Source organism: Chlorocebus sabaeus, chromosome 8 (assembly GCF_047675955.1).
Source record: "Chlorocebus sabaeus isolate Y175 chromosome 8, mChlSab1.0.hap1, whole genome shotgun sequence".
NCBI lineage: Eukaryota > Metazoa > Chordata > Mammalia > Primates > Cercopithecidae > Chlorocebus > Chlorocebus sabaeus.
Genome location: NC_132911.1, coordinates 49,672,435 through 49,742,910, shown reverse-complemented (window position 1 = coordinate 49,742,910; position 70,476 = coordinate 49,672,435).

Sequence of the window (70,476 nt, the reverse complement as noted above, 5' to 3'; positions counted from 1 at the left end):
TTCAAGAAGCCTTTCGCTAAGGCTGTTCTTGTGGAATTGGCAAAGGGATATTTGGAAACCCATAGAGGGCTATGGTGAAAATGGAAATATCTTCCGTTAGAAGCTGGAAAGAAGCTTTCTGAGAAACTGCTCTGTGTTCTGTTAATTTATCTCACAGAGTTATATCTTTCCCTTCAAGAAGACTTTCGCTAAGGCTGCTCTTGTGGAATTGGCAAAGGGATATTTGGAAGCCCATAGAGGGGTATGATGAAAAAGGAAATATCTTCCGTTCAAAACTGGAAAGAAGCTTTCTGAGAAAATGCTCTGTGTTCTGTTAATTTTCTCACAGAGTTACATCTTTCCCTTCAAGAAGCCTTTCGCTAACGCTGCTCTTGTGGAATTGGCAAAGGGATATTTGGAAGCCCATAGAGGGTTATGATGAAAAAGGAAATATCTTCCGTTAAAAACTGGAAAGAAGCTTTCTGAGAAACTGCTCTGTGTTCTGTTAATTTTCTCACAGAGTTACATCTTTCCCTTCAAGAAGCCTTTCGCTAAGACTGTTCTTGTGGAATTGGCAAAGGGATATTTGGAGCCCATAGAGGGCTATGGTGAAAAATTAAATATCTTCCGTTCAAAACTGGAAAGAAGCTTTCTGAGAAACTGCTCTGTGTTTTGTTAATTCATCTCACAGAGTTACATCTTTCCCTTCAAGAAACCTTTCGCTAAGGCTGTTCTTGTCGAATTGGCAAACTGATATTTGCAAGCCCATAGAGGGGTATGATGAAAAAGGAAATATCTTCCGTTCAAAACTGGAAAGAAGCTTTCTGAGAAACTGCTCTGTGTTCTGTGAATTCATCTCACAGAGTTACATCTTTCCCTTCAAGAAGCCTTTCGCTAAGGCTGTTCTTGTGGAAATGGCAAAGGGATATTTGGAAGCCAATTGAGGGCTAAGGTGAAAAAGGAATTATCTTCCGTTAAAAACTGGAAAGAAGCTTTCTGAGAAACTGCTCTGGGTTCTGTTAATTCATCTCACAGAGTTACATCTTTCCCTTCAAGAAGCCTTTCGCTATGTCCGTTCTTGTGGAATTGGCAAAGGGATATTTGGAAGCGCATAGAGGGTTATGGTGAAAAAGGAAATATCTTCAGTTCAAAACTGGAAAGAAGCTTTCTGAGAAACTGCTCTGTGTTCTGTTAATTCATCTCACAGAGTTACATCTTTCCCTTCAAGAAGCCTTTCGCTAAGGCTGTTCTTGTGGAAATGGCAAAGGGCTATTTGGAAGCCAATTGAGGGCTAAGGTGAAAAAGGAATTATCTTCCGTTAAAAACTGGAAAGAAGCTTTCTGAGAAACTGCTCGGGGTTCTGTTAATTCATCTCACAGAGTTACATCTTTCCCTTCAAGAAGCCTTTCGCTAAGGCTGTTCTTGTGGAATTGGCAAAGGGATATTTGGAGCCCATAGAGGGCTATGGTGAAAAATTAAATATCTTCCGTTCAAAACTGGAAAGAAGCTTTCTGAGAAACTGCTCTGTGTTTTGTTAATTCATCTCACAGAGTTACATCTTTCCCTTCAAGAAACCTTTCGCTAAGGCTGTTCTTGTCGAATTGGCAAACTGATATTTGCAAGCCCATAGAGGGGTATGATGAAAAAGGAAATATCTTCCGTTCAAAACTGGAAAGAAGCTTTCTGAGAAACTGCTCTGTGTTCTGTGAATTCATCTCACAGAGTTACATCTTTCCCTTCAAGAAGCCTTTCGCTAAGGCTGTTCTTGTGGAAATGGCAAAGGGATATTTGGAAGCCAATTGAGGGCTAAGGTGAAAAAGGAATTATCTTCCGTTAAAAACTGGAAAGAAGCTTTCTGAGAAACTGCTCTGGGTTCTGTTAATTCATCTCACAGAGTTACATCTTTCCCTTCAAGAAGCCTTTCGCTAAGTCCGTTCTTGTGGAATTGGCAAAGGGATATTTGGAAGCGCATAGAGGGTTATGGTGAAAAAGGAAATATCTTCAGTTCAAAACTGGAAAGAAGCTTTCTGAGAAACTGCTCTGTGTTCTGTTAATTCATCTCACAGAGTTACATCTTTCCCTTCAAGAAGCCTTTCGCTAAGGCTGTTCTTGTGGAAATGGCAAAGGGCCATTTGGAAGCCAATTGAGGGCTAAGGTGAAAAAGGAATTATCTTCCGTTAAAAACTGGAAAGAAGCTTTCTGAGAAACTGCTCGGGGTTCTGTTAATGCATCTCACAGAGTTACATCTTTCCCTTCAAGAAGCCTTTCGCTAAGTCCGTTCTTGTGGAATTGGCAAAGGGATATTTGGAAGCGCATAGAGGGTTATGGTGAAAAAGGAAATATCTTCAGTTCAAAACTGGAAAGAAGCTTTCTGAGAAACTGCTCTGTGTTCTGTTAATTCATCTCACAGAGTTACATCTTTCCCTTCAAGAAGCCTTTCGCTAAGGCTGTTCTTGTGGAATTGGCAAAGGGATATTTGGAAGCCCATAGTGGGCTATGGTGAAAAATGAAATATCTTCCGTTCAAAACTGGAAAGAAGCTTTCTCAGAAACTGCTCTGTGTTCTGTTAATTCATCTCACAGAGTCACACCTTTCCCTTCAAGAACCCTTTCGCTAAGGCTGTTCTTGTGGAATTGGTAAAGTGATATTTGGAAGCCCATAGAGGGCTACGGTGCAAAAGGAAATATCTTCCGTTTAAAACTGGAAAGAAGCTTTCTGAGAAACTGCTCTGTGTTCTGTTAATTCACCTCACACAGTTACATCTTTCCCTTAAGGAAGCCTTTCGCTAAGGCTGTTCTTGTGGAATTGGCAAACTGATATTTCGAAGCCCATAGAGGGATTGGGTGAAAAAGGAAATATCTTCCGTTCAAAACTTGAAAGAAGCTTTCTCAGAAACTGCTCTGTGTTCTGTTAATTCATCTCACAGAGTTCCATCTTTCCTTTCAAGAAGCCTTTCGCTAAGTCTGTTCTTGTGAAATTGGCAAAATGATATTTGGAAGCCCTTAGAGGGCTATGGTGAAAAAGGAAATATCTTAAGTTCAAAACTGGAAAGAAGCTTTCTGAGAAACTGCTCTGTGTTCTGTTAATTCATCTCACAGAGTTACATCTTTCCCTTCAAGAAGCCTTTCGCTAAGGCTGTTCTTGTGGAATTGGCAAAGGGATATTTGGAATCCCATAGAGGGCTATGGTGAAAAAGTAAATAACTTCTGTTCAAAACTGGAAAGAAGCTTTCTGAGAAACTGCTCTGTGTTCTGTTAATTCATCTCACAGAGTTACATCTTTCCCTTCAAGAAGCCTTTCGCTAAGGCTGCTCTTGTGGAATTGGCAAAGGGATATTTGGAAGCCCGTAGAGGGCTATGGTGAAAAAGGAAATATCTTCCGTTCAAAACTGGAAAGAAGCCTTCTGAGAACCTGCTCCATGTTCTGTAAATTCATCTCACAGAGTCACATCATTCCCCTTCAAGAAGCCTTTCGCTAAGGCTGTTCTTGTTGAATTGGCAAAGTGATATTTGGAAGAACTTAGAGGTCTGTGGTGAAAAAGGAAATATCTTCCGTTCAAAACTGGAAAGAAGCTTTCTGAGAAACTGCTCTGTGTTCTGTTAATTTATCTCACAGAGTTATATCTTTCCCTTCAAGAATACTTTCGCTAAGGCTGCTCTTGTGGAATTGGCAAAGGGATATTTTGAAGCCCATAGAGGGGTATGATGAAAAAGGAAATATCTTCCGTTAAAAACTGGAAAGAAGCTTTCTGAGAAAATGCTCTGTGTTCTGTTAATTTTCTCACAGAGTTACATCTTTCCCTTCAAGAAGCCTTTCGCTAAGGCTGTTCTTGTGGAATTTCAAAGTGATATTTGGAAGCCCATAGAGGGCTATGGTGAAAAAGTAAATAACTTCCGTTCAAAACTGGAAAGAAGCTTTCTGAGAAACTGCTCTGTGTTCTGTTAATTCATCTCACAGAGTTACATCTTTCCCTTCAAGAAACCTTTCGCTAACGCTGCTCTTGTGGATTTGGCAAAGGGATATTTGGAAGCCCATAGAGGGGTATGATGAAAAAGGAAATATCTTCAGTTCAAAACTGGAAAGAAGCTTTCTGAGAAACTGCTCGGTGTTCTGTTAATTTTCTCACAGAGTTACATCTTTCCCTTCAAGAAGCCTTTCGCTAACGCTGTTCTTGTGGAATTGGCAAAGGGATATTTGGAGCCCATAGAGGGCTATGGTGAAAAAGTCAATATCTTCCGTTCAAAACTGGAAAGAAGCTTTCTGAGAAACTGCTCTGTGTTTTGTTAATTCATCTCACAGAGTTACATCTCTCCCTTCAAGAAACCTTTCGCTAAGGCTGTTCTTGTCGAATTGGCAAACTGATATTTGCAAGCCCATAGAGGGCTATGGTGAAAAAGGAAATATCTTCCGTTCAAAACTGGAAAGAAGCTTTCTGAGAAACTGCTCTGTGTTCTGTTAATTCATCTCACAGAGTTACATCTTTCCCTTCAAGAAGCCTATTGCTAAGGCTGTTCTTGTGGAATTGGCAAAGGGATATTTGGAAGCCCATAGAGGGCTATGGTGAAAAAGGAATTATCTTCCGTTCAAAACTGGAAAGAAGCTTTCTGAGAAACTGCTCTGTGTTCTGTTAATTTTCTCACAGAGTTACATCTTTCCCTTCAAGAAGCCTTTCGCTAAGACTGTTCTTGTGGAATTGGCAAAGGGATATTTGGAGCCCATAGAGGGCTATGGTGAAAAATTAAATATCTTCCGTTCAAAACTGGAAAGAAGCTTTCTGAGAAACTGCTCTGTGTTTTGTTAATTCATCTCACAGAGTTACATCTTTCCCTTCAAGAAACCTTTCGCTAAGGCTGTTCTTGTCGAATTGGCAAACTGATATTTGCAAGCCCATAGAGGGGTATGATGAAAAAGGAAATATCTTCCGTTCAAAACTGGAAAGAAGCTTTCTGAGAAACTGCTCTGTGTTCTGTGAATTCATCTCACAGAGTTACATCTTTCCCTTCAAGAAGCCTTTCGCTAAGGCTGTTCTTGTGGAAATGGCAAAGGGATATTTGGAAGCCAATTGAGGGCTAAGGTGAAAAAGGAATTATCTTCCGTTAAAAACTGGAAAGAAGCTTTCTGAGAAACTGCTCTGGGTTCTGTTAATTCATCTCACAGAGTTACATCTTTCCCTTCAAGAAGCCTTTCGCTATGTCCGTTCTTGTGGAATTGGCAAAGGGATATTTGGAAGCGCATAGAGGGTTATGGTGAAAAAGGAAATATCTTCAGTTCAAAACTGGAAAGAAGCTTTCTGAGAAACTGCTCTGTGTTCTGTTAATTCATCTCACAGAGTTACATCTTTCCCTTCAAGAAGCCTTTCGCTAAGGCTGTTCTTGTGGAAATGGCAAAGGGCTATTTGGAAGCCAATTGAGGGCTAAGGTGAAAAAGGAATTATCTTCCGTTAAAAACTGGAAAGAAGCTTTCTGAGAAACTGCTCGGGGTTCTGTTAATTCATCTCACAGAGTTACATCTTTCCCTTCAAGAAGCCTTTCGCTAAGGCTGTTCTTGTGGAATTGGCAAAGGGATATTTGGAGCCCATAGAGGGCTATGGTGAAAAATTAAATATCTTCCGTTCAAAACTGGAAAGAAGCTTTCTGAGAAACTGCTCTGTGTTTTGTTAATTCATCTCACAGAGTTACATCTTTCCCTTCAAGAAACCTTTCGCTAAGGCTGTTCTTGTCGAATTGGCAAACTGATATTTGCAAGCCCATAGAGGGGTATGATGAAAAAGGAAATATCTTCCGTTCAAAACTGGAAAGAAGCTTTCTGAGAAACTGCTCTGTGTTCTGTGAATTCATCTCACAGAGTTACATCTTTCCCTTCAAGAAGCCTTTCGCTAAGGCTGTTCTTGTGGAAATGGCAAAGGGATATTTGGAAGCCAATTGAGGGCTAAGGTGAAAAAGGAATTATCTTCCGTTAAAAACTGGAAAGAAGCTTTCTGAGAAACTGCTCTGGGTTCTGTTAATTCATCTCACAGAGTTACATCTTTCCCTTCAAGAAGCCTTTCGCTAAGTCCGTTCTTGTGGAATTGGCAAAGGGATATTTGGAAGCGCATAGAGGGTTATGGTGAAAAAGGAAATATCTTCAGTTCAAAACTGGAAAGAAGCTTTCTGAGAAACTGCTCTGTGTTCTGTTAATTCATCTCACAGAGTTACATCTTTCCCTTCAAGAAGCCTTTCGCTAAGGCTGTTCTTGTGGAATTGGCAAAGGGATATTTGGAAGCCCATAGTGGGCTATGGTGAAAAATGAAATATCTTCCGTTCAAAACTGGAAAGAAGCTTTCTGAGAAACTGCTCTGTGTTCTGTTAATTCATCTCACAGAGTCACACCTTTCCCTTCAAGAACCCTTTCGCTAAGGCTGTTCTTGTGGAATTGGTAAAGTGATATTTGGAAGCCCATAGAGGGCTACGGTGCAAAAGGAAATATCTTCCGTTTAAAACTGGAAAGAAGCTTTCTGAGAAACTGCTCTGTGTTCTGTTAATTCACCTCACACAGTTACATCTTTCCCTTAAGGAAGCCTTTCGCTAAGGCTGTTCTTGTGGAATTGGCAAACTGATATTTCGAAGCCCATAGAGGGATTGGGTGAAAAAGGAAATATCTTCCGTTCAAAACTTGAAAGAAGCTTTCTCAGAAACTGCTCTGTGTTCTGTTAATTCATCTCACAGAGTTCCATCTTTCCTTTCAAGAAGCCTTTCGCTAAGTCTGTTCTTGTGAAATTGGCAAAATGATATTTGGAAGCCCTTAGAGGGCTATGGTGAAAAAGGAAATATCTTAAGTTCAAAACTGGAAAGAAGCTTTCTGAGAAACTGCTCTGTGTTCTGTTAATTCATCTCACAGAGTTACATCTTTCCCTTCAAGAAGCCTTTCGCTAAGGCTGTTCTTGTGGAATTGGCAAAGGGATATTTGGAATCCCATAGAGGGCTATGGTGAAAAAGTAAATAACTTCTGTTCAAAACTGGAAAGAAGCTTTCTGAGAAACTGCTCTGTGTTCTGTTAATTCATCTCACAGAGTTACATCTTTCCCTTCAAGAAGCCTTTCGCTAAGGCTGCTCTTGTGGAATTGGCAAAGGGATATTTGGAAGCCCGTAGAGGGCTATGGTGAAAAAGGAAATATCTTCCGTTCAAAACTGGAAAGAAGCCTTCTGAGAACCTGCTCCATGTTCTGTAAATTCATCTCACAGAGTCACATCATTCCCCTTCAAGAAGCCTTTCGCTAAGGCTGTTCTTGTTGAATTGGCAAAGTGATATTTGGAAGAACTTAGAGGTCTGTGGTGAAAAAGGAAATATCTTCCGTTCAAAACTGGAAAGAAGCTTTCTGAGAAACTGCTCTGTGTTCTGTTAATTTATCTCACAGAGTTATATCTTTCCCTTCAGGAATACTTTCGCTAAGGCTGCTCTTGTGGAATTGGCAAAGGGATATTTTGAAGCCCATAGAGGGGTATGATGAAAAAGGAAATATCTTCCGTTAAAAACTGGAAAGAAGCTTTCTGAGAAAATGCTCTGTGTTCTGTTAATTTTCTCACAGAGTTACATCTTTCCCTTCAAGAAGCCTTTCGCTAAGGCTGTTCTTGTGGAATTTCAAAGTGATATTTGGAAGCCCATAGAGGGCTATGGTGAAAAAGTAAATAACTTCCGTTCAAAACTGGAAAGAAGCTTTCTGAGAAACTGCTCTGTGTTCTGTTAATTCATCTCACAGAGTTACATCTTTCCCTTCAAGAAACCTTTCGCTAACGCTGCTCTTGTGGATTTGGCAAAGGGATATTTGGAAGCCCATAGAGGGGTATGATGAAAAAGGAAATATCTTCAGTTCAAAACTGGAAAGAAGCTTTCTGAGAAACTGCTCGGTGTTCTGTTAATTTTCTCACAGAGTTACATCTTTCCCTTCAAGAAGCCTTTCGCTAACGCTGTTCTTGTGGAATTGGCAAAGGGATATTTGGAGCCCATAGAGGGCTATGGTGAAAAAGTAAATATCTTCCGTTCAAAACTGGAAAGAAGCTTTCTGAGAAACTGCTCTGTGTTTTGTTAATTCATCTCACAGAGTTACATCTCTCCCTTCAAGAAACCTTTCGCTAAGGCTGTTCTTGTCGAATTGGCAAACTGATATTTGCAAGCCCATAGAGGGCTATGGTGAAAAAGGAAATATCTTCCGTTCAAAACTGGAAAGAAGCTTTCTGAGAAACTGCTCTGTGTTCTGTTAATTCATCTCACAGAGTTACATCTTTCCCTTCAAGAAGCCTATTGCTAAGGCTGTTCTTGTGGAATTGGCAAAGGGATATTTGGAAGCCCATAGAGGGCTATGGTGAAAAAGGAATTATCTTCCGTTCAAAACTGGAAAGAAGCTTTCTGAGAAACTGCTCTGTGTTCTGTTAATTCATCTCACAGAGTCACATCTTTCTCTTCAAGAAGCCTTTCGCAAAGGCTGTTCTTGTGGAATTGGCAGAGGGATATTTGGAAGCCCATAGAGGGCTATGGTGAAAAAGTAAATATCTTCCGTTCAAAGCTGGAAAGAAGCTTTCTGAGAAACTGCTCTCTGTTCTGTTAATTCATCTCACAGAGTTACATCTTTTCCTTCAAGAAGCCTTTCGCTAAGGCTGTTCTTCTGGAATTGGCAAACTGCAATTTGGAAGCCCATAGAGGGATAAGGTGAAAAAGGAAATATCTTCCGTTCAAAACTGGAAAGAAGCTTTCTGAGAAACTGCTCGGTGTTCTGTTAATTCATCTCACAGACTCACATCTTTCCCTTCAAGGACCCTTTCGCTAAGGCTGTTCTTGTGGAATTGGCAAGGTGATATTTGGAAGCCCATTGAGGGCTATGGTGCAAAAGGAAATATCTTCCGTTCAAAACTGGAAAGAAGCTTTCTGAGAAAGTGCTCTGTGTTCTGTTAATTCATCTCACAGAGTTACATCTTTCCCTTCAAGAAGCCTTTCGCTAAGGCTGTTCTTGTGGAATTGGCAAAGGGATATTTGGAAACCCATAGAGGGCTATGGTGAAAATGGAAATATCTTCCGTTAGAAGCTGGAAAGAAGCTTTCTGAGAAACTGCTCTGTGTTCTGTTAATTCATCTCACAGAGTTACATCTTTCCCTTCAAGAAGCCTTTCGCTAAGACTGTTCTTGTGGAATTGGCAAAGGGATATTTGGAGCCCATAGAGGGCTATGGTGAAAAATTAAATATCTTCCGTTCAAAACTGGAAAGAAGCTTTCTGAGAAACTGCTCTGTGTTTTGTTAATTCATCTCACAGAGTTACATCTTTCCCTTCAAGAAACCTTTCGCTAAGGCTGTTCTTGTCGAATTGGCAAACTGATATTTGCAAGCCCATAGAGGGGTATGATGAAAAAGGAAATATCTTCCGTTCAAAACTGGAAAGAAGCTTTCTGAGAAACTGCTCTGTGTTCTGTGAATTCATCTCACAGAGTTACATCTTTCCCTTCAAGAAGCCTTTCGCTAAGGCTGTTCTTGTGGAAATGGCAAAGGGATATTTGGAAGCCAATTGAGGGCTAAGGTGAAAAAGGAATTATCTTCCGTTAAAAACTGGAAAGAAGCTTTCTGAGAAACTGCTCTGGGTTCTGTTAATTCATCTCACAGAGTTACATCTTTCCCTTCAAGAAGCCTTTCGCTATGTCCGTTCTTGTGGAATTGGCAAAGGGATATTTGGAAGCGCATAGAGGGTTATGGTGAAAAAGGAAATATCTTCAGTTCAAAACTGGAAAGAAGCTTTCTGAGAAACTGCTCTGTGTTCTGTTAATTCATCTCACAGAGTTACATCTTTCCCTTCAAGAAGCCTTTCGCTAAGGCTGTTCTTGTGGAAATGGCAAAGGGCTATTTGGAAGCCAATTGAGGGCTAAGGTGAAAAAGGAATTATCTTCCGTTAAAAACTGGAAAGAAGCTTTCTGAGAAACTGCTCGGGGTTCTGTTAATTCATCTCACAGAGTTACATCTTTCCCTTCAAGAAGCCTTTCGCTAAGGCTGTTCTTGTGGAATTGGCAAAGGGATATTTGGAGCCCATAGAGGGCTATGGTGAAAAATTAAATATCTTCCGTTCAAAACTGGAAAGAAGCTTTCTGAGAAACTGCTCTGTGTTTTGTTAATTCATCTCACAGAGTTACATCTTTCCCTTCAAGAAACCTTTCGCTAAGGCTGTTCTTGTCGAATTGGCAAACTGATATTTGCAAGCCCATAGAGGGGTATGATGAAAAAGGAAATATCTTCCGTTCAAAACTGGAAAGAAGCTTTCTGAGAAACTGCTCTGTGTTCTGTGAATTCATCTCACAGAGTTACATCTTTCCCTTCAAGAAGCCTTTCGCTAAGGCTGTTCTTGTGGAAATGGCAAAGGGATATTTGGAAGCCAATTGAGGGCTAAGGTGAAAAAGGAATTATCTTCCGTTAAAAACTGGAAAGAAGCTTTCTGAGAAACTGCTCTGGGTTCTGTTAATTCATCTCACAGAGTTACATCTTTCCCTTCAAGAAGCCTTTCGCTAAGTCCGTTCTTGTGGAATTGGCAAAGGGATATTTGGAAGCGCATAGAGGGTTATGGTGAAAAAGGAAATATCTTCAGTTCAAAACTGGAAAGAAGCTTTCTGAGAAACTGCTCTGTGTTCTGTTAATTCATCTCACAGAGTTACATCTTTCCCTTCAAGAAGCCTTTCGCTAAGGCTGTTCTTGTGGAATTGGCAAAGGGATATTTGGAAGCCCATAGTGGGCTATGGTGAAAAAGGAAATATCTTCCGTTCAAAACTGGAAAGAAGCTTTCTGAGAAACTGCTCTGTGTTCTGTTAATTCATCTCACAGAGTCACACCTTTCCCTTCAAGAACCCTTTCGCTAAGGCTGTTCTTGTGGAATTGGCAAAGTGATATTTGGAAGCCCATAGAGGGCTACGGTGCAAAAGGAAATATCTTCCGTTTAAAACTGGAAAGAAGCTTTCTGAGAAACTGCTCTGTGTTCTGTTAATTCATCTCACAGAGTTACATCTTTCCCCTTCAAGAAGCCTTTCGCTAAGGCTGTTCTTGTGGAATTGGCAAAGTGATATTTGGAAGACCATAGAGGGCTATGGTGAAAAAGGAAATATCTTCCGTTCAAAACTGGAAAGAAGCTTTCTGAGAAACTGCTCTGTGTTCTGTTAATTCACCTCACAGAGTTACATCTTTCCCTTAAGGAAGCCTTTCGCTAAGGCTGTTCTTGTGGAATTGGCAAACTGATATTTCGAAGCCCATAGAGGGATTAGGTGAAAAAGGAAATATCTTCCGTTCAAAACTTGAAAGAAGCTTTCTCAGAAACTGCTCTGTGTTCTGTTAATTCATCTCACAGAGTTCCATGTTTCCTTTCAAGAAGCCTTTCGCTAAGTCTGTTCTTGTGAAATTGGCAAAATGATATTTGGAAGCCCTTAGAGGGCTATGGTGAAAAAGGAAATATCTTAAGTTCAAAACTGGAAAGAAGCTTTCTGAGAAACTGCTCTGTGTTCTGTTAATTCATCTCACAGAGTTACATCTTTCCCTTCAAGAAGCCTTTCGCTAAGGCTGTTCTTGTGGAATTGGCAAAGGGATATTTGGAATCCCATAGAGGGCTATGGTGAAAAAGTAAATAACTTCCGTTCAAAGCTGGAAAGAAGCTTTCTGAGAAACTGCTCTGTGTTCTGTTAATTCATCTCACAGAGTTACATCTTTCCCTTCAAGAAGCCTTTCGCTAAGGCTGCTCTTGTGGAATTGGCAAAGGGATATTTGGAAGCCCGTAGAGGGCTATGGTGAAAAAGGAAATATCTTCCGTTCAAAACTGGAAAGAAGCCTTCTGAGAACCTGCTCCATGTTCTGTTAATTCATCTCACAGAGTCACATCTTTCCCCTTCAAGAAGCCTTTCGCTAAGGCTGTTCTTGTTGAATTGGCAAAGTGATATTTGGAAGAACTTAGAGGTCTGTGGTGAAAAAGGAAATCTCTTCCGTTCAAAACTGGAAAGAAGCTTTCTGAGAAACTGCTCTGTGTTCTGTTAATTTATCTCACAGAGTTATATCTTTCCCTTCAAGAATACTTTCGCTAAGGCTGCTCTTGTGGAATTGGCAAAGGGATATTTGGAAGCCCATAGAGGGGTATGATGAAAAAGGAAATATCTTCCGTTAAAAACTGGAAAGAAGCTTTCTGAGAAAATGCTCTGTGTTCTGTTAATTTTCTCACAGAGTTACATCTTTCCCTTCAAGAAGCCTTTCGCTAAGGCTGTTCTTGTGGAATTTCAAAGTGATATTTGGAAGCCCATAGAGGGCTATGGTGAAAAAGTAAATAACTTCCGTTCAAAACTGAAAAGAAGCTTTCTGAGAAACTGCTCTGTGTTCTGTTAATTCATCTCACAGAGTTACATCTTTCCCTTCAAGAAACCTTTCGCTAACGCTGCTCTTGTGGATTTGGCAAAGGGATATTTGGAAGCCCATAGAGGGGTATGATGAAAAAGGAAATATCTTCAGTTCAAAACTGGAAAGAAGCTTTCTGAGAAACTGCTCTGTGTTCTGTTAATTTTCTCACAGAGTTACATCTTTCCCCTTCAAGAAGCCTTTCGCTAAGGCTGTTCTTGTGGAATTGGCAAAGTGATATTTGGAAGACCATAGAGGGCTATGGTGAAAAAGGAAATATCTTCCGTTCAAAACTGGAAAGAAGCTTTCTGAGAAACTGCTCTGTGTTCTGTTAATTCATCTCACAGAGTTACATCTTTCCCTTCAAGAAGCCTTTCGCTAAGGCTGCTCTTGTGGAATTGGCAAAGGGATATTTGGAAGCCCGTAGAGGGCTATGGTGAAAAAGGAAATATCTTCCGTTCAAAACTGGAAAGAAGCCTTCTGAGAACCTGCTCCATGTTCTGTTAATTCATCTCACAGAGTCACATCTTTCCCCTTCAAGAAGCCTTTCGCTAAGGCTGTTCTTGTTGAATTGGCAAAGTGATATTTGGAAGAACTTAGAGGTCTGTGGTGAAAAAGGAAATCTCTTCCGTTCAAAACTGGAAAGAAGCTTTCTGAGAAACTGCTCTGTGTTCTGTTAATTTATCTCACAGAGTTATATCTTTCCCTTCAAGAATACTTTCGCTAAGGCTGCTCTTGTGGAATTGGCAAAGGGATATTTGGAAGCCCATAGAGGGGTATGATGAAAAAGGAAATATCTTCCGTTAAAAACTGGAAAGAAGCTTTCTGAGAAAATGCTCTGTGTTCTGTTAATTTTCTCACAGAGTTACATCTTTCCCTTCAAGAAGCCTTTCGCTAAGGCTGTTCTTGTGGAATTTCAAAGTGATATTTGGAAGCCCATAGAGGGCTATGGTGAAAAAGTAAATAACTTCCGTTCAAAACTGAAAAGAAGCTTTCTGAGAAACTGCTCTGTGTTCTGTTAATTCATCTCACAGAGTTACATCTTTCCCTTCAAGAAACCTTTCGCTAACGCTGCTCTTGTGGATTTGGCAAAGGGATATTTGGAAGCCCATAGAGGGGTATGATGAAAAAGGAAATATCTTCAGTTCAAAACTGGAAAGAAGCTTTCTGAGAAACTGCTCTGTGTTCTGTTAATTTTCTCACAGAGTTACATCTTTCCCCTTCAAGAAGCCTTTCGCTAAGGCTGTTCTTGTGGAATTGGCAAAGTGATATTTGGAAGACCATAGAGGGCTATGGTGAAAAAGGAAATATCTTCCGTTCAAAACTGGAAAGAAGCTTTCTGAGAAACTGCTCTGTGTTCTGTTAATTCATCTCACAGAGTTACATCTTTTCCTTCAGGAAGCCTTTCGCTAAGGCTGTTCTTCTGGAATTGGCAAACTGTAATTTGGAAGCCCATAGAGGGATAAGGTGAAAAAGGAAATATCTTCCGTTCAAAACTGGAAAGAAGCTTTCTGAGAAACTGCTCGGTGTTCTGTTAATTCATCTCACAGACTCACATCTTTCCCTTCAAGGACCCTTTCGCTAAGGCTGTTCTTGTGGAATTGGCAAGGTGATATTTGGAAGCCCATTGAGGGCTATGCTGCAAAAGGAAATATCTTCCGTTTAAAACTGGAAAGAAGCTTTCTGAGAAACTGCTCTGTGTTCTGTTAATTCATCTCACAGAGTTACATCTTTCCCCTTCAAGAAGCCTTTCGCTAAGGCTGTTCTTGTGGAATTGGCAAAGTGATATTTGGAAGACCATAGAGGGCTATGGTGAAAAAGGAAATATCTTCCGTTCAAAACTGGAAAGAAGCTTTCTGAGAAAGTGCTCTGTGTTCTGTTAATTCACCTCACAGAGTTGCATCTTTCCCTTAAGGAAGCCTTTCGCTAAGGCTGTTCTTGTGGAATTGGCAAACTGAGATTTGGAAGCCCATAGAGGGATAAGGTGAAAAAGGAAATATCTTCCGTTAAAAACTGGAAAGAAGCTTTCTCAGAAACTGCTCTGTGTTCTGTTAATTCAGCTCACAGAGATACATCTTTCCCTTCAAGAAGCCTTTCGCTAAGGCTGTTCTTGTGGAATTGGCAAAGGGATATTTGGAAACCCATAGAGGGCTATGGTGAAAATGGAATTATCTTCCGTTAGAAACTGGAAAGAAGCTTTCTGAGAAACTGCTCTGTGTTCTGTTAATTTATCTCACAGAGTTATATCTTTCCCTTCAAGAAGACTTTCGCTAAGGCTGCTTTTGTGGAATTGGCAAAGGGATATTTGGAAGCCCATAGAGGGGTATGATGAAAAAGGAAATATCTTCCGTTCAAAACTGGAAAGAAGCTTTCTGAGAAAATGCTCTGTGTTCTGTTAATTTTCTCACAGAGTTACATGTTTCCCTTCAAGAAGCCTTTCGCTAACGCTGCTCTTGTGGAATTGGCAAAGGGATATTTGGAAGCCCTTAGAGGGGTATGATGAAAAAGGAAATATCTTCCGTTAAAAACTGGAAAGAAGCTTTCTGAGAAACTGCTCTGTGTTCTGTTAATTTTCTCACAGAGTTACATCTTTCCCTTCAAGAAGCCTTTCGCTAAGGCTGTTCTTGTGGAAATGGCAAAGGGATATTTGGAAGCCAATTGAGGGCTAAGGTGAAAAAGGAATTATCTTCCGTTAAAAACTGGAAAGAAGCTTTCTGAGAAACTGCTCTGGGTTCTGTTAATTCATCTCACAGAGTTACATCTTTCCCTTCAAGAAGCCTTTCGCTAAGTCCGTTCTTGTGGAATTGGCAAAGGGATATTTGGAAGCGCATAGAGGGTTATGGTGAAAAAGGAAATATCTTCAGTTCAAAACTGGAAAGAAGCTTTCTGAGAAACTGCTCTGTGTTCTGTTAATTCATCTCACAGACTCACATCTTTCCCTTCAAGAAGCCTTTCGCTAAGGCTGTTCTTGTGGAATTGGCAAAGGGATATTTGGAAGCCCATAGTGGGCTATGGTGAAAAAGGAAATATCTTCCGTTCAAAACTGGAAAGAAGCTTTCTGAGAAACTGCTCTGTGTTCTGTTAATTCATCTCACAGAGTCACACCTTTCCGTTCAAGAACCCTTTCGCTAAGGCTGTTCTTGTGGAATTGGCAAAGTGATATTTGGAAGCCCATAGAGGGCTACGGTGCAAAAGGAAATATCTTCCTTTTAAAACTGGAAAGAAGCTTTCTGCGAAACTGCTCTGTGTTCTGTTAATTCATCTCACAGTGTTACATCTTTCCCCTTCAAGAAGCCTTTCGCTAAGGCTGTTCTTGTGGAATTGGCAAAGTGATATTTGGAAGACCATAGAGGGCTATGGTGAAAAAGGAAATATCTTCCGTTCAAAACTGGAAAGAAGCTTTCTGAGAAACTGCTCTGTGTTCTGTTAATTCACCTCACAGAGTTACATGTTTCCCTTAAGGAAGCCTTTCGCTAAGGCTGTTCTTGTGGAATTGGCAAACTGATATTTCGAAGCCCATAGAGGGATTAGGTGAAAAAGGAAATATCTTCCGTTCAAAACTTGAAAGAAGCTTTCTCAGAAACTGCTCTGTGTTCTGTTAATTCATCTCACAGAGTTCCATCTTTCCTTTCAAGAAGCCTTTCGCTAAGTCTGTTCTTGTGAAATTGGCAAAATGATATTTGGAAGCCCTTAGAGGGCTATGGTGAAAAAGGAAATATCTTAAGTTCAAAACTGGAAAGAAGCTTTCTGAGAAACTGCTCTGTGTTCTGTTAATTCATCTCACAGAGTTACATCTTTCCCTTCAAGAAGCCTTTCGCTAAGGCTGTTCTTGTGGAATTGGCAAAGGGATATTTGGAATCCCATAGAGGGCTATGGTGAAAAAGTAAATAACTTCCGTTCAAAACTGGAAAGAAGCTTTCTGAGAAACTGCTCTGTGTTCTGTTAATTCATCTCACAGAGTTACATCTTTCCCTTCAAGAAGCCTTTCGCTAAGGCTGCTCTTGTGGAATTGGCAAAGGGATATTTGGAAGCCCGTAGAGGGCTATGGTGAAAAAGGAAATATCTTCCGTTCAAAACTGGAAAGAAGCCTTCTGAGAACCTGCTCCATGTTCTGTTAATTCATCTCACAGAGTCACATCATTCCCCTTCAAGAAGCCTTTCGCTAAGGCTGTTCTTGTTGAATTGGCAAAGTGATATTTGGAAGAACTTAGAGGTCTGTGGTGAAAAAGGAAATATCTTCCGTTCAAAACTGGAAAGAAGCTTTCTGAGAAACTGCTCTGTGTTCTGTTAATTTATCTCACAGAGTTATATCTTTCCCTTCAAGAATACTTTCGCTAAGGCTGCTCTTGTGGAATTGGCAAAGGGATATTTTGAAGCCCATAGAGGGGTATGATGAAAAAGGAAATATCTTCCCTTAAAAACTGGAAAGAAGCTTTCTGAGAAAATGCTCTGTGTTCTGTTAATTTTCTCACAGAGTTACATCTTTCCCTTCAAGAAGCCTTTCGCTAAGGCTGTTCTTGTGGAATTTCAAAGTGATATTTGGAAGCCCATAGAGGGCTATGGTGAAAAAGTAAATAACTTCCGTTCAAAACTGGAAAGAAGCTTTCTGAGAAACTGCTCTGTGTTCTGTTAATTCATCTCACAGAGTTACATCTTTCCCTTCAAGAAACCTTTCGCTAACGCTGCTCTTGTGGATTTGGCAAAGGGATATTTGGAAGCCCATAGAGGGGTATGATGAAAAAGGAAATATCTTCAGTTCAAAACTGGAAAGAAGCTTTCTGAGAAACTGCTCGGTGTTCTGTTAATTTTCTCACAGAGTTACATCTTTCCCTTCAAGAAGCCTTTCGCTAACGCTGTTCTTGTGGAATTGGCAAAGGGATATTTGGAGCCCATAGAGGGCTATGGTGAAAAAGTAAATATCTTCCGTTCAAAACTGGAAAGAAGCTTTCTGAGAAACTGCTCTGTGTTTTGTTAATTCATCTCACAGAGTTACATCTCTCCCTTCAAGAAACCTTTCGCTAAGGCTGTTCTTGTCGAATTGGCAAACTGATATTTGCAAGCCCATAGAGGGCTATGGTGAAAAAGGAAATATCTTCCGTTCAAAACTGGAAAGAAGCTTTCTGAGAAACTGATCTGTGTTCTGTTAATTCATCTCACAGAGTTACATCTTTCCCTTCAAGAAGCCTATCGCTAAGGCTGTTCTTGTGGAATTGGCAAAGGGATATTTGGAAGCCCATAGAGGGCTATGGTGAAAAAGGAATTATCTTCCGTTCAAAACTGGAAAGAAGCTTTCTGAGAAACTGCTCTGTGTTCTGTTAATTCATCTCACAGAGTCACATCTTTCTCTTCAAGAAGCCTTTCGCAAAGGCTGTTCTTGTGGAATTGGCAAAGGGATATTTGGAAGCCCATAGAGGGCTATGGTGAAAAAGTAAATATCTTCCGTTCAAAGCTGGAAAGAAGCTTTCTGAGAAACTGCTCGGTGTTCTGTTAATTCATCTCACAGACTCACATCTTTCCCTTCAAGGACCCTTTCGCTAAGGCTGTTCTTGTGGAATTGGCAAGGTGATATTTGGAAGCCCATTGAGGGCTATGGTGCAAAAGGAAATATCTTCCGTTCAAAACTGGAAAGAAGCTTTCTGAGAAAGTGCTCTGTGTTCTGTTAATTCATCTCACAGAGTTACATCTTTCCCTTCAAGAAGCCTTTCGCTAAGGCTGTTCTTGTGGAATTGGCAAAGGGATATTTGGAAACCCATAGAGGGCTATGGTGAAAATGGAAATATCTTCCGTTAGAAGCTGGAAAGAAGCTTTCTGAGAAACTGCTCTGTGTTCTGTTAATTTATCTCACAGAGTTATATCTTTCCCTTCAAGAAGACTTTCGCTAAGGCTGCTCTTGTGGAATTGGCAGAGGGATATTTGGAAGCCCATAGAGGGGTATGATGAAAAAGGAAATATCTTCCGTTCAAAACTGGAAAGAAGCTTTCTGATAAAATGCTCTGTGTTCTGTTAATTTTCTCACAGAGTTACATCTTTCCCTTCAAGAAGCCTTTCGCTAACGCTGCTCTTGTGGAATTGGCAAAGGGATATTTGGAAGCCCATAGAGGGTTATGATGAAAAAGGAAATATCTTCCGTTAAAAACTGGAAAGAAGCTTTCTGAGAAACTGCTCTGTGTTCTGTTAATTTTCTCACAGAGTTACATCTTTCCCTTCAAGAAGCCTTTCGCTAAGACTGTTCTTGTGGAATTGGCAAAGGGATATTTGGAGCCCATAGAGGGCTATGGTGAAAAATTAAATATCTTCCGTTCAAAACTGGAAAGAAGCTTTCTGAGAAACTGCTCTGTGTTTTGTTAATTCATCTCACAGAGTTACATCTTTCCCTTCAAGAAACCTTTCGCTAAGGCTGTTCTTGTCGAATTGGCAAACTGATATTTGCAAGCCCATAGAGGGGTATGATGAAAAAGGAAATATCTTCCGTTCAAAACTGGAAAGAAGCTTTCTGAGAAACTGCTCTGTGTTCTGTGAATTCATCTCACAGAGTTACATCTTTCCCTTCAAGAAGCCTTTCGCTAAGGCTGTTCTTGTGGAAATGGCAAAGGGATATTTGGAAGCCAATTGAGGGCTAAGGTGAAAAAGGAATTATCTTCCGTTAAAAACTGGAAAGAAGCTTTCTGAGAAACTGCTCTGGGTTCTGTTAATTCATCTCACAGAGTTACATCTTTCCCTTCAAGAAGCCTTTCGCTATGTCCGTTCTTGTGGAATTGGCAAAGGGATATTTGGAAGCGCATAGAGGGTTATGGTGAAAAAGGAAATATCTTCAGTTCAAAACTGGAAAGAAGCTTTCTGAGAAACTGCTCTGTGTTCTGTTAATTCATCTCACAGAGTTACATCTTTCCCTTCAAGAAGCCTTTCGCTAAGGCTGTTCTTGTGGAAATGGCAAAGGGCTATTTGGAAGCCAATTGAGGGCTAAGGTGAAAAAGGAATTATCTTCCGTTAAAAACTGGAAAGAAGCTTTCTGAGAAACTGCTCGGGGTTCTGTTAATTCATCTCACAGAGTTACATCTTTCCCTTCAAGAAGCCTTTCGCTAAGGCTGTTCTTGTGGAATTGGCAAAGGGATATTTGGAGCCCATAGAGGGCTATGGTGAAAAATTAAATATCTTCCGTTCAAAACTGGAAAGAAGCTTTCTGAGAAACTGCTCTGTGTTTTGTTAATTCATCTCACAGAGTTACATCTTTCCCTTCAAGAAACCTTTCGCTAAGGCTGTTCTTGTCGAATTGGCAAACTGATATTTGCAAGCCCATAGAGGGGTATGATGAAAAAGGAAATATCTTCCGTTCAAAACTGGAAAGAAGCTTTCTGAGAAACTGCTCGGGGTTCTGTTAATTCATCTCACAGAGTTACATCTTTCCCTTCAAGAAGCCTTTCGCTAAGTCCGTTCTTGTGGAATTGGCAAAGGGATATTTGGAAGCGCATAGAGGGTTATGGTGAAAAAGGAAATATCTTCAGTTCAAAACTGGAAAGAAGCTTTCTGAGAAACTGCTCTGTGTTCTGTTAATTCATCTCACAGAGTTACATCTTTCCCTTCAAGAAGCCTTTCGCTAAGGCTGTTCTTGTGGAATTGGCAAAGGGATATTTGGAAGCCCATAGTGGGCTATGGTGAAAAAGGAAATATCTTCCGTTCAAAACTGGAAAGAAGCTTTCTGAGAAACTGCTCTGTGTTCTGTTAATTCATCTCACAGAGTCACACCTTTCCCTTCAAGAACCCTTTCGCTAAGGCTGTTCTTGTGGAATTGGTAAAGTGATATTTGGAAGCCCATAGAGGGCTACGGTGCAAAAGGAAATATCTTCCGTTTAAAACTGGAAAGAAGCTTTCTGAGAAACTGCTCTGTGTTCTGTTAATTCACCTCACAGAGTTACATCTTTCCCTTAAGGAAGCCTTTCGCTAAGGCTGTTCTTGTGGAATTGGCAAACTGATATTTCGAAGCCCATAGAGGGATTGGGTGAAAAAGGAAATATCTTCCGTTCAAAACTTGAAAGAAGCTTTCTCAGAAACTGCTCTGTGTTCTGTTAATTCATCTCACAGAGTTCCATCTTTCCTTTCAAGAAGCCTTTCGCTAAGTCTGTTCTTGTGAAATTGGCAAAATGATATTTGGAAGCCCTTAGAGGGCTATGGTGAAAAAGGAAATATCTTCAGTTCAAAAGTGGAAAGAAGCTTTCTGAGAAACTGCTCTGTGTTCTGTTAATTCATCTCACAGAGTTACATCTTTCCCTTCAAGAAGCCTTTCGCTAAGGCTGTTCTTGTGGAATTGGCAACGGGATATTTGGAAGCCCCTAGAGGTCTATGGTGAAAAAGGAAATATCTTCCGTTCAAAACTGGAAAGAAGCTTTCTGAGAAACTGGTCTGTGTTCTGTTAATTCATCTCACAGAGTTACATCTTTCCCTTCAAGAAGCCTTTCGCTAAGGCTGTTCTTGTGGAATTGGCAAAGGGATATTTGGAATCCCATAGAGGGCTATGGTGAAAAAGTAAATAACTTCCGTTCAAAACTGGAAAGAAGCTTTCTGAGAAACTGCTCTGTGTTCTGTTAATTCATCTCACAGAGTTACATCTTTCCCTTCAAGAAGCCTTTCGCTAAGGCTGCTCTTGTGGAATTGGCAAAGGGATATTTGGAAGCCCGTAGAGGGCTATGGTGAAAAAGGAAATATCTTCCGTTCAAAACTGGAAAGAAGCCTTCTGAGAACCTGCTCCATGTTCTGTTAATTCATCTCACAGAGTCACATCATTCCCCTTCAAGAAGCCTTTCGCTAAGGCTGTTCTTGTTGAATTGGCAAAGTGATATTTGGAAGAACTTAGAGGTCTGTGGTGAAAAAGGAAATATCTTCCGTTCAAAACTGGAAAGAAGCTTTCTGAGAAACGGCTCTGTGTTCTGTTAATTTATCTCACAGAGTTATATCTTTCCCTTCAAGAATACTTTCGCTAAGGCTGCTCTTGTGGAATTGGCAAAGGGATATTTTGAAGCCCATAGAGGGGTATGATGAAAAAGGAAATATCTTCCGTTAAAAACTGGAAAGAAGCTTTCTGAGAAAATGCTCTGTGTTCTGTTAATTTTCTCACAGAGTTACATCTTTCCCTTCAAGAAGCCTTTCGCTAAGGCTGTTCTTGTGGAATTTCAAAGTGATATTTGGAAGCCCATAGAGGGCTATGGTGAAAAAGTAAATAACTTCCGTTCAAAACTGGAAAGAAGCTTTCTGAGAAACTGCTCTGTGTTCTGTTAATTCATCTCACAGAGTTACATCTTTCCCTTCAAGAAACCTTTCGCTAACGCTGCTCTTGTGGATTTGGCAAAGGGATATTTGGAAGCCCATAGAGGGGTATGATGAAAAAGGAAATATCTTCAGTTCAAAACTGGAAAGAAGCTTTCTGAGAAACTGCTCGGTGTTCTGTTAATTTTCTCACAGAGTTACATCTTTCCCTTCAAGAAGCCTTTCGCTAACGCTGTTCTTGTGGAATTGGCAAAGGGATATTTGGAGCCCATAGAGGGCTATGGTGAAAAAGTAAATATCTTCCGTTCAAAACTGGAAAGAAGCTTTCTGAGAAACTGCTCTGTGTTTTGTTAATTCATCTCACAGAGTTACATCTCTCCCTTCAAGAAACCTTTCGCTAAGGCTGTTCTTGTCGAATTGGCAAACTGATATTTGCAAGCCCATAGAGGGCTATGGTGAAAAAGGAAATATCTTCCGTTCAAAACTGGAAAGAAGCTTTCTGAGAAACTGCTCTGTGTTCTGTTAATTCATCTCACAGAGTTACATCTTTCCCTTCAAGAAGCCTATTGCTAAGGCTGTTCTTGTGGAATTGGCAAAGGGATATTTGGAAGCCCATAGAGGGCTATGGTGAAAAAGGAATTATCTTCCGTTCAAAACTGGAAAGAAGCTTTCTGAGAAACTGCTCTGTGTTCTGTTAATTCATCTCACAGAGTCACATCTTTCTCTTCAAGAAGCCTTTCGCAAAGGCTGTTCTTGTGGAATTGGCAAAGGGATATTTGGAAGCCCATAGAGGGCTATGGTGAAAAAGTAAATATCTTCCGTTCAAAGCTGGAAAGAAGCTTTCTGAGAAACTGCTCTGTGTTCTGTTAATTCATCTCACAGAGTTACATCTTTTCCTTCAGGAAGCCTTTCGCTAAGGCTGTTCTTCTGGAATTGGCAAACTGCAATTTGGAAGCCCATAGAGGGATAAGGTGAAAAAGGAAATATCTTCCGTTCAAAACTGGAAAGAAGCTTTCTGAGAAACTGCTCGGTGTTCTGTTAATTCATCTCACAGACTCACATCTTTCCCTTCAAGGACCCTTTCGCTAAGGCTGTTCTTGTGGAATTGGCAAGGTGATATTTGGAAGCCCATTGAGGGCTATGGTGCAAAAGGAAATATCTTCCGTTCAAAACTGGAAAGAAGCTTTCTGAGAAAGTGCTCTGTGTTCTGTTAATTCATCTCACAGAGTTACATCTTTCCCTTCAAGAAGCCTTTCGCTAAGGCTGTTCTTGTGGAATTGGCAAAGGGATATTTGGAAACCCATAGAGGGCTATGGTGAAAATGGAAATATCTTCCGTTAGAAGCTGGAAAGAAGCTTTCTGAGAAACTGCTCTGTGTTCTGTTAATTTATCTCACAGAGTTATATCTTTCCCTTCAAGAAGACTTTCGCTAAGGCTGCTCTTGTGGAATTGGCAAAGGGATATTTGGAAGCCCATAGAGGGGTATGATGAAAAAGGAAATATCTTCCGTTCAAAACTGGAAAGAAGCTTTCTGAGAAAATGCTCTGTGTTCTGTTAATTTTCTCACAGAGTTACATCTTTCCCTTCAAGAAGCCTTTCGCTAACGCTGCTCTTGTGGAATTGGCAAAGGGATATTTGGAAGCCCATAGAGGGTTATGATGAAAAAGGAAATATCTTCCGTTAAAAACTGGAAAGAAGCTTTCTGAGAAACTGCTCTGCGTTCTGTTAATTTTCTCACAGAGTTACATCTTTCCCTTAAAGAAGCCTTTCGCTAAGACTGTTCTTGTGGAATTGGCAAAGGGATATTTGGAGCCCATAGAGGGCTATGGTGAAAAATTAAATATCTTCCGTTCAAAACTGGAAAGAAGCTTTCTGAGAAACTGCTCTGTGTTTTGTTAATTCATCTCACAGAGTTACATCTTTCCCTTCAAGAAACCTTTCGCTAAGGCTGTTCTTGTCGAATTGGCAAACTGATATTTGCAAGCCCATAGAGGGGTATGATGAAAAAGGAAATATCTTCCGTTCAAAACTGGAAAGAAGCTTTCTGAGAAACTGCTCTGTGTTCTGTGAATTCATCTCACAGAGTTACATCTTTCCCTTCAAGAAGCCTTTCGCTAAGGCTGTTCTTGTGGAAATGGCAAAGGGATATTTGGAAGCCAATTGAGGGCTAAGGTGAAAAGGGAATTATCTTCCGTTAAAAACTGGAAAGAAGCTTTCTGAGAAACTGCTCTGGGTTCTGTTAATTCATCTCACAGAGTTACATCTTTCCCTTCAAGAAGCCTTTCGCTATGTCCGTTCTTGTGGAATTGGCAAAGGGATATTTGGAAGCGCATAGAGGGTTATGGTGAAAAAGGAAATATCTTCAGTTCAAAACTGGAAAGAAGCTTTCTGAGAAACTGCTCTGTGTTCTGTTAATTCATCTCACAGAGTTACATCTTTCCCTTCAAGAAGCCTTTCGCTAAGGCTGTTCTTGTGGAAATGGCAAAGGGCTATTTGGAAGCCAATTGAGGGCTAAGGTGAAAAAGGAATTATCTTCCGTTAAAAACTGGAAAGAAGCTTTCTGAGAAACTGCTCGGGGTTCTGTTAATTCATCTCACAGAGTTACATCTTTCCCTTCAAGAAGCCTTTCGCTAAGGCTGTTCTTGTGGAATTGGCAAAGGGATATTTGGAGCCCATAGAGGGCTATGGTGAAAAATTAAATATCTTCCGTTCAAAACTGGAAAGAAGCTTTCTGAGAAACTGCTCTGTGTTTTGTTAATTCATCTCACAGAGTTACATCTTTCCCTTCAAGAAACCTTTCGCTAAGGCTGTTCTTGTCGAATTGGCAAACTGATATTTGCAAGCCCATAGAGGGGTATGATGAAAAAGGAAATATCTTCCGTTCAAAACTGGAAAGAAGCTTTCTGAGAAACTGCTCTGTGTTCTGTGAATTCATCTCACAGAGTTACATCTTTCCCTTCAAGAAGCCTTTCGCTAAGGATGTTCTTGTGGAAATGGCAAAGGGATATTTGGAAGCCAATTGAGGGCTAAGGTGAAAAAGGAATTATCTTCCGTTAAAAACTGGAAAGAAGCTTTCTGAGAAACTGCTCTGGGTTCTGTTAATTCATCTCACAGAGTTACATCTTTCCCTTCAAGAAGCCTTTCGCTAAGTCCGTTCTTGTGGAATTGGCAAAGGGATATTTGGAAGCGCATAGAGGGTTATGGTGAAAAAGGAAATATCTTCAGTTCAAAACTGGAAAGAAGCTTTCTGAGAAACTGCTCTGTGTTCTGTTAATTCATCTCACAGAGTTACATCTTTCCCTTCAAGAAGCCTTTCGCTAAGGCTGTTCTTGTGGAAATGGCAAAGGGCCATTTGGAAGCCAATTGAGGGCTAAGGTGAAAAAGGAATAATCTTCCGTTAAAAACTGGAAAGAAGCTTTCTGAGAAACTGCTCGGGGTTCTGTTAATTCATCTCACAGAGTTACATCTTTCCCTTCAAGAAGCCTTTCGCTAAGTCCGTTCTTGTGGAATTGGCAAAGGGATATTTGGAAGCGCATAGAGGGTTATGGTGAAAAAGGAAATATCTTCAGTTCAAAACTGGAAAGAAGCTTTCTGAGAAACTGCTCTGTGTTCTGTTAATTCATCTCACAGAGTTACATCTTTCCCTTCAAGAAGCCTTTCGCTAAGGCTGTTCTTGTGGAATTGGCAAAGGGATATTTGGAAGCCCATAGTGGGCTATGGTGAAAAAGGAAATATCTTCCGTTCAAAACTGGAAAGAAGCTTTCTGAGAAACTGCTCTGTGTTCTGTTAATTCATCTCACAGAGTCACACCTTTCCCTTCAAGAACCCTTTCGCTAAGGCTGTTCTTGTGGAATTGGCAAAGTGATATTTGGAAGCCCATAGAGGGCTACGGTGCAAAAGGAAATATCTTCCGTTTAAAACTGGAAAGAAGCTTTCTGAGAAACTGCTCTGTGTTCTGTTAATTCATCTCACAGAGTTACATCTTTCCCCTTCAAGAAGCCTTTCGCTAAGGCTGTTCTTGTGGAATTGGCAAAGTGATATTTGGAAGACCATAGAGGGCTATGGTGAAAAAGGAAATATCTTCCGTTCAAAACTGGAAAGAAGCTTTCTGAGAAACTGCTCTGTGTTCTGTTAATTCACCTCACAGAGTTACATCTTTCCCTTAAGGAAGCCTTTCGCTAAGGCTGTTCTTGTGGAATTGGCAAACTGATATTTCGAAGCCCATAGAGGGATTGGGTGAAAAAGGAAATATCTTCCGTTCAAAACTTGAAAGAAGCTTTCTCAGAAACTGCTCTGTGTTCTGTTAATTCATCTCACAGAGTTCCATCTTTCCTTTCAAGAAGCCTTTCGCTAAGTCTGTTCTTGTGAAATTGGCAAAATGATATTTGGAAGCCCTTAGAGGGCTATGGTGAAAAAGGAAATATCTTAAGTTCAAAACTGGAAAGAAGCTTTCTGAGAAACTGCTCTGTGTTCTGTTAATTCATCTCACAGAGTTACATCTTTCCCTTCAAGAAGCCTTTCGCTAAGGCTGTTCTTGTGGAATTGGCAAAGGGATATTTGGAATCCCATAGAGGGCTATGGTGAAAAAGTAAATAACTTCCGTTCAAAACTGGAAAGAAGCTTTCTGAGAAACTGCTCTGTGTTCTGTTAATTCATCTCACAGAGTTACATCTTTCCCTTCAAGAAGCCTTTCGCTAAGGCTGCTCTTGTGGAATTGGCAAAGGGATATTTGGAAGCCCGTAGAGGGCTATGGTGAAAAAGGAAATATCTTCCGTTCAAAACTGGAAAGAAGCCTTCTGAGAACCTGCTCCATGTTCTGTTAATTCATCTCACAGAGTCACATCATTCCCCTTCAAGAAGCCTTTCGCTAAGGCTGTTCTTGTTGAATTGGCAAAGTGATATTTGGAAGAACTTAGAGGTCTGTGGTGAAAAAGGAAATATCTTCCGTTCAAAACTGGAAAGAAGCTTTCTGAAAAACTGCTCTGTGTTCTGTTAATTTATCTCACAGAGTTATATCTTTCCCTTCAAGAATACTTTCGCTAAGGCTGCTCTTGTGGAATTGGCAAAGGGATATTTTGAAGCCCATAGAGGGGTATGATGAAAAAGGAAATATCTTCCGTTAAAAACTGGAAAGAAGCTTTCTGAGAAAATGCTCTGTGTTCTGTTAATTTTCTCACAGAGTTACATCTTTCCCTTCAAGAAGCCTTTCGCTAAGGCTGTTCTTGTGGAATTTCAAAGTGATATTTGGAAGCCCATAGAGGGCTATGGTGAAAAAGTAAATAACTTCCGTTCAAAACTGGAAAGAAGCTTTCTGAGAAACTGCTCTGTGTTCTGTTAATTCATCTCACAGAGTTACATCTTTCCCTTCAAGAAACCTTTCGCTAACGCTGCTCTTGTGGATTTGGCAAAGGGATATTTGGAAGCCCGTAGAGGGGTATGATGAAAAAGGAAATATCTTCAGTTCAAAACTGGAAAGAAGCTTTCTGAGAAACTGCTCGGTGTTCTGTTAATTTTCTCACAGAGTTACATCTTTCCCTTCAAGAAGCCTTTCGCTAACGCTGTTCTTGTGGAATTGGCAAAGGGATATTTGGAGCCCATAGAGGGCTATGGTGAAAAAGTAAATATCTTCCGTTCAAAACTGGAAAGAAGCTTTCTGAGAAACTGCTCTGTGTTTTGTTAAGTCATCTCACAGAGTTACATCTTTCCCTTCAAGAAACCTTTCGCTAAGGCTGTTCTTGTCGAATTGGCAAACTGATATTTGCAAGCCCATAGAGGGCTATGGTGAAAAAGGAAATATCTTCCGTTCAAAACTGGAAAGAAGCTTTCTGAGAAACTGCTCTGTGTTCTGTTAATTCATCTCACAGAGTTACATCTTTCCCTTCAAGAAGCCTATCGCTAAGGCTGTTCTTGTGGAATTGGCAAAGGGATATTTGGAAGCCCATAGAGGGCTATGGTGAAAAAGGAATTATCTTCCGTTCAAAACTGGAAAGAAGCTTTCTGAGAAACTGCTCTGTGTTCTGTTAATTCATCTCACAGAGTCACATCTTTCTCTTCAAGAAGCCTTTCGCAAAGGCTGTTCTTGTGGAATTGGCAAAGGGATATTTGGAAGCCCATAGAGGGCTATGGTGAAAAAGTAAATATCTTCCGTTCAAAGCTGGAAAGAAGCTTTCTGAGAAACTGCTCTGTGTTCTGTTAATTCATCTCACAGAGTTACATCTTTTCCTTCAGGAAGCCTTTCGCTAAGGCTGTTCTTCTGGAATTGGCAAACTGCAATTTGGAAGCCCATAGAGGGATAAGGTGAAAAAGGAAATATCTTCCGTTCAAAACTGGAAAGAAGCTTTCTGAGAAACTGCTCGGTGTTCTGTTAATTCATCTCACAGACTCACATCATTCCCTTCAAGGACCCTTTCGCTAAGGCTGTTCTTGTGGAATTGGCAAGGTGATATTTGGAAGCCCATTGAGGGCTATGGTGCAAAAGGAAATATCTTCCGTTCAAAACTGGAAAGAAGCTTTCTGAGAAAGTGCTCTGTGTTCTGTTAATTCATCTCACAGAGTTACATCTTTCCCTTCAAGAAGCCTTTCGCTAAGGCTGTTCTTGTGGAATTGGCAAAGGGATATTTGGAAACCCATAGAGGGCTATGGTGAAAATGGAAATATCTTCCGTTAAAAACTGGAAAGAAGCTTTCTGAGAAACTGCTCTGCGTTCTGTTAATTTTCTCACAGAGTTACATCTTTCCCTTCAAGAAGCCTTTCGCTAAGACTGTTCTTGTGGAATTGGCAAAGGGATATTTGGAGCCCATAGAGGGCTATGGTGAAAAATTAAATATCTTCCGTTCAAAACTGGAAAGAAGCTTTCTGAGAAACTGCTCTGTGTTTTGTTAATTCATCTCACAGAGTTACATCTTTCCCTTCAAGAAACCTTTCGCTAAGGCTGTTCTTGTCGAATTGGCAAACTGATATTTGCAAGCCCATAGAGGGGTATGATGATAAAGGAAATATCTTCCGTTCAAAACTGGAAAGAAGCTTTCTGAGAAACTGCTCTGTGTTCTGTGAATTCATCTCACAGAGTTACATCTTTCCCTTCAAGAAGCCTTTCGCTAAGGCTGTTCTTGTGGAAATGGCAAAGGGATATTTGGAAGCCAATTGAGGGCTAAGGTGAAAAAGGAATTATCTTCCGTTAAAAACTGGAAAGAAGCTTTCTGAGAAACTGCTCTGGGTTCTGTTAATTCATCTCACAGAGTTACATCTTTCCCTTCAAGAAGCCTTTCGCTAAGTCCGTTCTTGTGGAATTGGCAAAGGGATATTTGGAAGCGCATAGAGGGTTATGGTGAAAAAGGAAATATCTTCAGTTCAAAACTGGAAAGAAGCTTTCTGAGAAACTGCTCTGTGTTCTGTTAATTCATCTCACAGAGTTACATCTTTCCCTTCAAGAAGCCTTTCGCTAAGGCTGTTCTTGTGGAAATGGCAAAGGGCCATTTGGAAGCCAATTGAGGGCTAAGGTGAAAAAGGAATTATCTTCCGTTAAAAACTGGAAAGAAGCTTTCTGAGAAACTGCTCGGGGTTCTGTTAATTCATCTCACAGAGTTACATCTTTCCCTTCAAGAAGCCTTTCGCTAAGTCCGTTCTTGTGGAATTGGCAAAGGGATATTTGGAAGCGCATAGAGGGTTATGGTGAAAAAGGAAATATCTTCAGTTCAAAACTGGAAAGAAGCTTTCTGAGAAACTGCTCTGTGTTCTGTTAATTCATCTCACAGAGTTACATCTTTCCCTTCAAGAAGCCTTTCGCTAAGGCTGTTCTTGTGGAATTGGCAAAGGGATATTTGGAAGCCCATAGTGGGCTATGGTGAAAAAGGAAATATCTTCCGTTCAAAACTGGAAAGAAGCTTTCTGAGAAACTGCTCTGTGTTCTGTTAATTCATCTCACAGAGTCACACCTTTCCCTTCAAGAACCCTTTCGCTAAGGCTGTTCTTGTGGAATTGGCAAAGTGATATTTGGAAGCCCATAGAGGGCTACGGTGCAAAAGGAAATATCTTCCGTTTAAAACTGGAAAGAAGCTTTCTGAGAAACTGCTCTGTGTTCTGTTAATTCATCTCACAGAGTTACATCTTTCCCCTTCAAGAAGCCTTTCGCTAAGGCTGTTCTTGTGGAATTGGCAAAGTGATATTTGGAAGACCATAGAGGGCTATGGTGAAAAAGGAAATATCTTCCGTTCAAAACTGGAAAGAAGCTTTCTGAGAAACTGCTCTGTGTTCTGTTAATTCACCTCACAGAGTTACATCTTTCCCTTAAGGAAGCCTTTCGCTAAGGCTGTTCTTGTGGAATTGGCAAACTGATATTTCGAAGCCCATAGAGGGATTGGGTGAAAAAGGAAATATCTTCCGTTCAAAACTTGAAAGAAGCTTTCTCAGAAACTGCTCTGTGTTCTGTTAATTCATCTCACAGAGTTCCATCTTTCCTTTCAAGAAGCCTTTCGCTAAGTCTGTTCTTGTGAAATTGGCAAAATGATATTTGGAAGCCCTTAGAGGGCTATGGTGAAAAAGGAAATATCTTAAGTTCAAAACTGGAAAGAAGCTTTCTGAGAAACTGCTCTGTGTTCTGTTAATTCATCTCACAGAGTTACATCTTTCCCGTCAAGAAGCCTTTCGCTAAGGCTGTTCTTGTGGAATTGGCAAAGGGATATTTGGAATCCCATAGAGGGCTATGGTGAAAAAGTAAATAACTTCCGTTCAAAACTGGAAAGAAGCTTTCTGAGAAACTGCTCTGTGTTCTGTTAATTCATCTCACAGAGTTACATCTTTCCCTTCAAGAAGCCTTTCGCTAAGGCTGCTCTTGTGGAATTGGCAAAGGGATATTTGGAAGCCCGTAGAGGGCTATGTGAAAAAGGAAATATCTTCCGTTCAAAACTGGAAAGAAGCCTTCTGAGAACCTGCTCCATGTTCTGTTAATTCATCTCACAGAGTCACATCTTTCCCCTTCAAGAAGCCTTTCGCTAAGGCTGTTCTTGTTGAATTGGCAAAGTGATATTTGGAAGAACTTAGAGGTCTGTGGTGAAAAAGGAAATATCTTCCGTTCAAAACTGGAAAGAAGCTTTCTGAGAAACTGCTCTGTGTTCTGTTAATTTATCTCACAGAGTTATATCTTTCCCTTCAAGAATACTTTCGCTAAGGCTGCTCCTGTGGAATTGGCAAAGGGATATTTGGAAGCCCATAGAGGGGTATGATGAAAAAGGAAATATCTTCCGTTAAAAACTGGAAAGAAGCTTTCTGAGAAAATGCTCTGTGTTCTGTTAATTTTCTCACAGAGTTACATCTTTCCCTTCAAGAAGCCTTTCGCTAAGGCTGTTCTTGTGGAATTTCAAAGTGATATTTGGAAGCCCATAGAGGGCTATGGTGAAAAAGTAAATAACTTCCGTTCAAAACTGGAAAGAAGCTTTCTGAGAAACTGCTCTGTGTTCTGTTAATTCATCTCACAGAGTTACATCTTTCCCTTCAGGAAACCTTTCGCTAACGCTGCTCTTGTGGATTTGGCAAAGGGATATTTGGAAGCCCATAGAGGGGTATGATGAAAAAGGAAATATCTTCAGTTCAAAACTGGAAAGAAGCTTTCTGAGAAACTGCTCTGTGTTCTGTTAATTTTCTCACAGAGTTACATCTTTCCCTTCAAGAAGCCTTTCGCTAACGCTGTTCTTGTGGAATTGGCAAAGGGATATTTGGAGCCCATAGAGGGCTATGGTGAAAAAGTAAATATCTTCCGTTCAAAACTGGAAAGAAGCTTTCTGAGAAACTGCTCTGTGTTTTGTTAATTCATCTCACAGAGTTACATCTTTCCCTTCAAGAAACCTTTCGCTAAGGCTGTTCTTGTCGAATTGGCAAACTGATATTTGCAAGCCCATAGAGGGGTATGATGAAAAAGGAAATATCTTCCGTTAAAAACTGGAAAGAAGCTTTCTGAGAAACTGCTCTGTGTTCTGTTAATTCATCTCACAGAGTTACATCTTTCCCTTCAAGAAGCCTTTCGCTAAGGCTGTTCTTGTGGAATTGGCAAAGGGATATTTGGAATTGAATTGAGGGCTAAGGTGAAAAAGGAATTATCTTCCGTTCAAAACTGGAAAGAAGCTTTCTGAGAAACTGCTCTGTGTTTTGTTAATTCATCTCACAGAATTACATCTTTCCCTTCAAGAAACCTTTCGCTAAGGCTGTTCTTGTCGAATTGGCAGACTGATATTTGGAAGTCCATAGAGGAGTATGATGAAAAAGGAAATATCTTCCGTTAAAAACTGGAAAGAAGCTTTCTGAGAAACTGCTCTGTGTTCTGTTAATTCATCTCACAGAGTTACATCTTTCCCTTCAAGAAGCCTTTCGCTAAGGCTGTTCTTGTGGAATTGGCAAAGGGATATTTGGAAGCCAATTGAGGACTAAGGTGAAAAAGGAATTATCTTCCGTTCAAAACTGGAAAGAAGCTTTCTGAGAAACTGCTCTGTTTTCTGTTAATTCATCTCACAGAGTTACATATTTCCCTTCAAGAAGCCTTTCGCTAAGTCCGTTCTTGTGGAATTGGCAAAGGGATATTTGGAAGCGCATAGAGGGTTATGGTGAAAAAGGAAATATCTTCCGTTCAAAACTGGAAAGAAGCTTTCTGAGAAACTGCTCTGTGTTCTGTTAATTCATCTCACAGAGTTACATCTTTCCCTTCAAGAAGCCTTTCGCTAAACTGCTCTTGTGGAATTGGCAAAGGGATATTTGGATGCCCATAGAGGGGTATGATGAAAAAGGAAATATCTTCCGTTAAAATCTGGAAAGAAGCTTTCTGAGAAACTGCTCTGTGTTCTGTTAATTTTCTTACAGAGTTACATCTTTCCCTTCAAGAAGCCTTTCTCTAAGGCTGTTCTTGTGGAATTGGCAAAGGGATATTTGGAAGCCCATAGAGGGCTATGGTGAAAAAGGAAATATCTTCCGCTCAAAACTGGAAAGAAGCCTTCTGAGAAACTGCTCTGTGTTCTGTTAATTCAACTCACAGAGTTACATCTTTCCCTTCAAGAAGCCTTTCGCTAAGGCTGTTCTTGTGGAATTGGCAAAGGGTATTTGGAAGCCCATAGAGGGCTATGGTGAAAAAGGAAATATCTTCCGTTCAAAACTGGAAAGAAGCTTTGTGAGAAACTGCTCTGTGTTCTGTTAATTCATCTCACAGAGTTACATCTTTCCCTTCAAGAAGCCTTTCGCTAAGGCTGTTCTTGTGGAATTGGCAAAGTGATATTTGGAAGCCCATAGAGGGGTATGATGAAAAAGGAATTATCTTCCGTTAAAAACTGGAAAGAAGCTTTCTGAGAAACTGCTCTGTGTTCTGTTAATTCATCTCACAGAGTTACATCTTTCCCTTCAAGAAGCCTATCGCTAAGGCTGTTCTTGTGGAATTGGCAAAGGGATATTTGGAAGCCCATAGAGGGCTATGGTGAAAAAGGAATTATCTTCCGTTCAAAACTGGAAAGAAGCTTTCTGAGAAACTGCTCTGTGTTCTGTTAATTCATCTCACAGAGTCACATCTTTCTCTTCAAGAAGCCTTTCGCTAAGGCTGTTCTTGTGGAATTGGCAAAGGGATATTTGGAAGCGCATAGAGGGTTATGGTGAAAAAGGAAATATCTTCCGTTCAAAACTGGAAAGAAGCTTTCTGAGAAACTGCTCTGTGTTCTGTTAATTCATCTCACAGAGTTACATCTTTCCCTTCAAGAAGCCTTTCGCTAAACTGCTCTTGTGGAATTGGAAAAGGGATATTTGGAAGCCCATAGAGGGGTATGATGAAAAAGGAAATATCTTCCGTTAAAATCTGGAAAGAAGCTTTCTGAGAAACTGCTCTGTGTTCTGTTAATTTTCTTACAGAGTTACATCTTTCCCTTCAAGAAGCCTTTCGCTAAGGCTGTTCTTGTGGAATTGGCAAAGTGATATTTGGAAGACCATAGAGGGCTATGGTGAAAAAGGAAATATCTTCCGTTCAAAGCTGGAAAGAAGCTTTCTGAGAAACTGCTCTGTGTTCTGTTAATTCACCTCACAGAGTTACATCTTTCCCTTAAGGAAGCCTTTCGCTAAGGCTGTTCTTGTGGAATTGGCAAACTGATATTTGGAAGCCCATAGAGGGATAAGGTGAAAAAGGAAATATCTTCCGTTAAAAACTGGAAAGAAGCTTTCTCAGAAACTGCTCTGTGTTCTGTTAATTCATCTCACAGAGTTACATCTTTCCCTTCAAGAAGCCTTTCGCTAAGGCTGTTCTTGTGGAATTGGCAAAGGGATATTTGGAAACCCATAGAGGGCTATGGTGAAAATGGAAATATCTTCCGTTAGAAACTGGAAAGAAGCTTTCTGAGAAACTGCTCTGTGTTCTGTTAATTTATCTCACAGAGTTATATCTTTCCCTTCAAGAAGACTTTCGCTAAGGCTGCTCTTGTGGAATTGGCAAAGGGATATTTGGAAGCCCATAGAGGGGTATGATGAAAAAGGAAATATCTTCCGTTCAAAACTGGAAAGAAGCTTTCTGAGAAACTGCTCTGTGTTCTGTTAATTTTCTCACAGAGTTATATCTTTCCCTTCAAGAAGCCTTTCGCTAAGGCTGTTCTTGTGGAATTTCAAAGTGATATTTGGAAGCCCATAGAGGGCTATGGTGAAAATGTAAATGACTTCCGTTCAAAACTGGAAAGAAGCTTTCTGAGAAACTGCTCTGTGTTCTGTTAATTCATCTCACAGAGTTACATCTTTCCCTTCAATAAACCTTTCGCTAACGCTGCTCTTGTGGAATTGGCAAAGGGATATTTGGAAGCCCATAGAGGGGTATGATGAAAAAGGAAATATCTTCCGTTAAAAACTGGAAAGAAGCTTTCTGAGAAACTGCTCTGTGTTCTGTTAATTTTCTCACAGAGTTACATCTTTCCCTTCAAGAAGCCTTTCGCTAAGGCTGTTCTTGTGGAATTGGCAAAGGGATATTTGGAGCCCATAGAGGGCTATGGTGAAAAATTAAATATCTTCCGTTCAAAACTGGAAAGAAGCTTTCTGAGAAACTGCTCTGTGTTTTGTTAATTTATCTCACAGATTACATCTTTCCCTTCAAGAAACCTTTCGCTAAGGCTGTTCTTGTCGAATTGGCAAACTGATATTTGCAAGCCCATAGAGGGGTATGATGAAAAAGGAAATATCTTCCGTTCAAAACTAGAAAGAAGCCTTCTGAGAAACTGCTCTGTGTTCTGTGAATTCATCTCACAGAGTTACATCTTTCCCTTCAAGAAGCCTTTCACTAAGGCTGTTCTTGTGGAAATGGCAAAGGGATATTTGGAAGCCAATTGAGGGCTAAGGTGAAAAAGGAATTATCTTCCGTTAAAAACTGGAAAGAAGCTTTCTGAGAAACTGCTCTGTGTTCTGTTAATTCATCTCACAGAGTTACATCTTTCCCTTCAAGAAGCCTTTCGCTAAGGCTGTTCTTGTGGAATTGGCAAAGTGATATTTGGAAGCCCATAGAGGGCTACGGTGCAAAAGGAAATATCTTCCGTTTAAAACTGGAAAGAAGCTTTCTGAGAAACTGCTCTGTGTTCTGTTAATTCATCTCACAGAGTTACATCTTTCCCCTTCAAGAAGCCTTTCGCTAGGGCTGTTCTTGTTGAATTGGCAAAGTGATATTTGGAAGAACTTAGAGGTCTGTGGTGAAAAAGGAAATCTCTTCCGTTCAAAACTGGAAAGAAGCTTTCTGAGAAACTGCTCTGTGTTCTGTTAATTTATCTCACTGAGTTATATCTTTCCCTTCAAGAATACTTTCGCTAAGGCTGCTCTTGTGGAATTGGCAAAGGGATATTTGGAAGCCCATAGAGGGGTATGATGAAAAAGGAAATATCTTCCGTTAAAAACTGGAAAGAAGCTTTCTGAGAAAATGCTCTGTGTTCTGTTAATTTTCTCACAGAGTTACATCTTTCCCTTCAAGAAGCCTTTCGCTAAGGCTGTTCTTGTGGAATTTCAAAGTGATAGTTGGAAGCCCATAGAGGGCTATGGTGAAAAAGTAAATATCTTCCGTTCAAAACTGGAAAGAAGCTTTCTGAGAAACTGCTCTGTGTTTCGTTAATTCATCTCACAGAGTTACATCTTTCCCTTCAAGAAACCTTTCGCTAAGGCTGTTCTTGTCGAATTGGCAAACTGATATTTGGAAGTCCATAGAGGGGTATGATGAAAAAGGAAATATCTTCCGTTAAAAACTGGAAAGAATCTTTCGGAGAAACTGCTCTGTGTTCTGTTAATTCATCTCACAGAGTTACATCTTTCCCTTCAAGAAGCCTTTCGCTAAGGCTGTTCTTGTGGAATTGGCAAAGGGATATTTGGAAGCCAATTGTGGGCTAAGGTGAAAAAGGAATTATCTTCCGTTCATAACTGGAAAGAAGCTTTCTGAGAAACTGCTCGGGGTTCTGTTAATTCATCTCACAGAGTTACATATTTCCCTTCAAGAAGCCTTTCGCTAAGGCTGTTCTTGTGTAATTGGCAAACTGATATTTGGAAGCCCATAGAGGGCTTTGGTGAAAAAGGAAATATGTTCCGTTCAAAATTGGAAAGACGCTTTCTGAGAAACTGCTCTGTGTTCTGTTAATTCATCTCAGAGAGTTACATCTTTCCTTTCAAGAAGCCTTTCGCTAAGGCTGTTCTTGTGGAATTGGCGAAGAGATATTTGGAAGCCCATAGAGGGCTATGGTGAAAAAGGAAATATCTTCCGTTCAAAACTGGAAAGAAGATTTCTGAGAAACTGCTCTGGGTTCTGTGAATTCATATCACAGAGTTACATCTTTCCCTTTAAGAAGCCTTTCGCTAAGGCTGTTCTTGTGGCATTGGCAAAGGGATATTTGGATGCCCATAGATGGCTATGGTGGAAAAGGAAATATCTTCCCTTCAAAACAGGAAAGAAGCTTTCTGAGAAACTGCTCTGTGTTCTGTTAATTCATCTCACCGAGTTACATCTTTCCCTTCAAGAAACCTTTCGCTAAGGCTGTTCTTGTGGAATTGGCAAAAGGATATTTGGAACACAATAGAGGGGTATGGTGAAAAAGGAAATATCTTCCGTTCAAAACTGGAAAGAAGCTTTCTGAGAAACTGCTCTGTGTTCTGTTAATTCATCTCACAGAGTTACATCTTTCCCTTCAAGAAGCCTTTCGCTAAGGCTGTTCTTGTGGAATTGGCAAAAGGATATTTGGAAACCCATAGATGGCTACGGTGAAAAAGGAAATATCTTCCGTTCACAACTGGAAAGAAGCTTTCTGAGAAATAGCTCTGTGTTCTCTTAATTCATCTCACAGAGTTACATCTTTCCCTTGAAGACCCTTTCGCTAAGGCTGTTCTTGTGGAATTGGCAAAGTGATATTTGGAAGCCCAGAGAGGGTTATTGTGAAAAAATAAATATCTTCCGTTCAAATCTGGAATGAAGCTTTCTGAGAAACTGCTCTGTGTTCTGTTAATTCATCTCACAGAGTCACATCTTTCCCTTAAAGAAGCCTTTCGCTAAGGCTGTTCTTGTGGAATTGGCAAAGGGATATTTGGAAGCCCATAGAGGGCTATGGTGAAAAAGGATTATCATCCGTTCAAAACTGGAAAGAAGCTTTCTCAGAAACTGCTCTGTGTTCTGTTAATTCATCTCACAGAGTTACATCTTTCCCTTCAAGAAGCCTTTCTCTAAGGCTGTTCTTGTGGAATTGGCAAAGAGATATTTGGAAGCCCATAGAGGGCTATGGTGAAAAAGGAAATATCTTCCGTTCAAAACTGGAAAGAAGCTTTCTGAGAAATTGCTCTGTGTTCTGTTAATTCATCTCACAGAGTTACATCTTTCCCTTCAAGAAACCTTTCGCTAAGGCTGTTCTTGTGGAATTGGCAAAGTGATATTTTGAAGCCCATAGAGGGCTATGGTAAAAAAGGAAATATCTTCCGTTCAAAACTGGAAAGAATCTTTCGGAGAAACTGCTCTGTGTTCTGTTAATTCATCTCACAGAGTTACATCTTTCCCTTCAAGAAGCCTTTCCCTACTGCTGTTCTTGTGGAATTGGCCAAGTGATATCTGGAAGGCCATAGAGGGCTAAGGTGAAAAAGGAAATATCTTCCGTTCAAAACTGGAAAGAAGCTTTCTGAAAAACTGCTCTGTGTTCTGTTAATTCATCTCACAGAGTTACCTCTTTCCCTTCAAGAAGCCTTTCGCTAAGGCTGTTCTTGTGGAATTTTCAAAGGGATATTTTGACGCCCATAGAGGGCTATGGTGAAAATGGAAATATCTTCCGTTAGAAACTGGAAAGACGCTTTCTGAGAAACTGCTCTGTGTTCTGTTAATTCATCTCACAGAGTTACATCTTTCCCTTCAAGAAGCCTTTCGCTAAGGCTGTTCTTGTGGAATTGGCAAAGGGATATTTGGAAGCCCATAGAGGGCTAGGGTGAAAAAGGAAATATCTTCCGTTCAAAACTGGAAAGAAGCTTTCTGAGGAACTGCTCTGTGTTCTGTTAATTCACCTCACAGAGTTACATCTTTCCCTTGAGGAAGCCTTTCGCTAAGGCTGTTCTTGTGGAATTGGCAAACTGATATTTGGAAGCCCATAGAGGGATAAGGTGAAAAAGGAAATATCTTCCGTTCAAAACTGGAAAGAAGCTTTATGAGAAACTGCTCTGTGTTCTGTTAATTCATCTCACAGAATTACATCTTTACCTTCAAGAATCCTTTCGCTAAGGCTTTTCTTGTGGAATTGGCAAAGGGATATTTGGAAGCCCATAGATGGCTATGGTGAAAAAATAAATAACTTCCGTTCAAAACTGGAAAGAAGCTTTCTGAGAAACTGCTCTCTGTTCTGTTAATACATCTCAAAGAGTCACATCTTTCCCTTCAAGAAGCCTTTCTCTAAGTCTGTTCTTGTGGAATTGGCAAAGTGATATTTGGTAGCCCACAGAGGGTTATTGAGAAAAAATAAATATCTTCCGTTCAAAACTGGAAAGAAGCTTTCTGAGAAACTGCTCTTTCTTCTGTAAATTCATCTCACAGAGTTACATCTTTTCCTTCAAGAAGCCTTTCGCTAAGGCTGTTCTTGTGTAATTGGCAAACTGATATTTGGAAGCCCATAGAGGGCTTTGGTGAAAAAGGAAATATGTTCCGTTCAAAATTGGAAAGACGCTTTCTGAGAAACTGCTCTGTGTTCTGTTAATTCATCTCACCGAGTTACATCTTTCCCTTCAAGAAACCTTTCGCTAAGGCTGTTCTTGTGGAATTGGCAAAATTATATTTGGAACACAATAGAGGGGTATGGTGAAAAAGGAAATATCTTCCGTTCAAAATTGGAAAGAAGCTTTCTGAGAAACTGCTCTCTGTTCTGTTAATTCATCTCACAGAGTTACATCTTTCCCTTCAAGAAGCCTTTCGCTAAGGCTGTTCTTGTGGAATTGGCAAAAGGATATTTGGAAACCCATAGATGGCTACGGTGAAAAAGGAAATATCTTCCGTTCACAACTGGAAAGAAGCTTTCTGAGAAACAGCTCTGTGTTCTCTTAATTCATCTCACAGAGTTACATCTTTCCCTTGAAGACCCTTTCGCTAAGGCTGTTCTTGTGGAATTGGCAAAGGGATATTTGGAAGCCCATAGAGGGCTATGGTGAAAAATAAAATATCTTCCGTTCAAAACTGGAAAGAAGCTTTCTGAGAAACTGCTCTCTGTTCTGTTAATACATCTCACAGAGTCACATCTTTCCCTTCAAGTAGCCTTTCGCTAAGTCTGTTCTTGTGGAATTGGCAAAGTGATATTTGGAAGCCCAGAGAGGGTTATTGTGAAAAAATAAATATCTTCCGTTCAAAGCTGGAATGAAGCTTTCTGAGAAACTGCTCTGTGTTCTGTTAATTCATCTCACAGAGTCACATCTTTCCCTTAAAGAAGCCTTTCGCTAAGGCTGTTCTTGTGGAATTGGCAAAGGGATATTTGGAAGCCCATAGAGGGCTATGGTGAAAAAGGAATTATCTTCCGTTCAAAACTGGAAAGAAGCTTTCTCAGAAACTGCTCTGTGTTCTGTTAATTCATCTCACAGAGTTACATCTTTCCCTTCAAGAAGCCTTTCGCTAAGGCTGTTCTTGTGGAATTGGCATAGTGATATTTGGAAGCCCATAGAGGGCTATGGTAAAAAAGGAAATATCTTCCGTTCAAAACTGGAAAGAATCTTTCGGAGAAACTGCTCTGTGTTCTGTTAATTCATCTCACAGAGTTACATCTTTCCCTTCAAGAAGCCTTTCCCTACGGCTGTTCTTGTGGAATTGGCCAAGTGATATCTGGAAGGCCATAGAGGGCTAAGGTGAAAAAGGAAATATCTTCCGTTCAAAACTGGAAAGAAGCTTTCTGAAAAACTGCTCTGTGTTCTGTTAATTCATCTCACAGAGTTACCTCTTTCCCTTCAAGAAGCCTTTGGCTAAGGCTGTTCTTGTGGAATTTTCAAAGGGATATTTTGACGCCCATAGAGGGCTATGGTGAAAATGGAAATATCTTCCGTTAGAAACTGGAAAGACGCTTTCTGAGAAACTGCTCTGTGTTCTGTTAATTCATCTCACAGAGTTACATCTTTCCCTTCAAGAAGCCTTTCGCTAAGGCTGTTCTTGTGGAATTGGCAAAGGGATATTTGGAAGCCCATAGAGGGCTAGGGTGAAAAAGGAAATATCTTCCGTTCAAAACTGGAAAGAAGCTTTCTGAGGAACTGCTCTGTGTTCTGTTAATTCACCTCACAGAGTTACATCTTTCCCTTGAGGAAGCCTTTCGCTAAGGCTGTTCTTGTGGAATTGGCAAACTGATATTTGGAAGACCATGGAGGGCTGTGGTGAAAAAGGAAATATCTTCCGTTCAAAACTGGAAAGAAGCTTTCTGAGAAACTGTTCTGTGTTCTGTTAATTCAACTCACAGAGTTACATCTTTCCCTTCAGGAAGCCTTTCGGTAAGGCTGTTCTTGTGAAATTGGCAAACTGATATTTGTAAGCCCATAGAGGGATACGGTGAAAAAGGAAATATCTTCCGTTCAAAACTGGAAAGAAGCTTTCTGAGAAACTGCTCTTTGTTCTGTAAATTCATCTCACAGAGTTACATCTTTCCCTTCAAGAAGCCTTTCGCTAAGGCTGTTCTTGTGTAATTGGCAAACTGATATTTGGAGGCCATAGAGGGCTTTGGTGAAAAAGGAAATATGTTCCGTTCAAAATTGGAAAGACGCTTTCTGAGAAACTGCTCTGTGTTCTGTTAATTCATCTCAGAGAGTTACATCTTTCCTTTCAAGAAGCCTTTCGTGAAGGCTGTTCTTGTGGAATTGGCGAAGTGATATTTGGAAGCATATAGAGGGCTATGGTGAAAAAGGAAATATCTTCCGTTCAAAACTGGAAAGAAGATTTCTGAGAAACTGCTCTGTGTTCTGTTAATTCATCTCACAGAGTTACATCTTTCCCTTTAAGAAGCCTTTCGCTAAGGCTGTTCTTGTGGCATTGGCAAAGGGATATTTGGATGCCCATAGAGGGCTATGGTGGAAAAGGAAATATCTTCAGTTCAAAACAGGAAAGAAGCTTTCTTAGAAACTGCTCTGTGTTCTGTTAATTCATCTCACCGAGTTACATCTTTCCCTTCAAGAAACCTTTCGCTAAGGCTGTTCTTGTGGAATTGGCAAAGGGATATTTGGAACACAATAGAGGGGTATGGTGAAAAAGGAAATATCTTCCGTTCAAAACTGGAAAGAAGCTTTCTGAGAAACTGCTCTGTGTTCTGTTAATTCATCTCACAGAGTTACATCTTTCCCTTCAAGAAGCCTTTCGCTAAGGCTGTTCTTGTGGAATTGGCAAAAGGATATTTGGAAACCCATAGAGGACTACGGTGAAAAAGGAAATATCTTCCGTTCACAACTGGAAAGAAGCTTTCTGAGAAACAGCTCTGTGTTCTGTTAATTCATCTCACAGAGTTACATCTTTCCCTTGAAGACCCTTTCGCTAAGGCTGTTCCTGTGGAATTGGCAAAGGGATATTTGGAAGCCCATAGAGGGCTATGGTGAAAAATAAAATATCTTCCGTTCAAAACTGGAAAGAAGCTTTCTGAGGAATTGCTCTGTGTTCTGTTAATTCATCTCACAGAGTTACATCTTTCCCTTGAGGAAGCCTTTCGCTAAGGCTGTTTTTGTGGAATTGGCAAACTGATATTTGGAAGACCATAGAGGGCTGTGGTGAAAAAGGAAATATCTTCCGTTCAAAACTGGAAAGAAGCTTTCTGAGAAACTGTTCTGTGTTCTGTTAATTCACCTCACAGAGTAACATCTTTCCCTTCAGGAAGCCTTTCGGTAAGGCTGTTCTTGTGGAATTGGCAAAGGGATATTTGGAAGCCCTTAGAGGGCTATGGTGAAAAAGGAAGTATCTTCCGTTCAAAAGTGGAAAGAAGCTTTCTGAGATCTTTCCCTTCAAGAAGCCTTTCGCTAAGGCTGTTTTTGTGGAATTGGAAAAGTGATATTTGGAAGCCCATAGAGGACTATGGTGAAAAAGGAAATATCTTCCGTTAAAAACTGGAAAGAAGCTTTCTGAGAAACTGCTCTGTGTTCTGTTAATTCATCTCACAGAGTTACATGTTTCCCTTCAAGATGCCTTTCGCTAAGGCTGTTCTTGTGTAATTGGCAAACTGATATTTGGAAGCACATAGAGGTCTTTGGTGAAAAAGGAAATATCTTCCGTTCAAAACTGGAAAGAAGCTTTCTGAGAATCTGCTCTGTGTTCAGTTATTACATCTCACAGAGTCACATATTTCCCTTCAAGAACCCTTTCGTTAAGGATGTTCTTGTGGAATTGGAAAGGGATATTTGGAAGCCCATTGAGGGCTAAGGAGGGCTAAGGTGAAAAAGGAAATATCTTCCGTTCAAAACTGGAAAGAAACTTTCTGAGAAACTGCTCTGTGTTCTGTTAATTCATCTCACAGAGTTACATCTTTCCCTTCCAGAAGCCTTTCGCTAAGGCTGTTCTTGTGGAATTCGAAAAGTGATGTTTGGAAGTCCATAGAGGGCTGTGGTGAAAAAGGAAATATCTTCCGTTCAAAACTGGAAAGAAGCTTTCTGAGAAACTGCACTGTGTTCTGTTAATTCACCTCACAGAGTTACATCTTTCCCTTCAAGAAGCCTTTCGCTAAGGCTGTTCTTGTGGAATTGGCAAAGCGATATTTGGAAGCCAGTAGAGGGCAATGGTGAAAAAGGAAATATCTTCCGTTCAATACTGGAAAGAAGCTTTCTGAGAAACTGCTCTGTGTTCTGTTAATTCATCTGACAGAGTTACGTCTTTCCCTTCAAGAAGCCTTTCGGTAAGGCTGTTCTTGTGGAATTGGCAAAGGGAAATTTGGAAGCCCATAGAGGGCTATAGTGAAAAAGGAAATATCTTCCGTTCACAACTGGAAAGAAGCTATCTGAGAAAGTGCTCTGTGTTCTGTTAATTCATCTCACAGAGTTACATCTTTCCCTTCAAGAAGTCTTTCTCTAAAGCTGTTCTTGTGTAATTGGCAAAGTGATATTTGGAAGCCCATAGAGGGCTATGGTGAAAAAGGAAATATCTTCCGTTCAAAACTAGAAAGAAGCTTTCTGAGAAATTGCTTTGTGTTCTGTTACTACATCTCACAGTGTTACATCTTTCCCTTCAAGAAGCCTTTTGCTAAGGCTGTTCTTGTGGAATTGGCAAAGTGATATTTGGAAGCCCATAGAGGGCCATGGTGAAAAAGGAAATATCTTCCGTTGAAAACTGGAAAGAATCGGAGAAACTGATCTGTGTTCTGTTAATTCATCTCACAGAGTTACATCTTTCCCTTCAAGAAGCCTTTCGCTATGTCCGTTCTTGTGGAATTGGCAAAGGGATACTTGGAAGCCCATAGAGGGCTATGGTGAAAAAGGAAATATCTTCCGTTCAAAAATGGAAAGAAGCTTTCTGAGATCTTTCCCTTCAGGAAGCCTTTCGCTAAGGCTGTTCTTGTGGAATTGGAAAAGGGATATTTGGAAGCCCATAGAGGGCTATGGTGAAAAAGGAAATATCTTCCGTTCAAAACTGGAAAGAAGCTTTCTGAGAAACTGCTCTGTGTTCTGTTAATTCATCTCACAGAGTTACATCTTTTCTTCAAGAAACCTTTCGCTAAGGCTGTTCTTCTGGAATTGGCAAAGGGGTATTTGTAAGCCCATTGTGGGCTGTGGTGAAAAAGGAAATATCTTCCGTTCAAAACTGGAAAGAAGCTTTCTGAGAAACTGCTCTGTGTTCTGTTATTTCATCTCACAGAGTTACATCTTTCCCTTCAAGAAGCCTTTCGCTAAGGCTGTTCTTCTGTAATTGGAAAACTGATATTTGGAAGCCCATAGAGGGCTATGGTGAAAAAGGAAATATGTTCCGTTCAAAATTGGAAAGACGCTTTCTGAGAAACTGCTCTGTGTTCTGTTAATTCATCTCACAGAGTTACATCTTTCCTTTTAAGAAGCCTTTCGGTAAGGCTTTTCTTGTGTAATTGGCAAACAGATATTTGGAAGCCCATAGAGGGCTATGGTGAAAAAGGAAGTATCTTCCGTTCAAAACTGGAAAGAAGCTTTCTGAGAAACTGCTCTGTGTTCTGTTAATTCATCTCACTGAGTTACATCTTTCCCTTCAAGAAGCCTTTCGCTAAGGCTGTTCTTGTGGAATTGGCAAAGGGATATTTGGAAGCCCATAGAGGGCTATGGTGAAAAAGGAAATATCTTCCGTTCAAAACTGGAAAGAAGCATTCTGAGAAACTGTTCTATGTTCTCTTAATTCATCTCACAGAGTTACATCTTTCCCTTCAAGAAGCCTTTCGCTAAGGCTGTTCTTGTGGAATTGGCAAAGGGATATTTGGAAGCCCTAGAGGGCTATGGTGAAAAAGGAAATATCTTCCGTTCAAAACTGGAAAGAAGCTTTCTGAGAAACTGTTCTGTGTTCTGTTTATTCATCTCACAGAGTTACATCTTTCCCTTCAAGAAGCTTTTCGCTAAGGCTGTTCTTGTGGAATTGGCAAAGGGATATTTGGAAGCCCTAGAGGGCTATGGTGAAAAAGGAAATATCTTCCGTTCTAAACTGTAAAGAAGCTTTCTGAGAAACTGCTCTGTGTTCTTTTAATTCATCTCAGAGAATTACATCTTTCCTTTCAAGAAGCCTTTCGCTAAGGCTCTTCTTGTGGAATTGGCAAAGGGATATTTGGAAGCCCATGGAGGGCTATGGTGAAAAAGGAAATACCTTCCGTTCAAAACTGGAAAGAAGCTTTCTGAGAAACTGCTCTGTGTTCTGTTAATTCATCTAGCAGAGTTAAATCTTTTCCTTCAAGAAGCCTTTCGCTAAGGCTGTTTTTGTGGAATTGGCAAAGGGATATTTGGAAGCCCACAGAGGGCTAAGGTGAAAAAGGAAATATCTTCCGTTTAAAACGGGAAAGAAGCTTTCTGAAAAACTGCTCTGTGTTCTGTTAATTCATCTCACAGAGTTACCTCTTTCCCTTCAAGAAGCCTTTCGCTAAGGCTGTTCTTGTGGAATTCGCAAAGGGATATTTGGAAGCCCCTAGAGGGCTATGGTGAAAAAAGAAATATCTTCCGTTCAAAAATGGAAAGAAGCTTTCTGAGAAACTGTTCTGTGTTGTGTTAATCCATCTCATAGAGTTACATCTTTCCCTTCAAGAAGCCTTTCGCTAAGGCTGTTCTTGTGGAATTGGCAAACGGATATTTGGAAGCCCATAGAGGGCTATGGTGAAAAAGGAAATATCTCCCCTTCAAAACTGGAAAGAAGCTTTCTGAGAAACTGCTCTCTGTTCTGTTAAAACATCTCACAGGGTCACATCTTTCCCTTCAAGAAGCCTTTCGCTAAGTCTGTTCTTGTGGAATTGGCAAAGTGATATTTGGAAGCTCATAGAGGGCTATGGTGAAAAAGTAAATATCTTCCGTTCAAAGCTGGAAAGAAGCTTTCTGAGAAACTGCTCTGTGTTCTGTTAATTCATCTCACAGAGTCACATCTTTCCCTTCAAGAAGCCTTTCGCTAAGGCTGTTCTTGTGGAATTGGCAAAGGGATATTTGGAAGCCCATAGAGGGCTATGGTGAAAAAGGAAATATCTTCCCTTTAAAACTGGAAAGAAGCTTTCTGAGAAACTGCTCTGTATTCTGTTAATTCATCTCACAGAGTTACAACTTTCCCTTCAAGAAGCCTTTCGCTACGGATGTTCTTGTGCAATTGGCAAAGGGATATTTGGAAGCCCATAGAGGGTTATGGTGAAAAAGGAAATATTTTCCGTTCAAAACTGGAAAGAAGCTTTCTGAGAAACTGCTCTGTGTTCTGTTAATTCATCTCAAAGAGTTACATCTTTCCCTTCAAGAAGCCTTTCGCTAAGGCTGTTCTTGTGGAATTGGCAAAGGGATATTTGGAAGCCCATAGAGGGCTATGGTGAAAAAGGAAATATCTTCCGTTCAAAACTGGAAAGAAGCTTTCTGAGAAACTCTTCTATGTTCTGTTCATTCATCTCACAGAGTTACCTCTTTCCCTTCAAGAAGCCTTTCGCTAAGGCTGTTCTTGTGGAATTGGCAAAGGGATATTTGGAAGCCCATAGAGGGCTATGGTGAAAAAGGAAATATCTTCCGTTCAAAACTGGAAAGAAGCTTTCTGAGAAACTGCTCTGTGTTCTGTTAATTCATCTCACAAAGTTACATCTTTCCCTTCAAGACGCCTTTCGCTAAGGCTGTTCTTGTGGAATTGGCAAAGGGATATTTGGAAGCCCATAGAGGACTATGGTGAAAAAGGAAATATCTTCCGTTCAAAACTGGAAAGAAGCTTTCTGAGAAACTGCTCTGTGTTCTGTTAATTGATCTCACAGAGTTACATCTTTCCCTTCAAGAAGCCTTTCGCTTAGGCTGTTCTTGGGGAATTGGCAAAGGGTTATTTTTAAGCCCATAGAGGGCTATGGTGAAAAAGGAAATATCTTCCGTTCAAAACTGGAAAGAAGCTTTCTGAGAAACTGCTCTGTGTTCTGTTAATTCATCTCACAGATTTACATCTTTAACTTCAAGAAGCCTTTCGCTAAGGCTGTTCTTGTGGAATTGGCAAAGGGATATTTGGAAGCCCATAGAGGGCTATGGATAAAAAGGAAATATCTTCCGTTCAAAACTGGAAAGAAGCTTTCTGAGAAACTGCTCTATGTTCTGTTAATTCATCTCACAGAGTTACATCTTTCCCTTCAAGAAGCCTTTCGCTAAGGCTATTCTTGTGGAATTGGCAAAGGGATATTTGGAAGCCCGTAGAGGGCTATGGTGAAAAAGGAAATATCTTCCGTTCAAAACTGGAAAGAAGCTTTCTGAGAAACTGCTCTGTGTTCTGTTAATTCATCTCACAGAGTTATATCTTTCCCTTCAAGAAGCCTTTCGCTAAGGCTGTTCTTGGGGAATTGGCAAAGGGATATATGGAAGCACGTAGAGGGCTATGGTGAAAAAGGAAATATCTTCTGTTCAAAACTGGAAAGAAGCTTTCTGAGAAACTGCTCTGTTTTCTGTTAATTCATCTCACAGAGTTACATCTTTCCCTTCAAGAAGACTTTCGCTAAGGCTGTTCTTGTGGATTTGGCAAAGGGATATTTGGAAGCCCATAGATGGCTATGGTGAAAAAGGAAATATCTTCCGTTCAAAACTGGAAAGAAGCTTTCTGAGAAACTGCTCCGTGTTCTTTTAATTCATCTCACAGAGTTACATCTTTCCCTTGAAGAAGCCTTTCTCTAAGGCTGTTCTTGTGGAATTGGCAAAGGGATATTTGGAAGCCCATAGAGGGCTATGGTGAAAAAGGAAATATCTTCCGTTCAAAACTGGAAAGAAGCTTTCTGAGAAACTGTTCTGTGTTCTATTAATTCATCTCACAGAGTTACATCTTTCCCTTCAAGAAGCCTTTCGCTAAGGCTGTTCTTGTGGAATTGGCAAAGGGATATTTGGAAGCCCATAGAGGGCTATGGTGAAAAAGGAAATATCTTCCTTTCAAAACTGGAAAGAAGCTTTCTGAGAAACTGCTCTGTGTTCTGTTAATTCATCTCACCGAGTTACATCTTTCCCTTCAAGAAGCCTTTCGTTAAGGCTGTTCTTGTGGAATTGGCAAAGGGATATTTTGAAGTCCTTAGAGGTCTATGGTGAAAAAGGAAATATCTTCCGTTCAAAACTGGAAAGAAGCTTTCTGAGAAACTGTTCTATGTACTGTTAATTCATCTCACAGAGTTACATCTTTCCCTTTAAGAAGCCGTTCGCTAAAGCTGTTCTTGTGGAATTGAAAAAGGGATATTTGGAAGCCCATAGAAGGCTATGGTAAAAAAGGAAATATCTTCCGTTCAAAACTGGAAAGAAGCTTTCTGAGAAACTGCTCTGTGTTCTGTTAATTCATCTCACAGAGTTACATATTTCTCTTCAAGAAGCCTTTCGCTAAGGCTGTTCTTGTAGAATTGGCAAAGGGATATTTGGAAGCCCATAGAGGGCTATGGTGAAAAAGGAAATATCTTCCGTTCAAAACTGGAAAGAAGCTTTCTGAGAAACTGCTCTGTGTTCTGTTAATTCATCTCACAGAGTTACATCTCTAACTTCAAGAAGCCTTTCGCTAAGGCTGTTCTTGTGGAATTGGCAAAGGGATATTTGGAAGCCCATAGAGGGCTATGGTGAAAAAGGAAATATCTTCCGTTCAAAACTGGAAAGAAGCATTCTGAGAAACTGTTCTATGTTCTGTTAATTCATCTCACAGAGTTACATCTTTCCCTTCAAGAAGCCTTTCGCTAAGGCTGTTCTTGTGGAATTGGCAAAGGGATATTTGGAAGCCCTAGAGGGCTATGGTGAAAAAGGAAATATCTTGCGTTCAAAACTGGAAAGAAGGTTTCTGAGAAACTGCTCTGTGTTCTGTTAATTCGTCTCACAGAGTTACATCTTTCCCTTCAAGAAGCCTTTCGCTAAGGCTGTTCTTGTGGAATTGGCAAAGGGATATTTGGAAGCCCATAGAGGGCTATGGTGAAAAAGGAAATATCTTCCGTTCAAAACTGGAAAGAAGCTTTCTGAGAAACTACTCTGTGTTCTGTTAATTCATCTCACAGAGTTACAACTTTCCCTTCAAGAAGCCTTTCGCTAAGGCTGTTCTTGTGGAATTGGCAAAGTGATATTTGGAAGCCCATAGAGGGCTATGGTGAAAAAGGAAATATCTTCCGTTCAAAACTGGAAAGAAGCTTTCTGAAAAACTGTTCTGTGTTCTGTTAATTCATCACAAAGAGTTACATCTTTCACTTCAAGAAGCCTTTCGCTAAGGCTGCTCTTGTGGAATTGGCAAAGGGATATTTGGAAGCCCATAGAGGGCTATGGTGAAAAAGGAAATATCTTCCGTTCAAAACTGGAAAGAAGCTTTCTGAGAATCTGCTCTGTGTTCTGTTAAATCATCTCACAGAGTTTCATCTTCCCCATCAAGAAGCGTTTCGCTAAGGCTGTTCTTCTGGAATTGGCAAAGGGATATTTGGAAGCCCATAGAGGGCTATGGTGAAAAAGGAAATATCTTCCATTCAAAACTGGAAAGAAGCTTTCTGAGAAACTGCTCTGTGTTCTGTTAAATCATCTCACAGAGTTACATCTTCCCCATCAAGAAGCGTTTCGCTAAGGCTGTTCTTCTGGAATTGGCAAAGGGATATATGGAAGCCCATAGAGGGCTATGGTGAAAAAGGAAATATCTCCCCTTCAAAACTGGAAAGAAGCTTTCTGAGAAACTGCTCTCTGTTCTGTTAAAACATCTCACAGGGTCACATCTTTCCCTTCAAGAAGCCTTTCGCTAAGTCTGTTCTTGTGGAATTGGCAAAGTGATATTTGGAAGCTCATAGAGGGCTATGGTGAAAAAGTAAATATCTTCCGTTCAAAGCTGGAAAGAAGCTTTCTGAGAAACTGCTCTGTGTTCTGTTAATTCATCTCACAGAGTCACATCTTTCCCTTCAAGAAGCCTTTCGCTAAGGCTGTTCTTGTGGAATTGGCAAAGGGATATTTGGAAGCCCATAGAGGGCTATGGTGAAAAAGGAAATATCTTCCCTTTAAAACTGGAAAGAAGCTTTCTGAGAAACTGCTCTGTATTCTGTTAATTCATCTCACAGAGTTACAACTTTCCCTTCAAGAAGCCTTTCGCTACGGATGTTCTTGTGCAATTGGCAAAGGGATATTTGGAAGCCCATAGAGGGTTATGGTGAAAAAGGAAATATTTTCCGTTCAAAACTGGAAAGAAGCTTTCTGAGAAACTGCTCTGTGTTCTGTTAATTCATCTCACAAAGTTACATCTTTCCCTTCAAGACGCCTTTCGCTAAGGCTGTTCTTGTGGAATTGGCAAAGGGATATTTGGAAGCCCATAGAGGACTATGGTGAAAAAGGAAATATCTTCCGTTCAAAACTGGAAAGAAGCTTTCTGAGAAACTGCTCTGTGTTCTGTTAATTGATCTCACAGAGTTACATCTTTCCCTTCAAGAAGCCTTTCGCTTAGGCTGTTCTTGGGGAATTGGCAAAGGGTTATTTTTAAGCCCATAGAGGGCTATGGTGAAAAAGGAAATATCTTCCGTTCAAAACTGGAAAGAAGCTTTCTGAGAAACTGCTCTGTGTTCTGTTAATTCATCTCACAGATTTACATCTTTAACTTCAAGAAGCCTTTCGCTAAGGCTGTTCTTGTGGAATTGGCAAAGGGATATTTGGAAGCCCATAGAGGGCTATGGATAAAAAGGAAATATCTTCCGTTCAAAACTGGAAAGAAGCTTTCTGAGAAACTGCTCTATGTTCTGTTAATTCATCTCACAGAGTTACATCTTTCCCTTCAAGAAGCCTTTCGCTAAGGCTATTCTTGTGGAATTGGCAAAGGGATATTTGGAAGCCCGTAGAGGGCTATGGTGAAAAAGGAAATATCTTCCGTTCAAAACTGGAAAGAAGCTTTCTGAGAAACTGCTCTGTGTTCTGTTAATTCATCTCACAGAGTTATATCTTTCCCTTCAAGAAGCCTTTCGCTAAGGCTGTTCTTGGGGAATTGGCAAAGGGATATATGGAAGCACGTAGAGGGCTATGGTGAAAAAGGAAATATCTTCTGTTCAAAACTGGAAAGAAGCTTTCTGAGAAACTGCTCTGTTTTCTGTTAATTCATCTCACAGAGTTACATCTTTCCCTTCAAGAAGACTTTCGCTAAGGCTGTTCTTGTGGATTTGGCAAAGGGATATTTGGAAGCCCATAGATGGCTATGGTGAAAAAGGAAATATCTTCCGTTCAAAACTGGAAAGAAGCTTTCTGAGAAACTGCTCCGTGTTCTTTTAATTCATCTCACAGAGTTACATCTTTCCCTTGAAGAAGCCTTTCTCTAAGGCTGTTCTTGTGGAATTGGCAAAGGGATATTTGGAAGCCCATAGAGGGCTATGGTGAAAAAGGAAATATCTTCCGTTCAAAACTGGAAAGAAGCTTTCTGAGAAACTGTTCTGTGTTCTATTAATTCATCTCACAGAGTTACATCTTTCCCTTCAAGAAGCCTTTCGCTAAGGCTGTTCTTGTGGAATTGGCAAAGGGATATTTGGAAGCCCATAGAGGGCTATGGTGAAAAAGGAAATATCTTCCTTTCAAAACTGGAAAGAAGCTTTCTGAGAAACTGCTCTGTGTTCTGTTAATTCATCTCACCGAGTTACATCTTTCCCTTCAAGAAGCCTTTCGTTAAGGCTGTTCTTGTGGAATTGGCAAAGGGATATTTTGAAGTCCTTAGAGATCTATGGTGAAAAAGGAAATATCTTCCGTTCAAAACTGGAAAGAAGCTTTCTGAGAAACTGTTCTATGTACTGTTAATTCATCTCACAGAGTTACATCTTTCCCTTTAAGAAGCCGTTCGCTAAAGCTGTTCTTGTGGAATTGAAAAAGGGATATTTGGAAGCCCATAGAAGGCTATGGTAAAAAAGGAAATATCTTCCGTTCAAAACTGGAAAGAAGCTTTCTGAGAAACTGCTCTGTGTTCTGTTAATTCATCTCACAGAGTTACATATTTCTCTTCAAGAAGCCTTTCGCTAAGGCTGTTCTTGTAGAATTGGCAAAGGGATATTTGGAAGCCCATAGAGGGCTATGGTGAAAAAGGAAATATCTTCCGTTCAAAACTGGAAAGAAGCTTTCTGAGAAACTGCTCTGTGTTCTGTTAATTCATCTCACAGAGTTACATCTCTAACTTCAAGAAGCCTTTCGCTAAGGCTGTTCTTGTGGAATTGGCAAAGGGATATTTGGAAGCCCATAGAGGGCTATGGTGAAAAAGGAAATATCTTCCGTTCAAAACTGGAAAGAAGCATTCTGAGAAACTGTTCTATGTTCTGTTAATTCATCTCACAGAGTTACATCTTTCCCTTCAAGAAGCCTTTCGCTAAGGCTGTTCTTGTGGAATTGGCAAAGGGATATTTGGAAGCCCTAGAGGGCTATGGTGAAAAAGGAAATATCTTGCGTTCAAAACTGGAAAGAAGGTTTCTGAGAAACTGCTCTGTGTTCTGTTAATTCGTCTCACAGAGTTACATCTTTCCCTTCAAGAAGCCTTTCGCTAAGGCTGTTCTTGTGGAATTGGCAAAGGGATATTTGGAAGCCCATAGAGGGCTATGGTGAAAAAGGAAATATCTTCCGTTCAAAACTGGAAAGAAGCTTTCTGAGAAACTACTCTGTGTTCTGTTAATTCATCTCACAGAGTTACAACTTTCCCTTCAAGAAGCCTTTCGCTAAGGCTGTTCTTGTGGAATTGGCAAAGTGATATTTGGAAGCCCATAGAGGGCTATGGTGAAAAAGGAAATATCTTCCGTTCAAAACTGGAAAGAAGCTTTCTGAAAAACTGTTCTGTGTTCTGTTAATTCATCACAAAGAGTTACATCTTTCACTTCAAGAAGCCTTTCGCTAAGGCTGCTCTTGTGGAATTGGCAAAGGGATATTTGGAAGCCCATAGAGGGCTATGGTGAAAAAGGAAATATCTTCCGTTCAAAACTGGAAAGAAGCTTTCTGAGAATCTGCTCTGTGTTGTGTTAAATCATCTCACAGAGTTTCATCTTCCCCATCAAGAAGCGTTTCGCTAAGGCTGTTCTTCTGGAATTGGCAAAGGGATATTTGGAAGCCCATAGAGGGCTATGGTGAAAAAGGAAATATCTTCCATTCAAAACTGGAAAGAAGCTTTCTGAGAAACTGCTCTGTGTTCTGTTAAATCATCTCACAGAGTTACATCTTCCCCATCAAGAAGCGTTTCGCTAAGGCTGTTCTTCTGGAATTGGCAAAGGGATATATGGAAGCCCATAGAGGGCTATGGTGAAAAAGGAAATATCTTCCGTTCAAAACTGGAAAGAAGCTTTCTGAGAAACTGCTCTGTGTTCTGTTAATTCATCTCACAGAGTTACATCTTTCCCTTCAAGAAGCCTTTCGCTAAGGCTGTTCTTGTGGATTTGGCAAAGGGATATTTGGAAGCCCATAGAGGGCTATGGTGAAAAAGGAAATATCTTCCGTTCAAAACTGGAAAGAAGCTTTCTGAGAAACTGCTCTGTGTTCTGTTAATTCATCTCACAGAGTTACATCTTTCCCTTCAAGAAGTCTTTCTCTAAGGCTGTTCTTGTGGAATTGGCAAAGGGATATTTGGAAGCCCATAGAGGGCTATGGTGAAAAAGGAAATATCTTCCGTTCAAAACTGGAAAGAAGCTTTCTGAGAAACTGTTCTGTGTTCTGTTAATTCATCTCACAGAGTTACATCTTTCCCTTCAAGAAGCCTTTCGCTAAGGCTGTTCTTGTGGAATTGGCAAAGGGATATTTGGAAGCACTAGAGGGCTATGGTGAAAAAGGAAATATCTTCCGTTCTAAACTGTAAAGAAGCTTTCTGAGAAACTGCTCTGTGTTCTTTTAATTCATCTCACAGAATTACATCTTTCCCTTCAAGAAGCCTTTCGCTAAGGCTCTTCTTGTGGAATTGGCAAAGGGATATTTGGAAGCCCATGGAGGGCTATGGTGTAAAAGGAAATACCTTCCGTTCAAAACTGGAAAGAAGCTTTCTGAGAAACTGCTCTGTGTTCTGTTAATTCATCTAGCAGAGTTACATCTTTTCCTTCAAGAAGCCTTTCGCTAAGGCTGTTTTTGTGGAATTGGCAAAGGGATATTTGGAAGCCCACAGAGGGCTAAGGTGAAAAAGGAAATATCTTCCGTTTAAAACGGGAAAGAAGCTTTCTGAAAAACTGCTCTGTGTTCTGTTAATTCATCTCACAGAGTTACCTCTTTCCCTTCAAGAAGCCTTTCGCTAAGGCTGTTCTTGGGGAATTGGCAAAGGGATATTTGGAAGCCCATAGAGGGCTATGGTGAAAAAGGAAATATCTTCCGTTCAAAAATGGAAAGAAGCTTTCTGAGAAACTGCTCTGTGTTGTGTTAATCCATCTCATAGAGTTACATCTTTCCCATCAAGAAGCCTTTCGCTAAGGCTGTTCTTGTGGAATTGGCAAAGGGATATTTGGCAACCCATAGAGGGCTATGGTGAAAAAGGAAATAGCTTCCGTTCAAAACTGGAAAGAAGCTTTTTGAGAAACTGCTCTGTGTTCTGTTAATTCATCTCACAGAATTACATCTTTCCCTTCAAGAAGCCTTTCGCTAAGGCTGTTCTTGTGGAATTGGCAAAGGGGTATTTGGAAACCCATAGAGGGCTACGGTGAAAAAGGAAATATCTTCCGTTCAAAACTGGAAAGAAGCTTTCTGAGAAACTGCTCTGTGTTCTGTTAATTCATCTCACAGAGTTATATCTTTCCCTTGAAGAAACCTTTCGCTAAGGCTGTTCTTGTGGAATTGGCAAAGTGATATTTGGAAGCCCATAGAGGGCTATGGTGAAAAAGGAAATACCTTCCGTTCAATACTGGAAAGAAGCTTTCTGAGAAACTGCTCTGTGTTCTGTTAATTCATCTCACAGAGTTACGTCTTTCCCTTCAAGAAGCCTTTCGTTAAGGCTGTTCTTGTGGCATTGGCAAACGGGTATTTGGAAGCCCATAGAGGGCTATGGTGAAAAAGGAAATATCTTCCCTTCAAAACTGGAAAGAAGCTTTCTGAGAAACTGCTCTCTGTTCTGTTAAAACATCTCACAGGGTCACATCTTTCCCTTCAACAAGCCTTTCGCTAAGTCTGTTCTTGTGGAATTGGCAAAGTGATATTTGGAAGCTCATAGAGGGCCATGGTGAAAAAGTAAATATCTTCCGTTCAAAGCTGGAAAGAAGCTTTCTGAGAAACTGCTCTGTGTTCTGTTAATTCATCTCACAGAGTCACATCTTTCCCTTCAAGAAGCCTTTCGCTAAGGCTGTTCTTGTGGAATTGGCAAAGGGATATTTGGAAGCCCATAGAGGGCTATGGTGAAAAAGGAAATATCTTCCTTTCAAAACTGGAAAGAAGCTTTCTGAGAAACTGCTCTGTGTTCTGTTAATTCATCTCACAGAGTTACAACTTTCCCTTCAAGAAGCCTTTCGCTACGGATGTTCTTGTGCAATTGGCAAAGGGATATTTGGAAGCCCATAGAGGGTAATGGTGAAAAAGGAAATATTTTCCGTTCAAAACTGGAAAGAAGCTTTCTGAGAAACTGCTCTGTGTTCTGTTAATTCATCTCACAGAGTTACATCTTTCCCTTCAAGAAGCCTTTCGCTAAGGCTGTTCTTGTGGAATTGGCAAAGGGATATTTGGAAGCCCATAGAGGGCTATGGTGAAAAAGGAAATATCTTCCGTTCAAAACTGGAAAGAAGCTTTCTGAGAAACTCTTCTATGTTCTGTTAATTCATCTCACAGAGTTACCTCTTTCCCTTCAAGAAGCCTTTCGCTAAGGCTGTTCTTGTGGAATTGGCAAAGGGATATTTGGAAGCCCATAGAGGGCTATGGTGAAAAAGGAAATATCTTCCGTTCAAAACTGGAAAGAAGCTTTCTGAGAAACTGCTCTGTGTTCTGTTAATTCATCTCACAGAGTTACATCTTTCCCTTCAAGAAGCCTTTCGCTAAGGCTGTTCTTGTGGAATTGGCAAAGGGATATTTGGAAGCCCATAGAGGACTATGGTGAAAAAGGAAATATCTTCCGTTCAAAATTGGAAAGAAGCTTTCTGAGAAACTGCTCTGTGTTCTGTTAATTCATCTCACAGAGTTACATCTTTCCCTTCAAGAAGCCTTTCGCTTAGGCTGTTCTTGGGGAATTGGCAAAGGGATATTTGGAAGCCCATAGAGGGCTATGGTGAAAAAGGAAATATCTTCCGTTCAAAACTGGAAAGAAGCTTTCTGAGAAACTGCTCTGTGTTCTGTTAATTCATCTCACAGATTTACATCTTTCCCTTCAAGAAGCCTTTCGCTAAGGCTGTTCTTGTGGAATTGGCAAAGGGATATTTGGAAGCACATAGAGGGCTATGCTGAAAAAGGAAATATCTTCCGTTCAAAACTGGAAAGAAGCTTTCTGAGAAACTGCTCTGTGTTCTGTTAATTCATCTCACAGAGTTACATCTTTCCCTTCAAGAAGCCTTTCGCTAAGGCTATTATTGTGGAATTGGCAAAGGGATATTTGGAAGCCCGTAGAGGGCTATGGTGAAAAAGGAAATATCTTCCGTTCAAAACTGGAAAGAAACTTTCTGAGAAACTGCTCTGTGTTCTGTTAATTCATCTCACAGAGTTACATGTTTCCCTTCAAGAAGCCTTTCGCTAAGGCTGTTCTTGTGGAATTGGCAAAGGGATATTTGGAAGCCCATAGAGGGCTATGGTGAAAAAGGAAATATCTTCCGTTCAAAACTGGAAAGAAGCTTTCTGAGAAACTGCTCTGTGTTCTGTTAATTCATCTCACAGAGTTACATCTTTCCCTTCAAGAAGCCTTTCGCTAAGGCTATTCTTGTGGAATTGGTAAAGGGATATTTGGAAGCCCATAGAGGGCTATGGTGAAAAAGGAAATATCTTCCGTTCAAAACTGGAAAGAAGCTTTCTGAGAAACTGCTCTGTGTTCTGTTAATTCATCTCACAGAGTTACATCTTTCCCTTCAAGAAGCCTTTCGCTAAGGCTGTTCTTGTGGAATTGGCAAAGGGATATTTGGAAGCCCATAGAGGGCTATGGTGAAAAAGGAAATATCTTCCGTTCAAAACTGGAAAGAAGCTTTCTGAGAAACTGCTCTGTGTTCTGTTAATTCATCTCACAGAGTTACATCTTTCCCTTCAAGAAGCCTTTCGCTAAGGCTATTCTTGTGGAATTGGCAAAGGGATATTTGGAAGCCCGTAGAGGGCTATGGTGAAAAAGGAAATATCTTCCGTTCAAAACTGGAAAGAAGCTTTCTGAGAAACTGCTCTGTGTTCTGTTAATTCATCTCACAGAGTTATATCTTTCCCTTCAAGAAGCCTTTCGCTTAGGCTGTTCTTGGGGAATTGGCAAAGGGATATTTGGAAGCCCATAGAGGGCTATGGTGAAAAAGGAAATACCTTCCGTTCAATACTGGAAAGAAGCTTTCTGAGAAACTGCTCTGTGTTCTGTTAATTCATCTCACAGAGTTACGTCTTTCCCTTCAAGAAGCCTTTCGTTAAGGCTGTTCTTGTGGCATTGGCAAACGGATATTTGGAAGCCCATAGAGGGCTATGGTGAAAAAGGAAATATCTCCCCTTCAAAACTGGAAAGAAGCTTTCTGAGAAACTGCTCTCTGTTCTGTTAAAACATCTCACAGGGTCACATCTTTCCCTTCAAGAAGCCTTTCGCTAAGTCTGTTCTTGTGGAATTGGCAAAGTGATATTTGGAAGCTCATAGAGGGCTATGGTGAAAAAGTAAATATCTTCCGTTCAAAGCTGGAAAGAAGCTTTCTGAGAAACTCCTCTGTGTTCTGTTAATTCATCTCACAGAGTCACATCTTTCCCTTCAAGAAGCCTTTCGCTAAGGCTGTTCTTGTGGAATTGGCAAAGGGATATTTGGAAGCCCATAGAGGGCTATGGTGAAAAAGGAAATATCTTCCCTTTAAAACTGGAAAGAAGCTTTCTGAGAAACTGCTCTGTATTCTGTTAATTCATCTCACAGAGTTACAACTTTCCCTTCAAGAAGCCTTTCGCTACGGATGTTCTAGTGCAATTGGCAAAGGGATATTTGGAAGCCCATAGAGGGTTATGGTGAAAAAGGAAATATTTTCCGTTCAAAACTGGAAAGAAGCTTTCTGAGAAACTGCTCTGTGTTCTGTTAATTCATCTCAAAGAGTTACATCTTTCCCTTCAAGAAGCCTTTCGCTAAGGCTGTTCTTGTGGAATTGGCAAAGGGATATTTGGAAGCCCATAGAGGGCTATGCTGAAAAAGGAAATATCTTCCGTTCAAAACTGGAAAGAAGCTTTCTGAGAAACTCTTCTATGTTCTGTTCATTCATCTCACAGAGTTACCTCTTTCCCTTCAAGAAGCCTTTCGCTAAGGCTGTTCTTGTGGAATTGGCAAAGGGATATTTGGAAGCCCATAGAGGGCTATGGTGAAAAAGGAAATATCTTCCGTTCAAAACTGGAAAGAAGCTTTCTGAGAAACTGCTCTGTGTTCTGTTAATTCATCTCACAAAGTTACATCTTTCCCTTCAAGAAGCCTTTCGCTAAGGCTATTCTTGTGGAATTGGCAAAGGGATATTTGGAAGCCCATAGAGGGCTATGGTTAATAAGGAAATATCTTCCGTTCAAAACTGGAAAGAAGCTTTCTGAGAAACTGCTCTATGTTCTGTTAATTCATCTCACAGAGTTACATCTTTCCCTTCAAGAAGCCTTTCGCTAAGGCTATTCTTGTGGAATTGGCAAAGGGAAATTTGGAAGCCCGTAGAGGGCTATGGTGAAAAAGGAAATATCTTCCGTTCAAAACTGGAAAGAAGCTTTCTGAGAAACTGCTCTGTGTTCTGTTAATTCATCTCACAGAGTTACATCTTTCCCTTCAAGAAGCCTTTCGTTAAGGCTGTTCTTGGGGAATTGGCAAAGGGATATATGGAAGCACGTAGAGGGCTATGGTGAAAAAGGAAATATCTTCCGTTCAAAACTGGAAAGAAGCTTTCTGAGAAACTGTTCTGTGTTCTATTAATTCATCTCACAGAGTTACATCTTTCCCTTCAAGAAGCCTTTCGCTAAGGCTGTTCTTGTGGAATTGGCAAAGGGATATTTGGAAGCCCATAGAGGGCTATGGTGAAAAAGGAAATATCTTCCTTTCAAAACTGGAAAGAAGCTTTCTGAGAAACTGCTCTGTGTTCTGTTAATTCATCTCACAGAGTTACATCTTTCCCTTCAAGAAGCCTTTCGCTAAGGCTGTTCTTGTGGAATTGGCAAAGGGATATTTGGAAGCCCATAGAGGTCTATGGTGAAAAAGGAAATATCTTCCGTTCAAAACTGGAAAGAAGCTTTCTGAGAAACTGTTCTATGTACTGTTAATTCATCTCACAGAGTTACATCTTTAACTTCAAGAAGCCTTTCGCTAAGGCTGTTCTTGTGGAATTGGCAAAGGGATATTTGGAAGCCCATAGAGGGCTATGGTGAAAAAGGAAATATCTTCCGTTCAAAACTGGAAAGAAGCATTCTGAGAAACTGTTCTATGTTCTGTTAATTCATCTCACAGAGTTACATCTTTCCCTTCAAGAAGCCTTTCGCTAAGGCTGTTCTTGTGGAATTGGCAAAGGGATATTTGGAAGCCCATAGAGGGCTATGGTGAAAAAGGAAATATCTTCCGTTCAAAACTGGAAAGAAGGTTTCTGAGAAACTGCTCTGTGTTCTGTTAATTCATCTCACAGAGTTACATCTTTCCCTTCAAGAAGCCTTTCGCTAAGGCTGTTCTTGTGGAATTGGCAAAGGGATATTTGGAAGCCCATAGAGGGCTATGGTGAAAAAGGAAATATCTTCCGTTCAAAACTGGAAAGAAGCTTTCTGAGAAACTACTCTGTGTTCTGTTAATTCATCTCACAGAGTTACAACTTTCCCTTCAAGAAGCCTTTCGCTAAGGCTGTTCTTGTGGAATTGGCAAAGTGATATTTGGAAGCCCATAGAGGGCTATGGTGAAAAAGGAAATATCTTCCGTTCAAAACTGGAAAGAAGCTTTCTGAAAAACTGTTCTGTGTTCTGTTAATTCATCACAAAGAGTTACATCTTTCACTTAAAGAAGCCTTTCGCTAACGCTGCTCTTGTGGAATTGGCAAAGGGACATTTGGAAGCCCATAGAGGGCTATGGTGAAAAAGGAAATATCTTCCGTTCAAAACTGGAAAGAAGCTTTCTGAGAATCTGCTCTGTGTTCTGTTAAATCATCTCACAGAGTTTCATCTTCCCCATCAAGAAGCGTTTCGCTAAGGCTGTTCTTCTGGAATTGGCAAAGGGATATTTGGAAGCCCATAGAGGGCTATGGTGAAAAAGGAAATATCTTCCATTCAAAACTGGAAAGAAGCTTTCTGAGAAACTGCTCTGTGTTCTGTTAAATCATCTCACAGAGTTACATCTTCCCCATCAAGAAGCGTTTCGCTAAGGCTGTTCTTCTGGAATTGGCAAAGGGATATATGGAAGCCCATAGAGGGCTATGGTGAAAAAGGAAATATCTTCCGTTCAAAACTGGAAAGAAGCTTTCTGAGAAACTGCTCTGTGTTCTGTTAATTCATCTGACAGAGTTACATCTTTACCTTCAAGAAGCCTTTCGCTAAGGCTGTTCTTGTGGATTTGGCAAGGGGATATTTGGAAGCCCATAGAGGGCTATGGTGAAAAAGGAAATATCTTCCGTTCAAAACTGGAAAGAAGCTTTCTGAGAAACTGCTCTGTGTTCTGTTAATTCATCTCACAGAGTTACATCTTTCCCTTCAAGAAGCCTTTCTCTAAGGCTGTTCTTGTGGAATTGGCAAAGGGATATTTGGAAGCCCATAGAGGGCTATGGTGAAAAAGGAAATATCTTCCGTTCAAAACTGGAAAGAAGCTTTCTGAGAAACTGTTCTGTGTTCTGTTAATTCATCTCACAGAGTTACATCTTTCCCTTCAAGAAGCCTTTCGCTAAGGCTGTTCTTGTGGAATTGGCAAAGGGATATTTGGCAACCCATAGAGGGCTATGGTGAAAAAGGAAATAGCTTCCGTTCAAAACTGGAAAGAAGCTTTTTGAGAAACTGCTCTGTGTTCTGTTAATTCATCTCACAGAATTACATCTTTCCCTTCAAGAAGCCTTTCGCTAAGGCTGTTCTTGTGGAATTGGCAAGGGGTATTTGGAAACCCATAGAGGGCTACGGTGAAAAAGGAAATGTCTTCCGTTCAAAACTGGAAAGAAGCTTTCTGAGAAACTGCTCTGTGTTCTGTTAATTCATCTCACAGAGTTACATCTTTCCCTTGAAGAAACCTTTCGCTAAGGCTGTTCTTGTGGAATTGGCAAAGTGATATTTGGAAGCCCATAGAGGGCTTTGGTGAAAAAGGAAATACCTTCCGTTCAATACTGGAAAGAAGCTTTCTGAGAAACTGCTCTGTGTTCTGTTAATTCATCTCACAGAGTTACGTCTTTCCCTTCAAGAAGCCTTTCGTTAAGGCTGTTCTTGTGGCATTGGCAAACGGGTATTTGGAAGCCCATAGAGGGCTATGGTGAAAAAGGAAATATCTTCCCTTCAAAACTGGAAAGAAGCTTTCTGAGAAACTGCTCTCTGTTCTGTTAAAACATCTCACAGTGTCACATCTTTCCCTTCAAGAAGCCTTTCGCTAAGTCTGTTCTTGTGGAATTGGCAAAGTGATATTTGGAAGCTCATAGAGGGCCATGGTGAAAAAGTAAATATCTTCCGTTCAAAGCTGGAAAGAAGCTTTCTGAGAAACTGCTCTGTGTTCTGTTAATTCATCTCACAGAGTCACATCTTTCCCTTCAAGAAGCCTTTCGCTAAGGCTGTTCTTGTGGAATTGGCAAAGGGATATTTGGAAGCCCATAGAGGGCTATGGTGAAAAAGGAAATATCTTCCTTTCAAAACTGGAAAGAAGCTTTCTGAGAAACTGCTCTGTGTTCTGTTAATTCATCTCACAGAGTTACATCTTTCCCTTCAAGAAGCCTTTCGCTAAGGCTGTTCTTGTGGAATTGGCAAAGGGATATTTGGAAGCCCATAGAGGTCTATGGTGAAAAAGGAAATATCTTCCGTTCAAAACTGGAAAGAAGCTTTCTGAGAAACTGTTCTATGTACTGTTAATTCATCTCACAGAGTTACATCTTTCCCTTTAAGAAGCCGTTCGCTAAAGCTGTTCTTGTGGAATTGAAAAAGGGATATTTGGAAGCCCATAGAAGGCTATGGTAAAAAAGGAAATATCTTCCGTTCAAAACTGGAAAGAATCTTTCTGAGAAACTGCTCTGTGTTCTGTTAATTCATCTCACAGAGTTACATATTTCTCTTCAAGAAGCCTTTCGCTAAGGCTGTTCTTGTAGAATTGGCAAAGGGATATTTGGAAGCCCATAGAGGGCTATGGTTAATAAGGAAATATCTTCCGTTCAAAACTGGAAAGAAGCTTTCTGAGAAACTGCTCTATGTTCTGTTAATTCATCTCACAGAGTTACATCTTTCCCTTCAAGAAGCCTTTCGCTAAGGCTATTCTTGTGGAATTGGCAAAGGGAAATTTGGAAGCCCGTAGAGGGCTATGGTGAAAAAGGAAATATCTTCCGTTCAAAACTGGAAAGAAGCTTTCTGAGAAACTGCTCTGTGTTCTGTTAATTCATCTCACAGAGTTACATCTTTCCCTTCAAGAAGCCTTTCGTTAAGGCTGTTCTTGGGGAATTGGCAAAGGGATATATGGAAGCACGTAGAGGGCTATGGTGAAAAAGGAAATATCTTCCGTTCAAAACTGGAAAGAAGCTTTCTGAGAAACTGTTCTGTGTTCTATTAATTCATCTCACAGAGTTACATCTTTCCCTTCAAGAAGCCTTTCGCTAAGGCTGTTCTTGTGGAATTGGCAAAGGGATATTTGGAAGCCCATAGAGGGCTATGGTGAAAAAGGAAATATCTTCCTTTCAAAACTGGAAAGAAGCTTTCTGAGAAACTGCTCTGTGTTCTGTTAATTCATCTCACAGAGTTACATCTTTCCCTTCAAGAAGCCTTTCGCTAAGGCTGTTCTTGTGGAATTGGCAAAGGGATATTTGGAAGCCCATAGAGGTCTATGGTGAAAAAGGAAATATCTTCCGTTCAAAACTGGAAAGAAGCTTTCTGAGAAACTGTTCTATGTACTGTTAATTCATCTCACAGAGTTACATCTTTAACTTCAAGAAGCCTTTCGCTAAGGCTGTTCTTGTGGAATTGGCAAAGGGATATTTGGAAGCCCATAGAGGGCTATGGTGAAAAAGGAAATATCTTCCGTTCAAAACTGGAAAGAAGCATTCTGAGAAACTGTTCTATGTTCTGTTAATTCATCTCACAGAGTTACATCTTTCCCTTCAAGAAGCCTTTCGCTAAGGCTGTTCTTGTGGAATTGGCAAAGGGATATTTGGAAGCCCATAGAGGGCTATGGTGAAAAAGGAAATATCTTCCGTTCAAAACTGGAAAGAAGGTTTCTGAGAAACTGCTCTGTGTTCTGTTAATTCATCTCACAGAGTTACATCTTTCCCTTCAAGAAGCCTTTCGCTAAGGCTGTTCTTGTGGAATTGGCAAAGGGATATTTGGAAGCCCATAGAGGGCTATGGTGAAAAAGGAAATATCTTCCGTTCAAAACTGGAAAGAAGCTTTCTGAGAAACTACTCTGTGTTCTGTTAATTCATCTCACAGAGTTACAACTTTCCCTTCAAGAAGCCTTTCGCTAAGGCTGTTCTTGTGGAATTGGCAAAGTGATATTTGGAAGCCCATAGAGGGCTATGGTGAAAAAGGAAATATCTTCCGTTCAAAACTGGAAAGAAGCTTTCTGAAAAACTGTTCTGTGTTCTGTTAATTCATCACAAAGAGTTACATCTTTCACTTCAAGAAGCCTTTCGCTAAGGCTGCTCTTGTGGAATTGGCAAAGGGACATTTGGAAGCCCATAGAGGGCTATGGTGAAAAAGGACATATCTTCCGTTCAAAACTGGAAAGAAGCTTTCTGAGAATCTGCTCTGTGTTCTGTTAAATCATCTCACAGAGTTTCATCTTCCCCATCAAGAAGCGTTTCGCTAAGGCTGTTCTTCTGGAATTGGCAAAGGGATATTTGGAAGCCCATAGAGGGCTATGGTGAAAAAGGAAATATCTTCCATTCAAAACTGGAAAGAAGCTTTCTGAGAAACTGCTCTGTGTTCTGTTAAATCATCTCACAGAGTTACATCTTCCCCATCAAGAAGCGTTTCGCTAAGGCTGTTCTTCTGGAATTGGCAAAGGGATATATGGAAGCCCATAGAGGGCTATGGTGAAAAAGGAAATATCTTCCGTTCAAAACTGGAAAGAAGCTTTCTGAGAAACTGCTCTGTGTTCTGTTAATTCATCTGACAGAGTTACATCTTTACCTTCAAGAAGCCTTTCGCTAAGGCTGTTCTTGTGGATTTGGCAAGGGGATATTTGGAAGCCCATAGAGGGCTATGGTGAAAAAGGAAATATCTTCCGTTCAAAACTGGAAAGAAGCTTTCTGAGAAACTGCTCTGTGTTCTGTTAATTCATCTCACAGAGTTACATCTTTCCCTTCAAGAAGCCTTTCTCTAAGGCTGTTCTTGTGGAATTGGCAAAGGGATATTTGGAAGCCCATAGAGGGCTATGGTGAAAAAGGAAATATCTTCCGTTCAAAACTGGAAAGAAGCTTTCTGAGAAACTGTTCTGTGTTCTGTTAATTCATCTCACAGAGTTACATCTTTCCCTTCAAGAAGCCTTTCGCTAAGGCTGTTCTTGTGGAATTGGCAAAGGGATATTTGGCAACCCATAGAGGGCTATGGTGAAAAAGGAAATAGCTTCCGTTCAAAACTGGAAAGAAGCTTTTTGAGAAACTGCTCTGTGTTCTGTTAATTCATCTCACAGAATTACATCTTTCCCTTCAAGAAGCCTTTCGCTAAGGCTGTTCTTGTGGAATTGGCAAGGGGTATTTGGAAACCCATAGAGGGCTACGGTGAAAAAGGAAATGTCTTCCGTTCAAAACTGGAAAGAAGCTTTCTGAGAAACTGCTCTGTGTTCTGTTAATTCATCTCACAGAGTTACATCTTTCCCTTGAAGAAACCTTTCGCTAAGGCTGTTCTTGTGGAATTGGCAAAGTGATATTTGGAAGCCCATAGAGGGCTTTGGTGAAAAAGGAAATACCTTCCGTTCAATACTGGAAAGAAGCTTTCTGAGAAACTGCTCTGTGTTCTGTTAATTCATCTCACAGAGTTACGTCTTTCCCTTCAAGAAGCCTTTCGTTAAGGCTGTTCTTGTGGCATTGGCAAACGGGTATTTGGAAGCCCATAGAGGGCTATGGTGAAAAAGGAAATATCTTCCCTTCAAAACTGGAAAGAAGCTTTCTGAGAAACTGCTCTCTGTTCTGTTAAAACATCTCACAGTGTCACATCTTTCCCTTCAAGAAGCCTTTCGCTAAGTCTGTTCTTGTGGAATTGGCAAAGTGATATTTGGAAGCTCATAGAGGGCCATGGTGAAAAAGTAAATATCTTCCGTTCAAAGCTGGAAAGAAGCTTTCTGAGAAACTGCTCTGTGTTCTGTTAATTCATCTCACAGAGTCACATCTTTCCCTTCAAGAAGCCTTTCGCTAAGGCTGTTCTTGTGGAATTGGCAAAGGGATATTTGGAAGCCCATAGAGGGCTATGGTGAAAAAGGAAATATCTTCCTTTCAAAACTGGAAAGAAGCTTTCTGAGAAACTGCTCTGTGTTCTGTTAATTCATCTCACAGAGTTACATCTTTCCCTTCAAGAAGCCTTTCGCTAAGGCTGTTCTTGTGGAATTGGCAAAGGGATATTTGGAAGCCCATAGAGGTCTATGGTGAAAAAGGAAATATCTTCCGTTCAAAACTGGAAAGAAGCTTTCTGAGAAACTGTTCTATGTACTGTTAATTCATCTCACAGAGTTACATCTTTCCCTTTAAGAAGCCGTTCGCTAAAGCTGTTCTTGTGGAATTGAAAAAGGGATATTTGGAAGCCCATAGAAGGCTATGGTAAAAAAGGAAATATCTTCCGTTCAAAACTGGAAAGAATCTTTCTGAGAAACTGCTCTGTGTTCTGTTAATTCATCTCACAGAGTTACATATTTCTCTTCAAGAAGCCTTTCGCTAAGGCTGTTCTTGTAGAATTGGCAAAGGGATATTTGGAAGCCCATAGAGGGCTATGGTGAAAAAGGAAATATCTTCCGTTCAAAACTGGAAAGAAGCTTTCTGAGAAACTGCTCTGTGTTCTGTTAATTCATCTCACAGAGTTACATCTTTAACTTCAAGAAGCCTTTCGCTAAGGCTGTTCTTGTGGAATTGGCAAAGGGATATTTGGAAGCCCATAGAGGGCAATGGTGAAAAAGGAAATATCTTCCGTTCAAAACTGGAAAGAAGCATTCTGAGAAACTGTTCTATGTTCTGTTAATTCATCTCACAGAGTTACATCTTTCCCTTCAAGAAGCCTTTCGCTAAGGCTGTTCTTGTGGAATTGGCAAAGGGATATTTGGAAGCCCGTAGAGGGCTATGGTGAAAAAGGAAATATCTTCCGTTCAAAACTGGAAAGAAGGTTTCTGAGAAACTGCTCTGTGTTCTGTTAATTCATCTCACAGAGTTACATCTTTCCCTTCAAGAAGCCTTTCGCTAAGGCTGTTCTTGTGGAATTGGCAAAGGGATATTTGGAAGCCCATAGAGGGCTATGGTGAAAAAGGAAATATCTTCCGTTCAAAACTGGAAAGAAGCTTTCTGAGAAACTACTCTGTGTTCTGTTAATTCATCTCACAGAGTTACAACTTTCCCTTCAAGAAGCCTTTCGCTAAGGCTGTTCTTGTGGAATTGGCAAAGTGATATTTGGAAGCCCATAGAGGGCTATGGTGAAAAAGGAAATATCTTCCGTTCAAAACTGGAAAGAAGCTTTCTGAAAAACTGTTCTGTGTTCTGTTAATTCATCACAAAGAGTTACATCTTTCACTTCAAGAAGCCTTTCGCTAAGGCTGCTCTTGTGGAATTGGCAAAGGGATATTTGGAAGCCCATAGAGGGCTATGGTGAAAAAGGAAATATCTTCCGTTCAAAACTGGAAAGAAGCTTTCTGAGAATCTGCTCTGTGTTCTGTTAAATCATCTCACAGAGTTTCATCTTCCCCATCAAGAAGCGTTTCGCTAAGGCTGTTCTTCTGGAATTGGCAAAGGGATATTTGGAAGCCCATAGAGGGCTATGGTGAAAAAGGAAATATCTTCCATTCAAAACTGGAAAGAAGCTTTCTGAGAAACTGCTCTGTGTTCTGTTAAATCATCTCACAGAGTTACATCTTCCCCATCAAGAAGCGTTTCGCTAAGGCTGTTCTTCTGGAATTGGCAAAGGGATATATGGAAGCCCATAGAGGGCTATGGTGAAAAAGGAAATATCTTCCGTTCAAAACTGGAAAGAAGCTTTCTGAGAAACTGCTCTGTGTTCTGTTAATTCATCTGACAGAGTTACATCTTTACCTTCAAGAAGCCTTTCGCTAAGGCTGTTCTTGTGGATTTGGCAAAGGGATATTTGGAAGCCCATAGAGGGCTATGGTGAAAAAGGAAATATCTTCCGTTCAAAACTGGAAAGAAGCTTTCTGAGAAACTGCTCTGTGTTCTGTTAATTCATCTCACAGAGTTACATCTTTCCCTTCAAGAAGCCTTTCTCTAAGGCTGTTCTTGTGGAATTGGCAAAGGGATATTTGGAAGCCCATAGAGGGCTATGGTGAAAAAGGAAATATCTTCCGTTCAAAACTGGAAAGAAGCTTTCTGAGAAACTGTTCTGTGTTCTGTTAATTCATCTCACAGAGTTACATCTTTCCCTTCAAGAAGCCTTTCGCTAAGGCTGTTCTTGTGGAATTGGCAAAGGGATATTTGGAAGCCCTAGAGGGCTATGGTGAAAAAGGAAATATCTTCCGTTCTGAACTGTAAAGAAGCTTTCTGAGAAACTGCTCTGTGTTCTTTTAATTCATCTCACAGAATTACATCTTTCCCTTCAAGAAGCCTTTCGCTAAGGCTCTTCTTGCGGAATTGGCAAAGGGATATTTGGAAGCCCATGGAGGGCTATGATGTAAAAGGAAATACCTTCCGTTCAAAACTGGAAAGAAGCTTTCTGAGAAACTGCTCTGTGTTCTGTTAATTCATCTAGCAGAGTTACATCTTTTCCTTCAAGAAGCCTTTCGCTAAGGCTGTTTTTTTGGAATTGGCAAAGGGATATTTGGAAGCCCACAGAGGGCTAAGTTGAAAAAGGAAATATCTTCCGTTTAAAACGGGAAAGAAGCTTTCTGAAAAACTGCTCTGTGTTCTGTTAATTCATCTCACAGAGTTACCTCTTTCCCTTCAAGAAGCCTTTCGCTAAGGCTGTTCTTGTGGAATTGGCAAAGGGATATTTGGAAGCCCATAGTGGGCTATGGTGAAAAAGGAAATATCTTCCGTTCAAAAATGGAAAGAAGCTTTCTGAGAAACTGCTCTGTGTTGTGTTAATCCATCTCATAGAGTTACATCTTTCCCATCAAGAAGCCTTTCGCTAAGGCTGTTCTTGTGGAATTGGCAAAGGGATATTTGGCAACCCATAGAGGGCTATGGTGAAAAAGGAAATAGCTTCCGTTCAAAACTGGAAAGAAGCCTTTTGAGAAACTGCTCTGTGTTCTGTTAATTCATCTCACAGAATTACATCTTTCCCTTCAAGAAGCCTTTCGCTAAGGCTGTTCTTGTGGAATTGGCAAGGGGTATTTGGAAACCCATAGAGGGCTACGGTGAAAAAGGAAATATCTTCCGTTCAAAACTGGAAAGAAGCTTTCTGAGAAACTGCTCTGTGTTCTGTTAATTCATCTCACAGAGTTACATCTTTCCCTTGAAGAAACCTTTCGCTAAGGCTGTTCTTGTGGAATTGGCAAAGTGATATTTGGAAGCTCATAGAGGGCCATGGTGAAAAAGTAAATATCTTCCGTTCAAAGCTGGAAAGAAGCTTTCTGAGAAACTGCTCTGTGTTCTGTTAATTCATCTCACAGAGTCACATCTTTCCCTTCAAGAAGCCTTTCGCTAAGGCTGTTCTTGTGGAATTGGCAAAGGGATATTTGGAAGCCCATAGAGGGCTATGGTGAAAAAGGAAATATCTTCCTTTCAAAACTGGAAAGAAGCTTTCTGAGAAACTGCTCTGTGTTCTGTTAATTCATCTCACAGAGTTACATCTTTCCCTTCAAGAAGCCTTTCACTAAGTCTGTTCCTTTGGAATTGGCAAAGGGATATTTGGAAGCCCATAGAGGTCTATGGTGAAAAAGGAAATATCTTCCGTTCAAAACTGGAAAGAAGCTTTCTGAGAAACTGTTCTATGTACTGTTAATTCATCTCACAGAGTTACATCTTTCCCTTTAAGAAGCCGTTCGCTAAAGCTGTTCTTGTGGAATTGAAAAAGGGATATTTGGAAGCCCATAGAAGGCTATGGTAAAAAAGGAAATATCTTCCGTTCAAAACTGGAAAGAATCTTTCTGAGAAACTGCTCTGTGTTCTGTTAATTCATCTCACAGAGTTACATATTTCTCTTCAAGAAGCCTTTCGCTAAGGCTGTTCTTGTAGAATTGGCAAAGGGATATTTGGAAGCCCATAGAGGGCTATGGTGAAAAAGGAAATATCTTCCGTTCAAAACTGGAAAGAAGCTTTCTGAGAAACTGCTCTGTGTTCTGTTAATTCATCTCACAGAGTTACATCTTTAACTTCAAGAAGCCTTTCGCTAAGGCTGTTCTTGTGGAATTGGCAAAGGGATATTTGGAAGCCCATAGAGGGCAATGGTGAAAAAGGAAATATCTTCCGTTCAAAACTGGAAAGAAGCATTCTGAGAAACTGTTCTATGTTCTGTTAATTCATCTCACAGAGTTACATCTTTCCCTTCAAGAAGCCTTTCGCTAAGGCTGTTCTTGTGGAATTGGCAAAGGGATATTTGGAAGCCCGTAGAGGGCTATGGTGAAAAAGGAAATATCTTCCGTTCAAAACTGGAAAGAAGGTTTCTGAGAAACTGCTCTGTGTTCTGTTAATTCATCTCACAGAGTTACATCTTTCCCTTCAAGAAGCCTTTCGCTAAGGCTGTTCTTGTGGAATTGGCAAAGGGATATTTGGAAGCCCATAGAGGGCTATGGTGAAAAAGGAAATATCTTCCGTTCAAAACTGGAAAGAAGCTTTCTGAGAAACTACTCTGTGTTCTGTTAATTCATCTCACAGAGTTACAACTTTCCCTTCAAGAAGCCTTTCGCTAAGGCTGTTCTTGTGGAATTGGCAAAGTGATATTTGGAAGCCCATAGAGGGCTATGGTGAAAAAGGAAATATCTTCCGTTCAAAACTGGAAAGAAGCTTTCTGAAAAACTGTTCTGTGTTCTGTTAATTCATCACAAAGAGTTACATCTTTCACTTCAAGAAGCCTTTCGCTAAGGCTGCTCTTGTGGAATTGGCAAAGGGATATTTGGAAGCCCATAGAGGGCTATGGTGAAAAAGGAAATATCTTCCGTTCAAAACTGGAAAGAAGCTTTCTGAGAATCTGCTCTGTGTTCTGTTAAATCATCTCACAGAGTTTCATCTTCCCCATCAAGAAGCGTTTCGCTAAGGCTGTTCTTCTGGAATTGGCAAAGGGATATTTGGAAGCCCATAGAGGGCTATGGTGAAAAAGGAAATATCTTCCATTCAAAACTGGAAAGAAGCTTTCTGAGAAACTGCTCTGTGTTCTGTTAAATCATCTCACAGAGTTACATCTTCCCCATCAAGAAGCGTTTCGCTAAGGCTGTTCTTCTGGAATTGGCAAAGGGATATATGGAAGCCCATAGAGGGCTATGGTGAAAAAGGAAATATCTTC